General features: G+C 36.1%; 2 protein-coding genes across 3 annotated transcripts; both read left to right on the top strand.

Moving 5' to 3' along the window:
• Positions 1 to 35,920: 35,920 nt before the first annotated feature.
• On the top strand, positions 35,921 to 46,934 carry LOC131077093 (transcription termination factor MTEF1, chloroplastic). Of its 2 annotated transcripts, none has more exons than XM_058014514.2 (2): positions 35,921 to 37,062; positions 46,556 to 46,934. In XM_058014514.2, exon 1 carries the CDS (start codon positions 35,921 to 35,923, stop codon positions 37,031 to 37,033), a length of 1,113 nt encoding a protein of 370 aa, XP_057870497.2. In that variant the 3' UTR covers positions 37,034 to 37,062; positions 46,556 to 46,934. The 2 variants fall into 2 exon arrangements, with proteins under 2 accessions (XP_057870497.2, XP_057870496.2); XM_058014513.2 differs by lacking the exon at positions 46,556 to 46,934 and adding an exon at positions 37,323 to 37,837.
• An 18,452-nt stretch (positions 46,935 to 65,386) lies between these two features.
• LOC131077091 (transcription termination factor MTERF9, chloroplastic-like) lies at positions 65,387 to 66,812 on the top strand. The gene has a single exon (XM_058014512.2). It carries the CDS (start codon positions 65,498 to 65,500, stop codon positions 66,551 to 66,553), a length of 1,056 nt encoding a protein of 351 aa, XP_057870495.1. The 5' UTR covers positions 65,387 to 65,497; the 3' UTR covers positions 66,554 to 66,812.
• Positions 66,813 to 72,089: the final 5,277 nt, after the last annotated feature.

Raw genomic sequence — 72,089 nt, 5'->3', positions numbered from 1 at the left:
CATAACAAGTAAAATAAATGGCAAATATAATATCTATACAACGAATTGAACAAATATCAGTACTTACCTCATGTATTTTCCAAGATCATATACGACTTGCTTGACATTATTGTCGAAGTGGTCTGGGAGAGATAGAGGTAGAACGTACTACAACAATTATCAAATTATCTTTTCAATTTTTTCTAACATAATACAATGAAAAGTGCATGCGCAATATACAAATATATAGTAAATACACAAGAACATGAATTACCTTAATGAAGGTATGCCAATCATGTGTTTTTATCCCTGACCCAAATTCATTTTTCTTTGATATGAGATTGTTTATGTTCACAACAATTCCTATGGGAAATCAATTTTTTTGTATGACTTCTTCTATAGCATTGCTTTGTTGGTCCGTTAATAACCAAGGAAGGTCACTTATATTAATCTAGTCTCCATGGCTATTTGATTTAATGACATTTTTCATTGCATGATTGGATTCCTGAATGTCACTACAAATTTTGATATTTTTTTCTTTGTCACGTCTTCCATCCAATATTTTCCATAATGTCTATGTTATATTCTTTCCAATATGCATAGTATCAAACAAATGCACAATTTGTAACTGCTCATAGTAGGACAACCTACTAAATTGTTGGGGATAACTTTTTAGTCCCTTAGGAAGGTGGTCATTAATGCCTTGATGACCTTCACGATCATCAATCACATCATCAGTAAACAAAACACAATAGAAAAGATGTTTTATGACATAAACCATTAGAAGGAATTGCATTACCTTAACGATTAATTCTATTATATTCCAACTTCCACAGGTGAGGTGTCATTCTTCATGGCTTTGATGTATTCTCTTCTTTCCCATTGAAAAGATGTTTTTCAGTATTTTGATACTAATGATTTTTGTGGAGAAAGTGCCTATACTCATCAAACACCTATTCCATCTTTGGACCACAAACTGGGCATGCAAAATTTCCCTTTTTTGAAGGCCTACAAGATAATGTATAATTGGATTAAATATGTTAATTTTTTTAATTATAATTATCATGCGCAACTTGAACACTATAACATACCACAAAAATGTGTTAGCCCTAGGACAACATGTATTGTCCATACAAGCATCACATGGAATTGAAATTGTCTTTGTCCTATTGGTCTAGAGACGTCATACATAGTGACACCATTCCATAACTCCAATAACTCATCGATAAGAGGCTCAATATATACATTCATATCTTTAACTTGGTACTTACCTAATTGAATGAACAAAAACATTACATAATTATTATGACCATTTTACTACAATAATTATAATTAAATGTAGATGACTATTAAATGATAAAATACCTAGAACAATCATTGCCAACATTATGTGCTCCCTCTTTGTTGACACCCATGGAGGAATGCTATTATTGATAACAAAAACAGGTCACACTGAGTAAATAGATCTCAACTCTCCAAACGGATTGACACCATCCACTGCCAAGGAAAGCCTGAGATTACGAGGTTCTTCTTTAAAGTGTGGCCACTTTTCCTCTATGTCCATAAATGTTGAACCATCCACAGGCATTCAAATAGTATCATCTCGACTTCTATTGTGTGCATGGTAATCCATAAATTATGCCAAGCTAGTGCACTTGAATAATTGTTGCATACATAGAATAATGGGAATATAACGAAGAACCCTGTGAGGCACCTTTTTTGTTATTTGATCTATTTGATATCTACTAATATGGCATTCAAGGCATTCAATTCAAAATTCATGTTGTTTGTGATATATAATATGATCATTGGGACAAGCATCTATTGCTTGATACTCCATTCTAATATCTTTCATAATGGAAGATAATTCTCAGTATGAGCGAGGTAGAATATTTGATGGTGGTAACAAAAACTTACCTATCAATCTACAGCAAAAAAAATATAATTTGTTAATATAAATAATATTAATGGTACATGATTCACCATTTATTAACTATAATGACATATATGACATACCTTAACATATGTGAGATTGTTATGTTGGATAAACCATTCATAACCTTCAAGTTCACCAACAACAATACATCCAAGAGAAGAGTTGTCTGGGAGCCTTCATAAAGGGCCTCATATGCCTTCTCAAGTAGAGGTAAATCATGAACAACATCAAGGTCATCTTCATCATCATTATCAGTTGCACCAGTACTAAATGTGTCATGGATCAATGTATTTGTACCATCATCTTCAATTGTGTTTTGTGGCTCATGATCATCATCTTCCATGGGATCATTATCTTCAGCTTTGATATTCGCACCTCCATGTTCCTCCAATTCGAAAACCATATTCTTCGAGTTGTGTTGATCCATATCATCTGCTCTAGGGTGCTCGACCTATATAAAAATGATAAACATAAATAAACCATGATCATGATCTCATCATCAAGTGATTTCTTATGTATATAAATTGTTAAACGATATAATAAAAAACTTACCAATGGATGATAATCATGTCCCCCTTCAATGTGACCATGCAGCCTACAATGTTTCTTAGCTATTTTGATTAGAAGTCTTCTAGTCTTTAACCCCTTACAAATTATGCAGGGATGATAGCATTTTCCATCACCTTTTCTTTTCAAGTTAGACCACAATCTAGCAATTGTCTCCTTATTTTGTTGTTTGCTAATATTGTCTGACATGGTCTTTCTTCGCAGGCAAAAAAATCGGGCTATAAAACTAGTTATATAGAAGTTGAAATGTTAGTTATGAAATCATGTTTTAGTATAATATACAAAATTAAATTACTTGAACATAGAAATAATGCAAATTGAACCAAAACCATTTAACTCTTCTTTTTCATCTCAAAACATATCTAATGGCTTTGTGGTGATTTAGAGTAGGTGATATGCTAATGGATTTGTGGTATGCAATCCTTGTATCATATTTTAAGTTTACTAATGTCTAATTGGGGTAATTCATGAGTGTCTAATGTAAATTCATTATCAATTTCATGAAGTCATCGAGAGTATGGTGATAGTCATCCTTATAGGATCCTCTCAATACTACCCAAATCAGTCTAAGAGGAAAGTAACTATCCATCCCCATGCTCATGCATACTTACATGACTAATGTTGCCCTTGTGTATCCTAAACATTAGAGAGACCTTATTTGACTTGCCTAATCAATGTGGTTGTTGTCCTAATATAAAATACTGAGTTCTACCCTTGCCTCTACATCAAAATTCTCACATCATGTTTCTTCAACAAAACACACTATTTTGATCCCAATCTTCCTCAATACCCTCAATGGAGGGGCCTGCATAATGATTTCAACATACAAAGTCAATGATCATACAGTCCATTATTCTAGACACCCTTGGATACATTACTTGGCTTCTAGGCTTGGGAAAACTAATATGAATTGAGCCAACACCATGAGGATAGGGTCAAGTATCATGGAAACTGATCATAATATGTGAAGATGGGGTTCACACCTAAGTGTTGGCTCTCAACAATGCCACACTTCCAAAATTGTCAGTCTCAAGACTTCCCCTATTGGGTCAACACTCATTGATGGCCACAAGGCCAAATCAATGTATCTAGGCTTCGAACTCCTTACTCTAGGCTTGGAGGACCCTACACAAGGTCTATGAACACTCACTTGGTATTACAATAGAAAGAACATTCCTCTAGAACTTTGTTTTCAACACACACATCATTGGTGATCATTGTTATGATGGATGGTCTATTAGGACAGTAAATAAAATGCTTATTCTTTTTCCACCCTTTGAAACTACAACAAGGTATATGACTTGGCAGGGTCCCCACACATCACTTCAACACCAAATATTAGGCAATTCAACCTTTTTCCTTCTCAATGCATTTTTTTTTGTCTTTTACTATTTTTCTCAGTCTAATACATAGGGATATTAGACCTTTCATGGCATCATCACAGGCGCAAACTTCCCCATATGTCCCTGTAAATCTAAGATATTAAATACATTTCACCTAGCACTATCTGGTACAGATTCTTGTATCCTATCCATATAGGATGTTTGCACACCGCACTATCATCCTTGACTCATATGTATGATGCATAGGTAGGGGCATGTATAATGGTTTCAACATACAAAGTCAATGATCATACAACCCATTCTTCTAGACACCCTTGGATACATTACTTGGCTTCTAGGCTTGGGAAAAATAATATGAATTGAGCCAACACCATGAGGATAGGGTCAAGTATCATGGAAACTGATCATAATTTATGAAGATAGGGTTCACACTCATTGATGGCCGTGGCAAGGCCAAATAAATGTATCTAGGCTTCAAACTCCTTACTACTAGGCTTGGAGGACCCTACAGAAGGTCTATGAATTTTACCATTATAATTATTTTTTTTGGGATGATAATCTATATTATCATTCATATTCATAAAAATAAAGGTAAGTGGAAAGAGTCACATCCCAATTTTTAAACAAGACAATAGCTCAAAACAAAAAACAATTATAACAAGACAACTAAGAGGAGGAGGTTAGCCCTAGTCATTTGTTTTTCTCTTTATCTACAATTTCTTGTTTTGCATATGTCACTTAAAACTACACTTCTATGACCCTATTGCCGACAATAGGAATAATTTTGTAAAATTAGCAGTAGCACTATCTTTTCACCCAACTATAGTGAAAGTCCTAAATCATCTTTGGTGGTTCCTTAGTGAGAATACAAATGTGTCTCTTGTAGCATAGGGACTCATTTTCTATGTGAAAATCATGAACCTACCACATAACTATGAATTTTTGGTATATGTCAAAGAATTGAAGATCTCTAATGTTTAGTTAAGGTCATTCTAACGTTTCATGCTTGCAAGAAGCAAAAGTTGTTATCAAAGCTGCAGATGAAAGATAAGTGAAACATATATCTCTTTATTATATTTTAGGTACTTACCCACTATGTTATAAAACATCTTGTTATGGTAAATAGAAAAAGTCTCAGGTGACACTATGTTAGAAATGGCGCACCATTGTAGGTATATGGAGCACCTTTGATGGTCATTTTGCAACTCACCTTGAGTCTACATGAGCTGCAGAAGCTTGTGATAAGTATGGATGATTGTCTCCTTCCAATATGTAGTCCTTTCATTGTATGCATACCTAAACAATAGCATAAATCTATGTCATATTTTAGGTGCCTACACACTGTGTTAGAAAACGTCTCACTATGGTAGGCAACTAGCTGCTAATGTTAGCCTAGATTGCTCCCCATATATTCTCTAAGGCATCTATTTTGATCTCAAAAGATTGCTACAAATCAAACAAAACAAAGAGTGGTACTAAACAAAACTTCTATTTCAATTGAGTGAATGCTTGTTGTTGTGGCCCTATTCATATGAACTTTTCTTAGGCCCCCCTTTTGTTGCATGTTTAGAGGCAATGCAATGTGAATAAATGTGAGTAAAAACCTAATGTAAAATTTGGTTAGCCCCAAGAAACTCAAGAGTTTTATGAGAATTGTAGGAACAATATATTCTTTATAGATCAAGATCTTCTCTAGGTCAAAATGTACACCATCTTCATAAATAATGTACTTGAAGTACTAGATCATCTACATGCTAAAAGAGCATTTCTCTATATTGGCATAAAGCTTAAGCTGATGCAAGTTGGAAAGAACATGTCACATGTTATTCCCATATCTTTTTGAACATAAGAATTTGATCCAAGTAGACAACCACAAACAACCTATGAAGAATCTAGGTACATCATTCATCATCCAAATGAATGTTGTTGGTGTAGTGATTATGCCAAAGGGAATCAATAACCACTCAAACAAGCCCTTCTTGGACTCAAAGAAAGTCTTCCAACTTTTAATTATCTCAACAAGGAATTGATGGTTCCCTAATTTCAAATCAATCTTGTTGAAAAATTCATCTCCTCAGAGCTAGTTGAAGAGGTTAGCAATTCGAGGGATCAAAAAACTTATTCTTGATAGTGGTCTTGATTAGGACCCAATAGTCGATTTGAATCACCATATCCCATCTTCTTCTTGGAAAGTACAAAATGGGCTTCCACAAAGCAAAAGTAGTTGGTCAATATGACCCTTTTGAATCAACTTCTCAAGTTGTTGTTAAGTATTGATCTAGTCAAATACAAATTTTCTCTCACAGTTGCCATAAAATATTATTTTCTTCATTTGTGTCTTTTGGAAAAATCTTCCTTGATGACCTCCATGAAACCACCCAAACTGAAATTCACCTCCATCACTAAATCAAGTGGAGCTCCTTCAACTCCTCCTTGGCTAGCAAGATAGCAATCCAACATTGTTGAACTAGGATTCTAATTTAAGTAGGGCATACATAATTTTCTCTAATCTAAGAAATTACAAAAAAATACATCTCCAATTTAGAAATATAATCATCAACAACATCTACATCAATTTTCCCATCAAAATTAGGGATGTCACAACTTACTTATGCTCTAAAGGGAGTCCAATTGCCAAATGAACTTTCCAATGGAGCCCACTACTTATTTTGGTTACTTCAGAGCATCAACACAAATTGGTTCATCATCCTTGATCTCTGTTTTCCTCAAGCCACCTAGATCAACAACTTGAAGGAATTCAAGGAGTTAGTAGCTAGTTCTTCAATATCATTGAATCTCGTCTTTAATTCAAATATCCAATTTCTGACTGCATTTGATGGTACATGCAAGAGAAACTAGGTTGTGATAGCACTTATCTAAATTAGGCTAGTAATTTGGGGAACAATACACTAGTTGAGAAATTTATTGTACCAAAAGTAAAAATTAAACAAAATAAAACACAAAATTGATAATTACAATATAGTTGAACAAAATTATCTTTATTTTAATCAAGTGTGTTTACAAAATGGGTAAAATTTGTAGTAGAGATGAATGCCTTCTATTCTTGTTACATGATTCAAATTAAGCCACTATAAAGCTTTAAAAAAAGGGAAAACTTACTAAAAGTAGTATATTAGGGATCTTGGTGGAACCAAAGAATCATCACACCTAGTGCTAACTAGTGTCCTTGGAAGTTGAAATCAAAATTCAAATAAGGACAAACCTAATGGAAAACTGAAAAAGGTTTGTTGGAAAATTATTTATTTGGAACCCCCATTTGTCAAGGCCATAACTCTTGTCTATAACTGCCATTAAGATGACTTGAGATGTTTTCTACATTGCAACACCACATCGACTTTAAGATATCTCTAGAATATTTCTACTAATGATTGTGGATCATTTTGGCTAGAAATAATTAAAAGAAAATCCAAATTAGCATGAAACCAATAGATAATGTCTATAGAATGATCAAAAGATCTCTGACTAAGACAAATACCTTGCTAAATCCTATGATAAGTAGGGACCCTCTCCATAGCAATATGGATATACTAAGCAATTGATTGAATCTCTTTGTTGGCATTGGTTTGTCATTGATGTCAATCGGTATGGGATGACTACCGGTATGAGAGATGTATGTACAACACTATCAAGGAGGAGTACAGATTGATATATCTTTAGTATCACCTTGTGTTGTAGAACACCGGTAAGGTAAGGAAGATGACCCCGAGGGGTCACTGGTACACAAGTTGGTGCCTAACTTGTGTGGATGGAATGGTAAGGTGATCGGTACCAGTATAGTGCATCACCAGTAAGGAAAGGATTTCAATTGGTAAGTGATGTGTTGACATGGGGAAGTCAGATTAACCAAGTGAGTGGTTATCAGCCTGCAAAGGTCATGACCAGTGTACAAGCGGGATGAGTAAGGTGCTTTGATGTTGTTTGTGATGAAGAGACCGAATGTTACCTAAACCACATCAAGACTTGAGGAGAAGAATGAACATATCACAGGTATGTTGTAAGGTTGCAGGACAACAGGGCTCCCACCTGATGAAGATGCAATCATCATGAGAAGCAATGACTGATAATGAATGTGCCCACACCAGATCACATGTGCCTATTTGAAGATATGTTGCATAAACAGGGATGTCACATGACTACACTATATGATGCAGAAGACAAGGTGTCATCAAGAGCGTTTATTGGTATTTAAGTCCACTGGTACTATGAGCAAGGTGGAGATGCAGAAGACTTCCCAGTTTGTGGGAATGTGCATGTTTTGGATAGACATGTCTTATGACCAGTTTAGGTGTTCCACCGGTGGTTCAGTAGAAAGCAAACATGATAAGTTAACCAGTAGAATAAGAGATACCAACAGGGTTAGTAAACCGACATAGAAGAGAAACCGATAGAATGTTTGGTCGGTGATCCTATCTGGACCGACATAAAGAGTCAAGCTGGTAGCTGGTCAACATGGATGCCACTTGGAGTCAAGGTGGAAAGCTCTTAGAGATTGGTGAAGTGTCATGTAGAGACAGGTATTTCTATAAGTGTGCACTAAATATGGATCTCGTGATTTATGGATCAGATCAGAGAAGTGTGGCTCGAGGAAGGATGAACAATAGAAAAGAATCAAGGAGTTGTTGGCACCTGGATCGAAGCAAAAATATCAGACTATGAGAAAACCTCGAGGAGGAAACAATAGAAACATTAATGGCATTTTGATAGAGGCAGGTCAAGATACATGACTATGTTTTCTATGTTTGGAAAATGTGTATTGGAAGGCACGTTATTGGCAGAGTTGTACAGTTGGGTATCTGGGAGATCAAATTAGGGAAGATCTGATTGGATTTGGTTTGCCTTGAGGGTGATGAGGAAACCCTAACCTCCTAGATTTTGAATTGGAAAACCAAAGTATAAATATGCAAGCCAAGGACTTAGTTTAGTGTTGCTGAAGAGAAAAGGATAGTGATACTACAAAGTGATTGAGTGTTACTCCTGCATGTGAGAGCAAATCAACCAAGTGCTCAACGAGTATCTAAGAAAAGAGGGAGAGTGAAGAGCAGAACCAGTAGTGGTTATACTGGCAAAGTAGAAGTGAAGAGGGCTATAGAGAAGGAAGATAGTGGACCGATAAGGTGCATAGCAGTGAGGAGGAGATCCAACAAAGAAGAAGAAGAGGAGAGGTGTACCATTAGGGTTTACTAGCAGTAGAGAAGTAGGTGAGAGCAATAGAAGTCTAAGTCGGTGTAGCAGAGAAGGTATCTCACCCAGAAAGTAAGGTATAAGAAATGGTTGCAAGATTCACTTATAACAAGATAACTACTTTTGTAATTGATGTTTTCATTGTGATCACTGAGTTTTAGCTCAGTGCAGGGGTTGTAGCTCCTTTGGGTTGTAGCCCATAAATAAGTTAGGGTTCAGTGCTCCTTGGGTTGGTGCCCTAAACATTGTAACAATTTTTCATTCAGGTTGGATTGGAGTAGTAGCCTCCAACAACATTGCTCACTGAGGTTTTTCCCATCTTGGGTTTTCCTCATATATATTGGTGTTATGTGATGTCCCTTGTGTGATTGCATTGGTGTTGGTCTCCCCACTAACCAATAAGTCTACATTGAGTTAGATCCATTAACCGGTATGCTCACATAGGATAGCTAAAGGGAAAAAGTTGAGAACCACTGATTCACCCCCCTCTCAGTTGTGCATTGTCTCTAACAATTAGTATCAGAGCCTAGGTTCCCAACTAGATGAGCTTTCTCTAGCTTGGGTAGATTCCAGCCTAAGGACACAATGGTTTGTTTAGTGTCAATCCTTGCTCCTGTGTTTGATGGTTCAAACTATTCTATTTGGAGTTGTAGAATGGAAGTCTTCCTATCCTCTCTAGGGTTTGATGTATGGATGTCGGTTATTAATGGTCTCCCTAGGAAGTTAGTCCTCCCACAAGATCTAAAGAAGAAAGAAGTTGCTTGTGCAATGAAGAAGCCATGAAGGCCATATTCAGTGGGCTCAACCAGTGATGTCTCCTCACATATGGACAAGTGTAAATAAACAAAGAGTCTATAGGATAGACTAAGGAATCTCTATAGAAATGAACCCTGCACCACTAGATCAATGTGTGGAAGTGAGAAGAACAATGTAGTAGATACGTGTGTGGATGATGAAGGTAGATCCACTAGCAGTCACAACATTGATGAAGAAGGAGCCCACCTCCTCATGGCTCAAGGATCTGAAGATGAGGTGCATACATCTGAAAGTGATAAGGCAAATAGATCCCATCGACAAGATGTGTTTGGCAATGATGATGAGGAAGAAAGAGACAAGAGAGATAGATCTAGCCATCAAGATCGATTTGATAGTGAAGGAGAAGAAGAAGAAGATGCAGAAGTAGATCTTGAGTGTGAACTGGTAAGTTCTTTAGAAGAACTTCAAAATGTTAGAAATGATTTTAAAATCTACAAAAGATTAGTTCATGAGGATTGCAGTCAATTGAGAACTTGCCTTGATGTGTCAAACCAAAAAGTTGGCCTATTGACTTCTCAACTAGAAGAGACTAAAAGACTGACTGGTGATTTGAAACTAGTCTTGAACTCTAAGGAAAGTGAAAGGGAGAACTTGAGCAATGAATACAAGCTATTCAAGAATGTTGCTATAGTATAGCAAAACTGACTGACAAAATGCCTTGAGAAATCTGAGAAATGCATCTTAGAGTTGAAGTCTCAGGCAAAGAACACCAAGGTCTGTTGGTGTAAAAATCTAGCATCCAGGATAGAAATTAAAGATAAAGAATATCAAAAGCTGATTGGAGAAATGGAGACTCTCCAAAATGACCTTGAGAAATGTCAGGATGAGCTCAAGGTAAGAATCCAGATTGATGGCAACAATGATGCCTTGGACAAAATGTTGAAGAAGCAGAAGCATGCCAAGGACACTGAAGGATTAAGAAGTGGTGTTGGTGAATGCTCCAACAGCAAGAATGTCCCCCACAATGGCATTTAGTTTGTCTCTTCAAATGGAGAAGACAAGGGACAGATCTTCACTATCAAAAATGCTCCTCATAAGAAGGTTGACCTAACCACAACCAATGAAGACTTGCAAACAAGAATAAGGACTGGTGCTACAAGAAGGAGGAACAATGCAGATCCCAAAGGTAAAGGGAAGATGGGAGAAGACAACTTCACTAGAATCAAGAACATGAGAAGTCAACAAAGAAGACCTCCTACCGACAAAGGACAAAGAAATGCTACCACCCATTGGGCAAAGCAATTGTGGGAGAAGAAGAGAATAGATGGAAGAGCCACATAGAATGGACAACCAAGGATCCATTCTCAAAGAAGAAGAAATAGAGAGGCTAATGAATAATGATGAACAACAGATACCCAAACTGGTACTGAGAGGGGGGGTGAATTAGTATAGATAAAGACTCTCTCTACAACTTATCTATCTAAAATAATACCATATGGTTATCACCATTACTGAACTTAACCATGGCAATACCAGTTAAACACAGTAAGACACCAGACACCATAAATTGATAAGTTTAAACACTTCAGATATGATCAATACTTGACATCAACTTCACCCATAAATACATGCATGTGGTATAGTAAAAATACCATAACCTATTAACCATATACTTCATAAACATCACATGAAAAATGCATAACACATAACACACAGATTTTTCACATGGAAACACAAATGGGAAAAATAACGGTGGTAATGAATACCCACAAGCTTGTTTTCAACTCTTTTGAAGCTCGCCCTATTAGGAGCCCAGTTTGGTAGACTTTACAATAAGGTTCTGCTAGGAACCGATCCTGTTAGAGATCACCCGGTTAAGGGATGGCTATATACCTTGTTAAAGGTTGAAACCCTGTTAAAGGTTACCTTGCTAGAGGATTTGAAGAACTCAATGTTCTTGAGTCATCTAGATATAGGTTTTACAATAAGCATGTTAAAGCTACCCGATAAAGGGATTTTCCAACTATTGAAATGGTTAGAAGACAACAAATAAAACTGTTGATCTGATAACAGCACTACATGCCAAGGAAGATCCATTTCATTTTCTCTACTCTGCAATCACACTCTATAGTTTTCCACTCATTGGTTTGGAAAGTATCTCATCACTCGAATACACACATAACATTTGCTTACAACTTTACAATAACAAACATCATCGACCTTATAGACAATAGTTAGGTCGGTAGCATAAACCCTAAACCCTACGCATCTTAGGTTTACAACACAGGTGGTCCAATCCTGACCGTCCAAACACATTGCATAGAGCATTACAGTTTCAAATAGATCACAAGACAATATGCATCGTTCATTTTTCATCGCACATGGGAATCAGTAACCCATCATGCTTTCTTCTCATACCACAAAGAAGAATGATCAATCTTGAGGTAGACTCCAAAACCGGTTTATCTTCTCATACCTCAATCCTTCACGCACACAAGGCTGACATGGCACCTTGATCTCATTCACATCTCTTAGTTAACTCATCACAGAGTATCATTGGTTGCATCTCACAAGCTGGATCACCAAACTAATAACCATAGAGCTGAAACTACCAACCGGTAGTCACACTTAGTTAAACCCTGACACCGGTTCACTACCTCTCTTCATACCTCTTCATACTAGTTCACCAACTTCTTTCAATCTGTATATCGGTTCGCTTACACTTATTGACATCAATGACAACATACATTATCGTCATATCAACATGTTGGTTCATCATATGGCAATGATAGCCAACAATCTCCCCCTTTGGCATTGATGGCAATACTCAGTGTAGCATTGCAACTGAAAACATCATAGATCAGTGTATCTGCATTATCAAATATCTTCTCCTCCATACATCAGATACCTTCCCCCCATACATCGGATACCTTCTCCCCCTTTGACAATAATGCCAAAGTGGAGGCACAAGCTTCCAAAATCTACTATGTTGCTCCCCCTAAGGAGTAGCATCCTTCAACACATCAATCGTGGAAGATTTGTCACTGTAGTACTTAACTGATGCGGAGCATACATCTTTAATTGATTTCATGAAGGGGCAGAACCCCTAATTCACCTCTCAAATAGGTAAATGTAGTCTTTGGTAAGGGCTTAGTGAATATGTCTGCTAGCTGCTCCTTATTGGAAACATGTTGTAGTACAACCTCCTTATTCTAAACTTTCTCTATCAAGAAGTGATATTTAAGCTCAATATGCTTAGTTCTAGCATGCAATACTGGATTCTTGGAAATATTTATTGCATTTGTATTATCACAAAATATATTCACCGATTCAGATACAAGTACCTTGAAACCTTCCAATACATGCTTCATCCATATTGCTTGAGTGCAGTTCATAAATGATGCCACATATTCTACTTTAGTTGTAGATTGAGAAGTACAACTCTGCTTCTTACTTTTCCATGATACTAATCTTCCACCAAGAAAGAACACTCCCCCGATTGTACTCTTCTAGTCATTCACATTACCTCCCCAATCGGCATTAGTATATACCTTGAGATTATAGTCATCATTATATGGATACCACAATCCATAATCAATTGTTCCTTTCAGATATCTAAGAATCCTTTTGACCGCTACCAAGTGGGATTCTCTTGGACATTTCTAAAAAATGAGCTACTATGCCCACTGCATGAGCAATATCTGGTCTGCTATGCACCACATAGTGCAACTTACCGATCATTGACCAATACTCTTTTTCATTCACCAGTGCCGAATCATCTTCCTTAGTCAGTTTATAGCCATTCACCATCGGTGTACTAATCAGTTTGCTTTCCTCCATGCCAAAAGTCTTCAATACCTCTTTGACATACTTGGACTGGGTAATAAAGATACCCTCTTTCATTTGTTGAATCTATAAACCAATGAAGAACTTTATTTCTCCTATCAAAGACATCTCAAGTTCTTTCTTCATTTCATATGCAAACACATGACACATTTTATCATCTCCTCCAAAGATTATGTCATCTACAAACACTCCACAGATCAGAATCTGATCACCTTTTGATTTCAAGTAGATGTTGCTATCTTCACTTGTTCTCTGAAATCCAATCTTCACAAGATGAGAGTGTAGTCTTTCATACCATGCCCTAGGTGCCTGTTTTAGTCCATACAGGGCTTTATGTAATCTACACACCATGTCACTATCTTCTAATAAGGCAAACCCTTCTGGTTTCTTTATATACACTTCCTCTTCTAGGATTCCATTCAAAAAAGAAGATTTCACATCCATTTGATAAACCTTAAATCCCTTAAATGCTGCAAATGCAAGTAACATTTGAACACCTTCTAGTCTAGCCACAAGAGAAAAGGTTTCTCCATAGTGTTCTCCTTCCTCCTAAGTGTATCCCTTACATACAAGCCTAGCCTTGTTCCTTACAACTGTGCCTTCTTCATTTAGCTTATTCTTGAAGACCCATTTGGTACCAATGACATTTTTATGTTCCGGTCTAGGCACCAAAGACCATGTCGCATTCTTTTATATCTAGTCTAGCTCCTCTTCCATTGCTTTAATCCAGTCTTCATCTGTAAGAGCTTCTCTTGAAGTCTTGGGTTCAAATTCAAAAATCATGCAAGAGTTTTCTTTCACTTTTCTTCTAGTGAGTATTCCTACATCTTTGTCTCCTATGATTTGCCTTGGATCATGATGCAGCTTCACATATCTAGGAATGACTCTAGCCTGATCTGCTAGCTTTTCTTCTTCTTCACTAACTTCTTCTTCTCTCACTACAGCTTCTACCGGTATAGGAACACGAAGATCTTTACAAGTTTCTTTCTTAACTAGTTCACAGAAGGTTACACCTAGTTCATCTTCCACCTCTTCACTACATGTTTCCTTAGGTTCCTCGGGGGATTCGTCAACCCTGACATTGATACTTTCAATAATTTTTTGAGTTCTATTGTTGTAGCACTTAAGAGCTTTTCTCTTAGTGGAATATCCCATAAATATTCCTTAATCACAATTTGCATTAAATTTTCTCAAATGCTCACCTCTCTTGATATAGCACTTACTGCCAAATACTTTAAAGTAACTCATAGTGGGAGTTTTCCCAGTCCAATACTCATAAGGGGTTTTATCTTTGCCTTTCTTGATGAGTACCCGGTTCATAGTATAGACTGCAGTGCTCACCGCTTCTCTCCAAAAAGTGTGAGCAACTTTTCCTTGGATCAGCATTGTTCTAGCCGCTTCAACTACAGTCCTATTATTTCTTTCTGATATGCCATTCTATTGAGGTGTCCTTGGGGCAAACAATTGCCTCTTGATACCATTATCTTCATAGTACTTATTGAATTCATTAGAAGTGAATTCTCCTCCTTGGTCAGTTCTCAGGCATTTTATCTTTTTACCACTTTCTTTCTCTACTAATGCTCTGAAAGCTTTGAACTTTCCAAATTCTTTAGACTTGTCTTTCAAGAATGTGACCCACATCATTCATGAGCAGTCATCAGTAAGAATTATAAAATACCTATCTCCCTAAATACTTCTTGTTTTCATAGGACCACACAAATCAGTATGCACAAGATCAAGTAAATTTTCTGCTGAGAAAGATTTACCTTTAAAAGTTGAGGAAGACATCTTCCCAAGTTGACATTCTCTACACAAAGAATTCTCAGGTTTGTTTAGCAAAGGTAATCCTGTTACCACCTTGATCTTATCGGCTTTAACAATGTTATCAAAGTTCATATGATAGAGTCTCCTATGCCATATCCAACTATCATCAAACTTAGCCATTAGACACCGACTTATCTTGGCATTCAACTGAAATAGGTTACCTCTAGTATGTTTACCAGTCATAATAACTTCACCACTCTTTCCAATTATATTGCAAATTCCACCTTTGAATTCTAGAACTAATCCTTTGTCATTTCGCTGAGCAACACTCAATAGGTTATGCTTAAGACCTTCTACCCAGTAGACATCATCTGCACTGCTCTTTCCATTCAGTGAGATGGATCCTTTACCTTTCACCAAGCATGGTGCATCATTGCCAAATCTAACAACACCTCCATCATATTCTTCCAGAGACAAAAACTTTCTCCAGTCACCAGTCATGTGGTGAGAACAACCACTATCAATTATCCACTCATTAGAGTTGTGAATGTGAGAGACAAGAGCTTTCTTGTCAAATACTTCTTCCTTTACTACTACAAACACTATGTCTTCATTTTCTTCATCTTCTGATTCTTCATCAGTGACACCTTCATCCACAACAACTAGACAATTTCTTATGTTTCCTCCTTTATACTTTCTAAACCTCTCTGGTTTATCCTTATTGTCATTGTTAGGACAATTAACAACTATATGCTCTATCTTGTTGCAGGAAAAACATTTCAAAGGAAGTTTACCTCTATACTTTCTAGTTCCCTTCGGAAGTATTTTAGCAAGAAGAGCTTCGAACTCCATTAGAATCTCTTCATCATCCATATCTTTGCATTGTCTGGATTCATAACTGGTACTAGTTTCTTTTCCTTTTTTGGATGGTACAGTAGATGCTTTAAAGGCTGACTCGGTCTTCTGAACACTACCATCATAGTTATTCAACTCATATGCAGTTAACTTTGCAATGATAGAATCTAAGGATACCTTGGTCTTATCAATAGACCTTAGTTCCTGGATAGCAGCAACTCTGATTGCATAGATTGGTAACAATGATCTAAGGACTTTACTAACAACAGTGGTATCATCAATAGTTCCACCAATGCTTTTGATATCACCAACCACAGTCTTAATCCTAATACCATACTATTGAATGGTCTCACCTTCAACCATCCTCATATCCTCAAATTTACCTCTAAGGCTTTCTTCCTTAGCTTTCTTTACATGCTCATCACCACCATAGATGTTTTCTAGTGCATCCCATACATCCTTATGTGTGTCCTTGTCTTGTACATCAATAAACTCAATGTCTAACAAGCTATTGATAAGGGCTTCCATGACTTGCCCATTTTCTTGGATTTCGCTCTTCTGATCATCAGCCAGAATGCCAGTGGGATTAACATAGGCATTATCAACAGAGCTCCAGTGTTGAGCATCCATACTCTTGATGTAAATCTTCATTCTATCCTTCCATGTCTTAAAGTTATCTCTATTGAACTTATGACCTTCCCTCTTCATCATTATAGTAGGATATTTTACCTCAAGCAATTAGGCTTATATCACCGAGGACTTGGAGGTGCTCTGATACCAATTGATGAATAATGATGAACAACAGATACCCAAAGTGGTACTGAGAGGGGGGGGATGAATTAGTACAGATAAAAAATCTCTCTACAACTTATCGAGCTAAAACAATACCAACTGGTTATCACCATTACTGAACTTAACCATGGCAATACCGGCTAAACACAATAAGACACCAAACACCATAAACTGATAAGTCTGAACACTTCAAATATGATCAATACTTGACATCAACTTCACCCATAAATACATGCATGTGGTATAGTAAAAATACCATAACCTATTAACCATATACTTCATAAACATCACATGAAAAATGCATAACACATAACACACAGATTTTTTACGTGGAAACCCAAATGGGAAAAAGCACAGTGGGGATGAATACCCACAAGCTTTTTTTGAACTCTTTTGAAGCTCACCCTATTAGGAGCCTAGTCTGATTAAAGACTTTACAATAAGGTTATTCTAGGAACCAATCTTGTTAGAGATCACCTAGTTAAGGGATGGCTATATACCTTGTTAAAGGTTGAAACCCTGTTAAAGGTTACCTCACTAGAGGATTTGAAGAACTCAATGATCTTGAGTCACCTCGATATAGGTTTTACAATAAGCCTATTAAAGCTACCCGGTAAAGGGATTTTCCAACTGTTGAAATGGTTAGAAGACAACACATAAAACTTCTGATCTGATAACAACACTACATGCCAAGGCGGATCCTTTTCATTTCCTCTACTCTGCAATCACACTCTGCAGTTTTCCACTCATTGGTCTGGCAAGTATCTCATCACTCAGATACACACATAACATTTGCCAATAACTTTACAATAACAAACATCATCGACCTTATAGACAACAATTAGGTCAGTAGCATAAACCCTAAACCCTAAGCATCTTAGGTTTACAACACAGGCGGTCCAATCCTGACCATCCAAACACATTGCATACAGCATTACAGTTTCAAACAGATCACAAGACAATCTACATCATTCATTCTTCACCACACATGGGAATCAGTAACCCATCGTGCTTTCTTCTCATACCACTAAGAAGAATGATCATTCCTGAGGTAGACTCCAAATGCAGTCGATCTTCTCATACCTCAATCCTTCACGTGCACAAGGCTAACGTGGCACCTTGATCTCATTCACATCTCTTAGCTAACTCATCATAGAGTATCATCGGTTGCATTGCACAAGCTGGATCACTAAACCAATAACCATAGAGCTGAGACTACCAACCGATAGTCACACTTAGTTAAACCCTGACACCAGTTCACTACCGCTTCATACATCTTCATACTGGTTCACCAACTTCTTTCAATCTACATACTGGTTCGCTTACACTTATTAACATCAATGACAACATACATTATCATCATATCAACATGTTGGTTCATCATATGCCAATGATAGTCAACATAGGCTAAACTGGTAAGATCTCCTCATGCATGGCAAAATAAATTTGTAAGTCATAAGCCATCCTTTATCGGTTACTGCTTTGCATGTAATGCTTATGGCCATAGGGCAGAAGAATGTAGAAAGAGGTCTAGAAAGAATAATATAGGATCTCATGGACATCAAGCATATGAGAAAAATGTATCCAAGAGTAGATACACGCATGTCCCCCCTCCCGGTTATGCAAATGTTGTCTATCATAACTGTAATAGATTTGGCCATAGAGAGTTTGAATGCAGGAAGAGGAACCTGTAGTCACATGGAGGCCGGTATAGCTATGCTCTGCAAAAAGGTGAATTCAGATCATATGGAAGTCAAAGACCTGCATGGAGCCAAAGAAGAAATGTCCCTGCAGGAGCAAGAGGTCCACCGATTTCGGTTGCCAGTCACAACAACATGACCAGAAGAAGATGGTCAAACTCGTATGTCAAGAGATTCCCCAAACATGAATTCAGGATGGATGTTGTGTGTTACTATAGCACTACTTCTGACTATGATGGAGGATCAGGAAATGGAAGGACCCATTAGCAGAAGAAGGAAAGACTTGCTCCCAAGCCTGAAAAATGGGAAGTAGAATGAGACCAAGCAAGTATGGAGGAAGAAGACCATAGACTGACACTATGCACTCATTGCACAAGTGATATCTCCTAAGGCCTAATGGAGATGCTGGATCTTATGGGGAGTAATATACTGAATTTATCATTCACCCCCTCAATGATGAAGGCAACAGGTAAGAACATGTTGCTACTGGTATGAAGGAAGAAAATGAGAAGGTAAGTGTGTGTAGAGGCTAACTTGACTACACACCAACAAATCAGAGCTGAATCACTACTGCTATATCAATGTATGACAAGATAACAATTGGAATTAGATACAGGGTGACACAAAATGTCAGGAGTCGTAGGAAGGTGCCCCGGTAGTGATAGTGGATCAATACAGGAGACCGGTATGTACAGGATATTACTGGCATGAATGCTAAATAGGTACTTGCAGTTTATGTAAGACAATGAAGTTGGAGATCATTACAATAACCCTGGTAGCATGGAATGTGAAGTTTATGTCTCAAGTGGTGGTGATGAAAACCTGAATGACATATGTTAGCCCTGTAGTTAATCATGTAGGCATGCATATTTTTGGGCTAACCGATTTAATTTATACCATGATGATGTCATTGCATGGCATTGTGTTCTTTCAGGATCATGTCATAGGCTGTGGTGGATATGATGGAGCCAAAAGATCACTAGATGATCACATATGCATAGCTCAACCGATACATGGAAGATGATTGAAGCCCCAATATTGTACTTCATCAAAGATGAGGACCTGAGATGTATGACTCAGGGGGAGTTCAAGTAGCTATGATGTAATGCTAGGATGCTTGAACTTAGAAGAGTAAGTGCACTGACTGCCCAAAACTGTAGATGCTGAAAAGTCACAATTTCATTGCAAGGGGTATCTACCTGTCGTGTGGTTGGTTGTATTCATAGTACAATCACATTTGATTCCTACTTGTCAGTTGGCTGCTTGTATTGGTAGTAAAATCACATTTGATTCCTAAAGATTTTTGGGATCAAACAGGAGGTGATGCAGGTTGACCGACAAGTGAGTAGTGTTTACTGGCACATCCCTCTGAAATTAAGTAGTGTAACAAATGGTATAACATTTGCATGCTCAATTTGTGTCAGGTGATAGTTGAGTCCTCCATCTCAAGTGTTGTGACTTGAGAAAATGCAACAAAATGTAATAACTGGTATCAAAGAAGGAGAGACATCCGGTAAAGACAAAGGGGGAGAAAGAATACTGTCAAGTTCCTAGTAAATACAAGGAGGAATGATACCCTGACAGTTCCCTTTGCCATTGTTGTCAAAGGGGGAGAAAGATTCTATAGTATATTGCATACTACATATGCTTAGAATCCATAAATCAGTGAAAGGGGGAGAAGGATTATGTAGTATGTCAGATACTACATGAGTTGACATCAATGCCAAAGGGGGAGATTGTTGGCATTGGGTTGTCATTGATGTCAACCGGTATGGGATGACTACCGGTATGAGATATGTATGTACAACACTATTAAGGAGAGGAATACAGGTTGAGATATCTTTGATATCACCTTGTGTTGCAGAACACCGATAAGGTAAGGAAGATGACCCCGGGGGGTCACCGGTACACAAGTTGGTGCCTGACTTGTGTGGATGGAACGGTAAGGTGATCGCTACCGGTACAATGCATCACCGGTAAGGAAAGAATGTCAACTAGTAAGTGATGTGTTGACATTGGGAAGTTAGATCAACCAAGTGAGTGGTTGTCATCCTGCAAAGGTCATGACCAGTGTACAAGCAGGATGAGCAAGGTGCTTGGATGTTGTTTGTGATGAAGAGACAAAATGTTACCTAGATCCCATCAACACTAGAGGAGAAGAATGAATAGATCACAGGTATACTGTAAGGTTGTAGGATAGCAGGACTCCCACTTGATGAAGATGCAATCATCATGAGAAGCAATGACTGACAGTGAATGTGCCCACACCAGATCACATGCACCTCTTTGAAGATATGTTGCACAAACAGGGATGTCACATGAGTACACTACAGGATGCAAAAGACAAGGTGTCATCAAGAGCATTTACCGGTATGTAAGTCCACCTGCACTATGAGCAAGGTGTAGATGTAGAAGACTTACCAGTTTGTGTGAATATGCATGTTTTAGATAGACATGTCTGATGACCGGTTTAGGTGTTCCACCAGTAGTTTAGTAGAAAGTAGACATGATGAGTTAACTGGTAGAATGAGAGATACCAGCAGGGTTAGTAAATCGGTAGAGAAGAGAAACCGATAGAATGTTTGGTCGGTGATCCTATCTGGACCGACATGAAGAGTCAAGCTGGCAACTGGTCGACATGGATGCCACTTGGAGTCAAGGTGGCAAGCTCACAGAGATTGGTGAAGTGTCATGTAGAGACAAGTATTTCTACAGGTGTGCACTGAATATGGATCCCGTGATTTATGGATCAGATCAGAGATTTGTGGCTCGAGGAAGGATGAACGACAAAGAAGAATCAAGGAGTTGTTGGCACTCGGATCAAAGTAAGAAGATCAGACTATGAGAAGACCTTGAGGAGGAAACAATAGAAACATTAATGGAATTTTGATAAAGGTAGGTCAAGATACATGACCGTGTTTTCTATGTTTGGAAAACATGTATTGGAAGGTGCGTTATTGGCAGAGTTGTATAGTTGGCTGTCTGGGAGATCAGATTGGGGAAGATTTGATTGGATTTGGTTTACCTCGAGAGTGATGAGGAAACCCTAACCTCATGGATTTTGAATTGGATTTTGGCGGGAAAATGAGACTATAAATATGCAGGCCAAGGACTTAGTTTAGTGCTGCTGAAGAGAAGAGGATGGTGATACTGCGAAGTGATTGAGTGTTACTTCTGCATGTGAGAGAAAATCAGCCAAGTGTTCAACGAGTATCTGAGAAAACAGGGAGAGTGAAGAGCAGAACCAATAGTGGCTATACCAGCAGAGCAGAAGTGAAGAGAGTTGCAGAGAAGGCAAACAGTGGACCAGTAGAGTATAGCACCGGTAAGGTGCAGAGCAGTGAGGAGGAGATCCAACATAGAAGAAGAAGAGGAGAGGTGTACCGTTAGGGTTTGCCGACAGTAGAGTAGTAGAAGTTTGAGTCGGTGTAGCAGAGAAGGTATCTCACCGACAGAGTAAGGTATAAGGAATGGTTGCAATATTTGTAATACCCTAAAAATGGTCATCTAAACCATGAGCCCTTAATCTCGACAACGTCACCAAGGTCCTAACCAAAGGCAATTAAATAAATCTTGAGCACACAATTAATTTCTTTAATCATTAAATGTCACATGGCAAAAATAATAACCCAATATTAATTAAATATTTATTTAATTAATTAAATCATTCCAAGTAAATCATTTTAAACAATTATCTTATTTATTTTATTAAATATCCTAGCATATTTAATTAAATAAATTAATTTGCCACAAATCTTCAAAAAAGGAATTAATTGACAAAAAAGAATTAAAAATTGAGAAAAGAAATCAATTGGAGATAATCTTGAAAAACAAATTAAAAATTGATAAATAATCTCAGAGAAAGCAATTAAAACAATTAAATATTAAAATTGAATGAAATAGAGAATAAATCAGTTTTTTCTTGATTTTATCTTAATTTTAGTTCAATTTCCTTTAAAACTGAGAAAAGCATCCAATCACATCAATTCACCTGGATTGTGCTTCCTCTTGGAAAATCTTGACCGCTCATCATCATTTGATCTCAGCCTTTGGTTTCTTTCTTAATTTTCTATAAATTCAGGCTCTCATCTCTCATTCAAAAATGCTAGAGAATATATTGTTATTATGCCATTTTTTCTCTAGGTTCATTGAGAATATTGCATATTAATTATTTCATATTGATTAGATCAATTAGCTCATTTATTGCTTAAATCTTGTTAGATTAATCTTGCATCCATCTAGCTCATATTCATGCTCATATAGATTAAATCCTTCATCTTGGTGTTGTCTAGTCATTGGATTGCTTATACAGATCTGAGAGCAATCTAAACTCACATCTACTAGAAGGCAATGGGTCGATTTGTTATGGTTTTATTGTTCATGTTTAAATCTGTCTAACCATGCATGTAATGACTTAATTGAACTGTTGTGTATTCCAGATACAGATACAAGTCCACTTTTCACACACACATTTCTAGCACCCACCGTGGGGCAGAAATTACTTTTTTTTGGCCTCAAAATCATTTTTTTTTATCATGCAGGTTTTGTCCGTACAGTCTCTGCGAAATATCGTACGAGTAGTTTCACTGCATCGTACGCCATTATATTCACACCTGCAGTTTATCGTACGAAACAAGATTATATCCTAAAAATTGTCGTATGAATCAAAATATGGACTCGTACGACAAACTGATTCTGTTATATTCTGTCGTTCTGTATTGATTTATGACTCGTATGACATACTGCTTGTGATATCTTCTATTGTTCTGTATTGATTTCTAACCCACACGATAAAAGTGTTCTGTCATTCTGTTTTATGAGGATTGTCATACGATTCTATTTTTTGATAGATTAAAAGTAGATTACCTTTCAAGATTTTTTGCTTAAATTTTGATTATGCTAACGCTGACCCTGAATTGTCTTCTGTTTGCCTGAGATTTTCACAGCCTAACCAGTTTCTTATAGGATGTTTGTCAAAGAATTTTATCGATCAAAAACACGCCTATCGAAGAATGAAAACAACATGACTACTGATACGTTGTTTTTGCAGGTTGCCTAAAGAGAATCAACCAAACATCGTGTATTCTTTAAATTCTTTTTTTTAGGCACCTAACTTGCTATCTGGTTAAAGAACAAATCTATCTTTCGAGTTTTCAGAAAAATCTAAGAGGTAGGAGAGTATGTTCTTGTCTTTTACAGACAATCTTAAATCTAGACCCTCGAAGTTTTTTCTAAGTTTTGAGATTTGTGTACCTTTAGCAGGCCTGTCACAATGGGAAAAAGTAATCACCTTGTCAGAATGACCCAAGTGAGTACAGCTAGACCTGAGCATTCCAACTCACTATAATAAATAGGCCTCTGTTGATTAAAGTCTCAGAGAATGGGATTATTTGAGTTTTCTCTTTGAGATCTCTCATATCAAGCATTTTGTAGGGCCTCACGGTCTCAATCACATTTACGTGACTACAGTTTGTTTCGGTACCTTGTCGGGCTATAGGCCTCAATCATGCTTGCGTGACTTCAAGGGGTAATTTCAAATGGAATTCCTGACTAAGAAATATAAGATTAGAAGCTACCCAATTCACCTTTGAAAGGTTGATAATCTTTATGCAAGAGAGATAGTAACTCTCCCAAGACACTTGCCATATCATGCCCCCATTAGCATTTGGAGTCGACTAATACGTCATTGAGAATCCATTGTGTGAGACTCAGCGGTCGTATTTTGATTAGCTATTGGGTGTGTACCTAACTCAGCAAGCAAAGGTTTTCTTCTCTAAGACAACTTCCATGTGGTTAGCGTGTTGTGATTGAATTATTATATATCTTGCATGTTTTCTGTGTTTTCATCCCTCAAATTAAAACTGGAATACTAAAATTGGAGAAAACAAATCAACAACTCAGTGATAAAACTCTATCCATGTCAAAACTAGTCTATACTGGTCAAAATATCAGTCCACCTCAGAATTGGTCATACGCAGTTGTCATACTCAGCTATTGAGAAAGTCAGAATTTTTGTCTCTGTCCTGTTAATAGTCGTATGAACCTGATCATTTGTCGTCCTGCACCATATCCTGTGTTGTACGAGTCTGCTAATTTGTCATCTGAAGCTCAATCCTTTGTCGTACGATACCCAGTAGTCTGTCATTTTAAATCTAAATCATGTGTCATACGAGACAGAACTGTACTGAATCTTTTGTCATTCGGGACATGCCCATTTGTCGTACGGTACTAGGCAACAACTCGTACGAAACAAAACTGTTGTCGTCCTGAAGCTGTTATATTGTCGTACGGTCTCAAAAATTATGTCGTACGAGTCTCTGATTTTGCCAGTCCAGAATAGTCAAACCTATCCAAAACAATCTACAGCAAGCCTAAAACTAGTTATCCTCCTCCTGAGCATAAACAACCTTGATAGTGTACCTCTGTCGTTGCGTTGCATGATTTTTTCGATCATCTTCAAGCTAGTTCAAACAAACATCTTATCAAACCTAAGTTAACTTAGATAACGTCTTACACAGGATAGATCATTCCTGAAACCAGACCAAATCGTAGTTACTTCTCCTAAATCACTACGTTAAACGAACTACTAGCTACAATTTTATCTTGACTTCTGCAACACATTTAGCTCTCGGTCCTATCAGTTGTAAATGCCTGTTCCATGGCTACCTTTGCTCAAATATTTCAAGATATCAAGAAAGAAATATATGACAGGGAAATCCAACAAAATAAATCAATGACTCCATTTGAAAAATAAATGCATGATATCAAGAGTGACAAACTTCAAGAAATGCTAAAACAATGATATGATTTGACAATCAACTACCAACAAATAATTGACAATCAAAGACCAAATCTCAAACAAGCTCACAAGACACCTTCACCAAGACATAAAGACATTTCCTCCAAATATTCCCTAGATAGATAGTTTACACCTTTAGGGAAATCTATTGAGTCAGCTTTGGAAGAGCTTCTTAAGAACAATCTTATCATATTACCTAAAAAGACTGCATGGGGATGGGAATTTTTGAGTAGGTATTGTTTATATCATAGACAAAATGAACATAAGACTTTGCATTACATAGAATTAAAACATAAGATTCAAGATCTCATTGATAATGGTGTCATTGAAATTGAAGATCCTAATGACTCACCTAAAGAAAAAGAAGGAGCTATTTCCAAGCATGATCAAAATCATGAACCTATGTCTAGCAAGGTTCCACATGTAGCCTCCATCCCTTCCATGATGTCTTCATCTCCTTCAAACAATGAAACTTCTCACGTTTACCTTCAAGGGCTATCTCCTATGGAAATCCAAGTTAGTGGCAATATTGATACAAGTTCCTCTAAAGATTTAAAAATCCCAAATCTTATGCCATCATGCACTCCAATTCCAATCATACCCACTCCAGAAGGCCCTTTCCAAAATGCTTCCCCATCATGCCAAAATATGGAGATCTTCCAAGAATCCCCTACGCCTATGCAAAATCCTATCCCTTCCTTAAAAGTGACTCCATGTCAAGAGGATAATCTGAAAAATGAAGAAACAAGTCCTATCATAAATCAAGATCAAGTCACCAAAACTCCTCAATCCCATCTAATGATTGAAAAAGATCCTATTTCACTAGAATCCCATGATGATCCCCTTATACCTTTCTATTTCTTCCAAGATGACTCACTTCCATTTCAAGAGCAAAGAATCCTTCCAAATCCCATTCCTAATCCACTTCCTAAGAAAGATCATGATGCCTCTTCCACCTTTTCAAACGATCCTATTCAAAATGAAGAGTCAAACACCCTTCCTACTCTATCCAATGGTCCTCTTCCATGTCAAGACCAAAGTATCCCTTCCTCTCCATGTCATAATCCTCCATTTTCACCTCAAGGATCCATCATGCCTACAAATCCCTCTCATGATCCTATCATTCCTTACATTCCACCTTCATCTCATAATGGACCCACACCTTCTTTCCAAAGCACAGTGTATCCTACAAGTCAAAATATTTATAAAGGCAAAGGGGTAGATCTCCTCAACCAAGAACCCCTCTATATTAAAGAAAATGTTAAAGGTCATGGCCTTAGGGACATTTCTCAAGATGTTGGCATCTCTCATAAATCCTACATTTGTCTAGTTAAATCTAAATATACACTTTCCCCATCATCGCTTCCATCTATTCTAGGTCCCTATATCCCTCCATCCCTTATGCAGGATCAATAAAGGCACACATCTTCGAGTACCTTCCATCCATCTAAAATACCTCCATATAATTCCTATCCATTCATACATTCTTTTCCTTCTCCAAGCAATTTGGATGCCAAGCATAAAAGTCATAAGTCAAGCAATCCACATGTATTCAAGGATCAACATGTCCCATCTAATCGACATGTCAAAACAAAGAAAAATATGATCCAAAAAGAAAAAAAAATACAAAATGCCACAAAGGCCCACAAAGAAAGAAGAAAATTCAAAAGTTATGTGGGTTCCTAAGGCCCTTGTACAAGCAATGCGCTCTAAGGAACTACAAAAGCATGAAAAATAAAAAACCGTGTGGATCCCTAAGCGGCTACTTGAAGCACAAAAGTCTCAAGAAAAATCAAAATTGACATCCAAAATTGTTGTTCATCCATCCAAACCCTCTGAGTCTATTCCTCTATCACCTCCTTCATCCATTTTGGGTTCTTATGCCCCAAAATATGTAACCTTTCCTCCATCCTAATCTCAAAATATGAGATTCACTTCTCTTCCATATGTCCACCATCCCTCAAGGCGTGTGCCAATGTTGATCTTTCTAGCATTTCCATCTAGCCATACACAATTCTTCCAACATCCCATCAATTATCCAACACCTCGTTTTCACCCTTCCATCCCTCTTATCCAATCCTTTGCATAAAATCCTTGCCCTAGTTTCATTTCATTATCCTGCCAACATCTTTGAGCATACCTTTATAGCCATGGTCTATTGCAACTCATATTCTAAGGGTATCATCCAAAGCAACGAGACATTGGGGTCCTTCTTCCATCCCCTATCATGCCTCCATTATCTTCCAAAAAAGAAAAAAAAAATGATGAAAAAGTTTTTTAAAAAATCAGAAAAAAAAGTAAAGAGAAATAAATTCGTCCTTGTGTGAAAACCACTTCTTGTGGCGCCTTGGGCAAGTACCATGATGAAAACCTAGCAAACAGGTGTCATGCGTAATCCACTATCCTTTTTCACTTTACATTGGGGGCAAGTTCCATCCATGTACATCCATCTATTATCCTTCTTCCTCCATTATCCTTCATCCTCCATTATCCCTCATTCGCTCTATCTACATTCATATCCCTTTTCCACCTTTGATCTTGACAAGGTTAAGGATCTTTATAGGTTTTGTATGTCCTATATATTGTACTTGATCCACACCCTTTAGCTCCTATTCATTGCTTGCTTACATCCTTCATTACCTCTATCCCTTGATCTTGATCAACACTATGGACAAAATGTAAAAACATTCTTTCCACAAACCTCTTGGCATGGCCACTTCTTTGGACCATATGGATTCGTTACGCTATATCCTTGGTTTACATTGCTAAAATACTTGGTTTACATTGTTAGATCTGGATCCTGTGCTTGGATTAACATTGTGAGATAGTCCTTGAAATTGTCCACCACCATTCACTTATCCATTCATGTGCTCAAAATCTCTTTTGCCTTGCTAGACACTAGGGGAAAACATTAAAAAATCCTCAAAATCAGAAAATGTCCTGAAGAAATCCTAAAAATCAGAAAATGTCCTGAAGAAATCCTAAAAATCAGAAAATGTCCTGAAGAAATCCTAAAAATTAGAAAATGTCCTGAAGAAATCCTAAAAATCAGAAAACGTCCTAAAAAAAAATCCTAAAAATCAGAAAATGTCTTGAAGAAATTCAAAAAAAAAAAAGAAGAAGAAAAAAAAAAGGGAAAAAGAGAGAAAATGCCTTGGTGAAAACCTGGTAAACAAGCACCTCGGTAAAAAAAAATGAATCTCTGCCAAGTAGGTGAAAACCTGGTAAACAGGCACCTTGATAAAAAAAAAATGAATCTCTGCCAAGCAGGTGAAAACCTAGTAAACAGGCGCCTCTTGTACTCAAGCGCTCCATCTATCAATGCAACATTGGCATTCCCGCTTTCCTGCATATTTGCTTTCGCTTGTACATATTCTAGTCACTTTTGTGACATCCTAGTTCGTTGGAACCCTCATGGCTTGAAACAAATCAATGTCCTAGTCTTAGGTAACCAACAAAAGCACATTACATATCCTAAGCAGTGTTAAACAAGTCATCTTTACGTCAGTGAAACCTGGTCGTCCACTCCGAGTCAGTCACCTATCTCCTGACTACTGAAGAGTTTTATCACTAAATTAACAAGCAAAACAACATAACGGAAAACAATCACTAAACAGTTTGAGCTATGAATGAAAATTTTCTTTGCGTGTTGTCTTTTATATTGGTTTTCGATTATTATCCCTCTGAGTAACTCGAGGAAGTCTATCTTGACTAAGAAGAGCAAGGTTTGGGGGCATAATATCTTCTTTGTTTTCTGCTTGTAGGAATGATTCCAATGATCTAGAAACATCTAAATTAGTTGGGTGTCTGTGATAAGAGCCTTCACATTAAGGTGAAATTGCCTCACATACCTTGATTTCGCTTATTTGGATGCTACAGGGAGGTTCCCATCATTTCTTTGTCTATTTTGAGGGAATTTCTTTATTGTGCAATCCAGGTCCATGCGTAATTTGTCCAAGGATATGAACAAAAAAAGGGTCATTGCAGACAAGATAATTAATATTGCACATGCAAAGAAAGGAACTCTACTCTGCTTGCTATAATTGTAAAATGCTCAATGATGAAAATTAAGCTTTTCAAAATCCAGTGACTAGGTTTAGGTTGCATCTCGTTTTGCATCTCATCTTGCATTTCATTCCGCATCTCATAAATTTTGAGTGATTTTGGTATAGTAACAATGCTTTCTGTCTCGTCTGAATGAGAGTTGGAGGCTTCATCATTTCTTCGCTAAGTGGTCTCTTTTTCATCATTGTTTCTCCGATAGAGTACTTGTGTTTTGAGTTGTTAGCTGCATACATGAGCATCTTATATAGATTCATACATCCACCATCATTCATTTGAATTCATCTTATTGCATACAAAAATGAAAAAATTTGCATTACTCATTACTCATTCACATTCATTTATTTGCATAAAAAGAAACAAAAATAAACACCCATATTCCATTTGCATCGCATACATTCATGCTGAAAAGATATGCATACATATAGAATAAAGCATAAAGAACAACATCTCATAATCCATCAACACAAGTACGATGAAATCAAATCACGAGCTTGTAAATCGACTGTCCTGAGTCCATTTTCGAGATCAAAATCAAAATTTGATGTCAACTCTCTCATCAAAATTTCATGACGTTGACCACTTAGCACTTTTCATCAAATGCTCTTTCTTTAACTTTGCGCTCAATTTCAATGCTAAATCTCAATTTAATTTCTACAAATCAACTTTGCGCTCAATTTCTTATCAATCAACGCAAAACTTTTAAAAATTCCTCTGAATCAATTTATGCTCAAAACAACTTATTATCGCTAAAAATTGCCTATCATCATGTATCCTCACTATCTTTCGATTTCACTCCCGAGGGGGCATACTCGTGACCTTATGACCTCACATCTTCAAATGTCGATAAAATTTTCAAATCTTCATCGAAAGTCGGGCAAAAAAATCTTTTTCAACTAAAGAAAATCAATCAAATAAGACCTCATCGCTAGGGGCATCTCATCTTCATCGCTTTATATCAAGTTGAGATTTTTTGATCATCTAAATCGAATCAATCACTAGGGGCATATCAGTTTCATCACTTCATATCAAGTTGACATTTGTCTTCATCTGAATTAATCTCTTAACATTAATCAGTTTCATCACTTTTCATCAAGCTGATTATTCATTTAAACTCAATAAAGGGTTTAAAGAGTATCTTTAATCACACTCAATCTAAGCATGTGTTTAGTATTTGTTGCTTTGGATCAAACTGAACAGTTTATCTTCATCGTATCTTGATCAATCAAGTTCAAGATCGATTTTTATCATCACTCACTGTGTCTAGATCAATCAAGTTCTAGATCACTAAGATCAGTAAGATCCGCTTCTTGATCAATCAAGTTCAAGTTTGATATCTTTTGTTTTCTATCGTTCCTAAGTTCAATCAAGTTCGGGATCGGTATCTCTTTAATCAGACTTCATTCAGCTTCATCACTTCGAATCGAGCTAAACACCTCGCTTTTCATCTAGTTTGTAATCAATCAAGTTCAGAACTGGTATCTCCTAGACATCAAATTTTCTTTGAACCAACGTGCTGCTTACACATTAATTCAAAGAGAGGCAAATGTAATACCCTAAAAATGGTCATCTAAACCATGATCCCCTAATCCCAACAACATCACCAAGGTCCTAACCAAAGGCAATTAAATAAATCTTGAGCACACAATTAATTTCTTTAATCATCAAATGTCACATGGCAAAATTAATAACCCAATATTAATTAAATATGTATTTAATTAATTAAATCATTTTAAACAATTATCTTATTTATTTTATTAAATATCCTAGCATGTTTAATTAAATAAATCAATTTGCCACAAATCTTCAAAAAAGGAATTAATTGACAAAAAAGAATTAAAAATTGAGAAAAGAAATCAATTGGAGATAATCTTGAAAAACAAATTAAAAATTGATAAATAATCTCAGAGAAAGCAATTAAAACAATTAAATATTAAAATTGAATGAAATAGAGAATAAATCAGTTTTTTCTTGATTTAATCTTAATTTTAGTTCAATTTCCTTTAAAACTGAGAAAAGCATCCAATCACATCAATTCACCTGGATTGTGCTTCCTCTTGGAAAATCTTGACCGCTCATCATCATTTGATCTCAGCCTTTGGTTTCTTTTTGAATTTTCTATAAATTCAGGCTCTCATCTCTCATTCAAAAATGTTGGAGAATATATTGTTATTATGCCATTTTTGCTCTAGGTTCATTGAGAATATTGCATATTAATTATTTCATATTGATTAGATCAATTAGCTCATTTATTGCTTAATTCTTGTTAGATTAATCTTGCATCCATCTAGCTCATATTCATGCTCATATAGATTAAATCCTTCATCTTGGTGTTGTCTAGTCACTCGATTGCTTATACTAATCTGAGAGCAATCTAAACTCGCATCTACTAGAAGGCAATGGGTCGATTTGTTATGGTTTTATTGTTCATGTTTATATCTATCTAACCATGCATGTAATGACTCAATTGAAGTGTTGTGTATTCCAGATATAGATACAGGTCCACTTTTCACACACACAAGATTCACTTGTAATAAGATAACTACTTTTGTAATTGATGTTTTCATTGTGATCACCGAGTTGTAGCTCGGTGCAGGGGTTGTAGCCCATAAATAAGTTAGGGGTTGGTGCTCCTTGGGTTGGTGCCCTAAATCAGGGGTTGTAGCTCCTTGGGTTGGTGCCCTAAACATTGTAACATTTTTTCATTGTGAGGCTGGATTGGATTAGCAACCTCCAACAACATTGCTCACCGAGGTTTTTCCCATCTTGGGTTTTTCTTGTATATATTGGTGTTATGTGATGTCCCTTGTGTGATTGCATTGGTGTTGGTCTCCCTACTAATCGATAAGTCTACATTGAGTTAGATCCATTAACCGATATGCTCACATAGGATAGCTAAAGGGAAAAAGTTGAGAACCACTTATTCACCCCCCTCTCAGTGGTGCATTGTGTCTAACACTCTTGAGCTTGGTGAATAAAACACTAGTGGTCTAAAAGCGAGAATAGGGTATTCTCATAATCAAGAAACACAATGAAGAGATTACAAAGTATCAAATGGAAATAAAATAGTCTCTTAGGTTTCAATTATTAGTCCTCATTATCTAAAATTAGTTATCAACAATAATCAATAATCAACTATTGATACTCATTATCAACCCCACAATCAAAGCTTTCCATAAAGGCATCTTTTAGACACAGTCAAACATTTAAATAAACATTGAACTTCAACAACATTGAGAAAACAATTTAACAATATTTATTTTTGTCACTTATATTTGTCTCAAGGCTTATTTGTTAGATACATCTAATGAATTAGTGGGGGAAAAATGTGGGGGTACATGTTTTTAGAAGAATGATATGATGGTATTAGATTTTGTGTTTCTTGATAAAAGTTTATAGGTATTTTTAATATTAACTTCGATGGAGACATGTATATAGTTTGTCTTTTGGTTTGAGGATATTGTTAAATTTTTGGTCATTTGAGCAAAATAAATACATCAGGACTACCTCAAAATTTTCATTGATTACACTTGGAATTTTTAGGTAACTTGATCTCTTTAAAATCTTTGCGATTGAACTAGTGTTTGTTGCAAATAAACGAGTGGTCATTCTACACCTGAATTTGCTTAAATTTGGTGAATTTCATATCTGTGAGCTTGTAATTGCTAGTAAAACTTGAATTTTTCAACAGAATTGAGTAGACTTGCAAAACCCTAGCTGTGGTTGAAACCCCAGGTCTCTACTAGGTGCACAAAAATGAGACAACCAATTAGACAAACTTCTACCTCAAGAAGAGGGATTGATGAACATCTTATATAATTTGGCGGATCATCAAAGAGACCTGTGAATGTGAGCACTCTAGGAGGCCCTACAGATGAATTAGTTGATTACCTCGAAGGTTGCAAAGTTGCAAATATACTAGTCACTGCACTTGCGTAAAAAGAGACAAGCCCATTTCCCTCCTTGTAATGCTCATGTTCTGGATTTGGGGAAGCTGACAATGCCCAATGTCTTTGTGGATGCTGGTTTGATCAAAGCAATTGCTAGAAGGTATAATGTAAGATGACACTAAATTACAAACAACTTGTTATAGGGTGGTAAACTAGTGTTCACTTTAGTCGTGAGGGGTCATCAAGTGTATGACCGAAAGCTTTGTGCATTAATACATGCAATCAAGAAATCGAAACGCTATCTACTAGGTAGGGAGACAATTGTTCACATGGACCATAAGCCATTATAGTATTTGTAGGTTCAAAAAAAGTTTTAGCAGGCATGTCATTACAAGTGGATGCATTTCCTGCAATAGTTCCACTTGGTGGCCAAGTATAAGAACTTAAGTAGGGAAGTAAAAATGTAGTGAAATAAATGTTGTCTAGGCTACCAATAATAAAACCCAAATCAAGTCTAGCTACAATCCCACAACTGGAGCCATTTAATAGAGAGGCCTATGAAGAAGAATATGTGGATGACTTAGATTTTGGGAAAAAAGTACAAACAACTCCAAGGATAAGGGGTTGCAAAAGAAGGTGAAGATTCTACCTCAAATGGTGAGTGTCATTTGATCTGGAACATGCAAAAGTATCTTTATGATCTTAAGAGGTTCGGGGGCCTCGATATTATATAAAGCTCATCGATGCCAAAATTCATTTTCAAGGAAGTGGGAGTAAGGCATAAGAAGATTTAATTTGAAATGACATTAAATATGCAAAAGAGCCTAACCTTTTAGGAGATCGCACGCGTCAAGGTTGCCAGAGGTCGACGAAGCCTGCGCGAGATTCATTGAGCAAATGACTTGCCCTCGTTTTTTTTAAAGTAATGCCCATTGTCATCGGAATTTTGATGACCGCGGGCACTTTTTTTCAAAAAAATAAAATCTCATCACTAATGCCTTCTCCGTTGAAACCAAATGTGAAATTATCGTCGGAATTCCGACGAATTCGGGATTTTTTTCAAAAAAAATCAATTTTGGTCACAATATACCTTCTTCGTCGAAAACCTCTGTTGGAATTCTAGGCCAAATGCATTAGTGATTCGTTCTTGGAATGAGTAGAGCCGGGCATTGGGTTTGAGGTGCGGGAGCGCATGGAGACAAAAGCGGGTGGAGGAAATGCAGGATCGTTTCCTTTCCTAAGATGGACGAGAGGACTATGTAGGTTACATCACGGGGAGGAGGCGAGGCGTGACTAGGACACACTCACATTGGTAGTGGAGATAAAAGAGCATGATGCAATGATAGCAATTGCCAAGGAAAAAGCAGAGGGTGTTGTGGCCAAGGAAGCCTAAGGTTGCAGAGGAAAGCACTACAGGGTGGTCTCGGTCAGACGAAGAAGGTGTAAACAATGAGTGTTGTTCTTGTAGTTGCTGGGGTAGTTTATGTCAGTTTGTTGTTATCTACTCTAATGTAACTTGTTAGTTTATTAGTTTAGAGGTGATGTTGGGTAGGCAGTTTTTTGTTGATATTGTAGCTAGCGTTTGTGGTAGGGATTTTTTTGTATTGACGAGGAGTTGTGTTGGGGTGCTTTTATTGAGACTTACGTGTATCTTTTAGTAGATATTGTTTTGGTTTGTAAGACTCTCTTTTAGATTTCAATAAAATAAATTATATTACCGAACAAAAAATAAATATTAAGTTAAGAATAATAATACTAACAATAATAATAATGTTTAAAAGTAAATGGTACATGGGAAAGTTTTTAAGTGTAATTCTAACTTTAGCAAAGTATTTGCACATCTTGTAAAATTAATTTTGAATATAATAGTTTGGGAACAATTAATAACATAAATATACAAGTGAAGTAAAAGTAATTATAAATAAAATGTATAAAATATTTGTGAATATTTTATAATGTTAAATTAAATTTTTTATTAAATTTAAAAAATTAAAAAATTGTAAATATTATGAAATCCAAAAATTAATACTTCACAAAACAAAAATAAATACTACGTAATAGTGATGTATTTGTCTTCATAATATTACAATAAAAATATTTATTGTAAAGATTATAATAAAATATATATATTTTAAAAACATAAATTTATATAATATTAATAATAATTTATTACATAACTCAAAAAAATAAAAAATAAAAATAAAAGCACTTGAGTAACCTACAACATCCGATTCTATAGTTGTGAACTTTTCCATCTCTCACTCCCCTTATGACGTTTTGTGATTCATATCTACGCCTCGTCACTAGATATGTGTATCGAATGTTAGCCCTTTGCTATCTTTTTTCTTTAACCTTTATCTGGCAACGATAAAATTCTAAAGCAACAAATTAGGGCCATTCGCTACCAGTGCAGACCCAGCTTACCTTGAATGGATTGTTTAGTTTGCTGTTGCTCAGTTTATGATACCAGGGTTTCTTTTTTCACTCGACATGCATCCCTGGTATCTCATCTTACCTCCATTCGCGTTCATCCAGTGGCTTTGACAACACCTGATTTCCGTCTTTCCTTTTTCAGATATTCACCAACGGTCCTCATTTCGTCAAAGTTTTCATGGCGTATATCATGTGACGCCATACCCACAAAGCAGTCACAGATAAACCCACAAGTAGAAGAATCGAGACAGCGCCGCCATAATGCCATGAAACAATTCTTGCTTAAGGAATGCCTTTTTTCTTCTTCTCAAATCACATTACTGATAAGCAAAGACCCCGGACTCTTCAGAAGAAAATCCACAGACAGTGCCTATCAGGCACTTCAGTTGCTCAGAGACTCTGGATTCACTGTAGAGCAGATAAGGAAAACTATTATCAGAAGCCCAACTATTCTTATTCGTTCTGTTGATGACCATTTGAAGCCTAAAATTGAATACTTGAAAACAATAGGGATAGCTGAAGAAGATGTGAATCATATCGTCTCCCACCATCCCAGACTTCTTACTTTCAGATTAGATGAAACTATTGCTCCGAAAATCTTATCACTGATCAAGTTTTTTGGGTCAAAGGCTAATCTATTTAAGGCCCTCAGGAAGGCACCTGCGATTGCGTCCTATGATGTTAAAGTATTGAATAATAAAGTGAAGGTTTTGGAAAACACAGGCCTCCTAGAGCATGAGATCAAACGACTTCTTGAAAGGAACCCTCGAATCCTTTGCTGCTCTGTAGGTAAGATAGAGAAGACTATGGAGTTCTTGACATGTATTGTAGGGTTAAAACCAAATGTTGTTGTTAAATATCCCATATTCTTAAACTTTAGTTTAGAGAAGAGGATGAGGCCACGATATGAGGTGTTTAAGTATCTAAATGCATTGCGAGCTCGCCATGACCTTACAGCCGGTCTGGTTACAATTCTGACATTAAGTGAGGGGGATTTCACTCAAAGGTTTCTATCCGGCAGTCCTGATGTCAAAATGGTATATGAAAAGTACAAGGGCAAGACTACGGATGTTGAAGTAACCAACTCACCAAAGATAATTGAACGGTGATTTCAAGTGCATCGGGTACTGTTTTCAAGGTATGTTTTATTGATGTTACTTAGGGGTTTGCTTCTATCCACTAAATCTACACTTCCTTGCAGTCTATTTTTTGCCTTTAATAGTGAAGAAAAGGTTCTACCCTGAATTTAAACAGGACATTTATGAAATGTATAGTCATGTATTAAATCTATGTATTATAAATGATTTTTTACATTTGGTGTTGAAACCATTGAATGTTCCTCGAAGATTTATCAGGTACAATCTTGAATTGGTTAATTTTTTCAATTGATTCAACCAGATTACATAGATATCAGCATCTCTGACTTTAATCAGATTACAGCCATTTGTGTATTCTTGAAGTATCTTTTGGCTAAGCTGTTACAAGGAGGAGGATTTATTCTGCCAAAAAACACCACAGATTAAAACTGATCCAATTTCATATTCAAGATTTGAAACTTGGTAGATGACAATCATTAGAGCTGGATGTTATTTTTACTGTCATATCTATGTTCAGAATGCAGTCCTCAACACTGATACTTACAGTGAGTAGTCCATAGAAGCAGATCGAGGCAAAAACTATTGTGAATGCAATCCTCAACATTGACATTTAAAGTGAGAATTTACTTTATACTACAATACTCAAATTGGATATGATATTGTATAATTATATTGTTTATTTGTACAAATAAACTCTTTTGTATTGTGGTATCTTTGGCAAGGGAAAAAGCAATATGATCTGTAAAACCAAACAGCTCAGTGGCATTGACTTATAATATCTTGAATCAAGAGAGGGTTTTGAATCCCTATTCATCATGATGTTGATCACACTAGCATATTATAAGTTAACTTGGTGGACAGACGCGGATCTTTTTTTTGCAAGCATATAATTATACCCATGGTACATGAACAAAAAAGAACTAATAACTTGTTTGTAGATAACCTAGTTTAGTTGCAATAAGCAGTTTTCACGTCTTATACTTGCTTTGTGAGCAACTGCAAGCATGCTTTTCAGGTCTAATTGTTAAAGATTGTAACTTCAGTAGATATCATGCCTGCCGTGTTTATGGAATTCTCGAGCTCTACATTTGTTTTTTGGTTTGCTTCATCAATAGTTGGAAAGTGTATCGATTTCATTCTTCTTGTATCGGATTCTACGTAGCTGCCAATGACTTTGTCTGGCTGGAAATGCGTTTCTTTCTTCCACTGAAGTTCACTGGCTCGTGGTGTTTGTCGGTGTGTAACTGTCATCTTCCATTATGCTTGGCTTTCCGTCTTCTTCTTCGTGAGCTCTATTGGGTCTTGACGTGAGCTATTTATTGACATGCCCAGGGTCATAATGAGGGTGATCGACATTCTGTTTTTGATGATCTTTTGATAAAAAAAATCTCAGGACTTGAATGCTGTGACTTTGCATCTACTCTAATCTTCCGAGATAATCATCTATGTTTGGCTGTGTTCATTGGCGTGCAAATATTTGTTCTTTTAGCATCTTCTTCAACCTTATTTTGTAAGCAGTATTCTGATAGTCTTCTTCGATTTAAGCATTATCAATGATTGTTAAATGATTGTCTACTAAGTGTGAGAGTATGTACTTATCTTGAGCATTCAATAAAAATCTATTTTTGTGTGGTTGGGTTTTTCACCCTTAGGTGGAGGGTTTTTCCAGGATAATTTGTTGTGTATCTTGTTCTCTTAAGCTTTTTAGTTTCTATTATCTGAGTTTGTAGCTTTCTGGTTCTATTTTTAACATGGTATCAGAGCGGGTATAAATAAAAGATCCAGAATCAAATTGCTTAGTTTTGAATTCTCTTTATCTGGAGCTTTAGTCTGTTTATTTCAAGTTTTTCATCATGGTGAATGGACTCAAAGTTGAAGACAGATTGGATGGTGCAGCCAATTACACTTCATGGAAATTCAGGATTCTTATTGTGCTAGAAGAGAATGATCTTCTTAACTATGTGAAGTTTCATGGCTAGAAAGATTCTAATTGATTTTGTTAAGGATTATCTAGTACCTGTTATATCCAAGTTGAATTCAGCCAAAGATATGTTCGAGTACCTTCAAAGCTTGTATGAATTCAATAGTACTAGCAGAGCTTTAGCATTGAGACGTCAACTTTTTCATATTCAAATGAGTAGAGGTGAATCTGTTGTTTCCTTTTTAATGAAGATTGCAGAATTAAAGGATCAGCTCAATGCTATTGGTGATTCTATTGAGGATAAAGATCTAGTTGTGTTGGCCATGAATGGTCTTCCTCACTCTTGGGAATCTTTCGTTCAAGGTATTAGTGGAAGAAATGGATTACCCAAATTTGATCGATTGAGGGTTGATTGCATTCAAGAGGAATGCAGATTAGAGGCAAGAGGAATTGGACGTAAATCTCATCATGAAAAAGATCATGTTCTTGCTGCCCATACGTCTTAAAGAAAAGGAAGAAAATGAAGCTTCAAAAGGAACAGAAATAGAAATTCTAATTCAGCTCCCGAATCTAAGAAAAGAAAGGATCTCTCTAGGATACAATGCTTCAGATGTGACAAATTTGGTCATTTTGCTACAAAGTGTCCTTAAAGACCCAAGCCTCAAGCTGCTGCAACAAATGTGGAAAATGTTTCTCCTCATAGAGAGTCTAGTGAAAATTCAGAGGGGTTCTTATTTATTTTTGCTCTCTCCAGTAATATTCCTACTGACAGTGATACATGGCTTATTGATAGTGGAGTCTCCCGCCATATTACTGGTTATCATGAACACCTCTCCAACTTGAAGGAAAAAGATTCTCATCTTCAAGTTATCATTGGTGATGATGTATGTTATTCTGTGAAGGGTGCTGGTTCTATTTCCTTTCAGTTGGATTCTGGTATACCTCTTCTTCTGAGCGATATTCTCTTTGTTCCTGATATTAAGAGGAATCTGATTTCTATTTCAGCATTAGAAGACAAGGGTTATCATGTTGCTTTTGTTGATGGAAAAGTTCTTGCATGGAAGAAGAACACCAACATTCAGTCTGCACGTGAGATTGGTGTTCATTATGACAATCTTTACAAGCTTTCAGCTTGTCCTATTCAAGCATTAGCTCATGATTCTACAAGCTCAAGTGAGCTGTGGCATAAAAGATTTGGTCACCTAAATTTCAGAACTTTGTCTTCAATGGAGAAGGTAGTTGTTGGTCTTCCAAAGCTGAATCAAAACCATGAAGGTGTCTGCAAGGGATGTGCTCTAGGTAAGAATGTTAAGAGTACTTTTCATAGTAGTGAAAATAGAGAAAAGGATATTCTAGAGTTAATTCACTCTGATTTGTGTGGCCCTATGCCAGTTGCTTCCCTTAGTGGTTTTTGGCATTATTTTACTTTCATTGATGACTTTTCTTGTAAGTGTTGGATTTATTTTCTTAAGTTTAAAGAATCTAATGAAGTGCTGTCCAGATTTAAAGAATTTAAAGCACTTGTTGAAAATTTATCTAACAAGAAGATAATGTTTCTAAGATCTGATAATGGGGGAGAATATGTTTCTGGTTTATTTCATAACTTTTGTGTTGAAGATGGGATCAAAAGGGAGTTTTGTGTCCCTTATAATCCTCAACAAAATGGTGTAGCTGAAAGAAAGAACAAGAGAATTGTTGAGGCAGCAAAGGCTATGATCCATAATCAAAGTCTTCAAACATTTTTATGGGCAGAGGCTTGCAGGACAGCAGTATACATTCAAAACCGTAGTCCTTATCAAATCTAGACAACATGACTTCAGAAGAAGCTTTTTCAAGTATTAAACTAGACATTAGTCACCTCAGGATTTTTGGATGTCCTGTTTATATTCATGTTCCAAAAGAGAAAAGAACTAAGTTAGAACCTTCAGGAAAGAAAGGCATCTTTGTTGGCTATAGTGAATCTTCAAAAGCATATAGAATCTACATTCCAGGCCAAAAGCAAATTGAAATCAGTAGGGATGTGTCTTTTGATGAAGATGTAGCTTGCAAGAAATCCAAAGAGTCTTACATGGAATTTGATAGAAAAGACTTTGAGCCTCCTCAAGATATAGATATGGTTGATTGAGATTATCCTTCAGAGATTCAGAGGGAGAATACAGATTTAGAAGACTCTGTTGATCCTGTTGATCCAATTGATTCTATAGATACTTCTGCAGGTCCTAGTAATATTCTAGCTAATAAGAAAAGACCTAGGCTCGACACACTATGGAAGAGGCTGAAAAATATGCAGCCCCTCGTGGCACCTTTAGAGAGAGTAAAAGGCCTCATAAGTTTGCAGGATATGTAGCTTTGATGACTCATTTTATAGCATCCGAGCCTTCTAATTTTGGAGAAGCCTCAAGTCAGCAAGTGTGGAAGGATGCCATGATGGAGGAGTATCAATCCATTATAAAAAATGATGTGTCAGATATTGTTCCTAGGCCCAAAGGTAAATCTATTGTTTCCTCTAAGTGGCTGTTCAAAATTAAACATGCAACTAGAGGTTTTTCTCAAAAGGAAGGCATAGACTATGAAGAGACTTTTGCACCTGTAGCACATTACACTTCTATTGGAACTATTATTGCTATTGTAGTTGTTAAAGGGTGGAAATTGCATCAAATGGATGTAAAGACATCATTCTTGAATGGTGTAATTGAAGAAGTTTTTATTGAGCAGCCAGATGAATTTGTGATTCATGAGAAAGAATCACATGTATGCAGATTGAAAAAGGTCTTGTATGGCCTTAAGCTAGCCCCACGTGCTTGGTATGAAATAATTGATTGGTATTTGTTGCGCTTGGGTTTTCTCAAAAATGATGCAAATATAAATATCTATTTCAAGGTAATTGATGATAAAGCCTTAATTTTAGTTCTATATGTTGATGATTTATTTCTTATTGGGGAGGATGATCTCATTGCTAGATGTAAGAAAGAGTTAACTTCTGAATTCGAGATGAAAGATCTTGGTTTGATGCATTATTTTCTTGGTTTAGAAGTGTGGCAAAGACCAAATGAAGTCATATCGAGTGAAGGGAAATTTGCCATTGACATTTTGAAAACATTTGGTATGTTAGATTGCAAGTCTATGGCAACTCCCATGGAAGCAAATCTGAAAAAGTTACATGAAGTTGCAGCTAGTTTAGATTTAGTTGATCCTACTATGTATAGACAATTGATTTGATCTTTGATGTATTTAGTCAATACAAGGCTTGACATATGTTATGCCGTTAACACTCTCAGTCAGTTTATGAGTGAGCCTAGACAGATTCATTTTGTTGCAGCTAAACATATATTGAGATATGTACGTGGTATAGTGGGATATGGTCTAAAATATACTTCTTTGTGGAGGTTTGAAATTGCAAGGTTTTTTTGATTCAGACTGGGCAGGATGTGCATCTGATAGGAAGAGCACTTCCGGTTGTTGTTTTAGCTTAGGTTCAGCTATGATTTTCTAGTGTAGCAGGAAGCAATCATGTGTGGCCCAAAGTACAGCTGAAGCTGAATATGTTGCAGCTGTTACAGCAGCTAAAGAGGCAGTGTGGCTTCGTAAATTGCTTGCAGGATTGTTTGGACAGCCTTTGGAACCTATAGTAATTCATTGTGATAATCAAAGTTGTGTGAAGCTTTCGATTAATCCCGTTTTTCATGATAGAACCAAGTATGTGGAAATAAAATATCATTACTTGAGAAATACGGTTCAAATGAAAGCAGTGGAGCTCAAATACATTTGCACAAAAGAGAAAACAACAGACATTCTTACCAAGCCACTTCCTAGATTGAAGTTTTGTTATTTTCGAGATAACCTTGGTATTGTAGAGAATGATGCTCTTGTTGAGAGACAATATAAGCTTCAATGAATTTTTATATGTTGTTAATGAGTTCTTCTCTGTGAAAGAGAAGTTCGAGGTGCGATCCCTTGTAATGCATTTTTTTTCTGTGATGGAGAAATTTGAGGTGAAAGCCCTTGAGGCTCTTTCCACTTATGGGGGTAGCCATAGTGGATGTCATGTTGAGAGACTCCATGACAACATCACGTTGAGTGACTCCGTGATGAGAGTTTGTGTTATTTCATCCATGGGAGTAGCCATGATGAACATCATGTCAAGTGAATCCATGATGCCTATCACGTTGAGAGAATTCGTGATTAAATTTTGTTGTTTTCATATTTTGTTTGTCATGTTGAGAGACTCCATGACTTGAATATTTGTAAATGATATCTCCTTTGTTAAGAGGGAGTGTTAAAGATTGTAACTTCAGTAGATATCATGCCTGCCGTATTTATGGAATTCTCAAGCTCTACATTTGTTTTTTGGTTTGCTTCATCAATAGTTGGAAAGTGCATCGGTTTCATTCTTCTTGTATCTGATTCTACGTAGCTGCCACCGACTTTGTCTAGCTGGAAATGTGTTTCTTTCTTCCACCGAAGTTCACTGGCTCGTGGTGTTTGTCGGTGTGTAATTGTCATCTTCCATTATGCTTGGCTTTCCGTCTTCTTCTTCGTGAGCTCTATCGGGTCTTGACGTGAGCTATTTATTGACATGCCCAGGGTCATAATGAGGGTGATCGACATTTTGTTTTTGATGATCTTTTGATAAAAAAAATCTCAGGACTTGAATGCTGTGACTTTGCATCTACTCTAATCTTCCGAGATAATCATCTATGTTCGGTTGTGTTCATTGGCGTGCAAAGATTTTTTCTTTTAGCATCTTCTTCAACCTTATTTTGTAAGCAGTATTCTGATAGTCTTCTTCGATTTAAGCATTATCAATGATTGTTAAATGATTGTCTACTAAGTGTGAGAGTATGTACTTATCTTGAGCATTCAATAAAAATCTATTTTTGTGTGGCTGGGTTTTTCACCCTCAGGTCGAGGGTTTTCCCAGGATAATTTGTTGTGTATCTTGTTCTCTTAAGCTTTTTAGTTTCTATTATCTGAGTTTGTAGCTTTCTGGTTCTATTTTTAACACTAATGGCTGTGTTGCAGTCATTATTCTTCATAATTGAAGTTTTTTTTGCCAGTTTACAAGAGGAAGAAGGAATAATTAGACCTAGAAAGAACTAAGATACATGTAGCTGATGTGGGCTCCATTAGGTCATCTCTGCCCTCCAAGGGATTCCATTTGAGTAGTCATCTTACTGAAAGTAAATCTGTACAAGCTCACTCTGGAATGAGCAACTTGCCAATCACATCTTGGAAGATTGAGGCTTTACGCTTACCATTCAAGAAATTGCTTTCATCAACAAACTAGATCCTTAAGATGATTAAGATCTCTGTCATAGAACAGTTTTCTATCTAACACAGAGATGTATAATAGAGGGACATTGGTTCTCTCTAAGAGTCTGCTGGGTCAGAGGTTAGTAGAGGTAACTAAAAAGTTAAAACCTCTAGAACAGATTCACCTTTTCAAACAAGAAACAGCATTACACTTTGGTGAACCAGTTCCATTTGAGAGGGATAAAAGGGGGATGGCCAAAAGGTAGTGCACTGATCACTTTATCAGTAAGGCGAGCATTAGCAATACATACTGGCAGACCAGCAGCTTTCATGATTCTTACCATCTAAGGATGTAACAATTACATGTAATTGCCAAGGCTTTTTCTTATGTTGGAACATCATTCATAACAAGCCCTGCCTTCCAGCTTATCAGTACCATCTGGATTTGATAGAGAACCAACAGGCAAAGTAATAGGTATGTATCGCAATGGGGGCCTTGTTGATACCTGGACACACCTAACTAAGTAAAGGCTTTTAGTACATGAGTAACTAAGCTTTTATTTTTTTAGTGACATCCAATCCAATATATGAATATCCTTTGGATGGAATGGCTAGGTACTTTGTGATTTTGTTCAGCTTTCCCTGAACCATCCTGGGATTCATCCACTCAGGAAAATTCTCGTTACCTATCAGGATTAAATTAAAAAAAATTGTTATGCATCAGAGATCCTAAGGTCACCTTAATTATTACCGTGAGTGTTGTGATAATCTTAGTGTTGGCCTTTCTCTTAGTGAGCAAAGTGGAGAGTTCAATCGCAAACTCTGCATTGATTGCAGCACTTACTCTTTCAATATTGAACCTTTCAAGGCAACTCTTAATGTTACGGACATTAAGTTTCCACATTTCATATGATTGGAACTAGTTGTTTTTAAATTAGATTGTGTAAATTTTTTTTGCATCAACATTTCTGGTCACACTCTTTGATGCATCATCAGGATGTTAGAGAACAAATAGTCAACTCTAAGTATGCTTGGGCTGTCATATAACTAAGAATATCTGCTAAAAATACAGGATTGGGAGCTAAGCAAAAGCCTTGAGTAGTTGGTGAGTACTGAAGCATCATTGAAGAGCATCCTTGCTTAGTGAATCAATATGGACATGAAAGGCCATATTATATTGAACGATGGCCACATCCTCTGATCATATTTTAGTTTGGATGAGAATTTTTCTTGGTCTTACAAGAAATGATCAGATTGTATGGATTATTCATTGAGCACATGCAAAAAAATCTTGTTGCCCGAGTTTTTATAGTGGGAATTCACAGATTGTTTAAAATCAAATATTTTGGTAATGTTTAGGGCCAAACTGACACCAGTACTCGTGAGTGCTTGCTCAGTTAGACCCTAAAACTCACATGGTACTGTTCATATGTATGTACGTAGGTTTTACCATAAAAACACTGTTTTTCCTCTCTATTTAAGCCCCACGCATCCACAGGTAAAGCTCATACGACATTTAAGCATCCCTTCGCGAATTGGAGTGAGTTTATGGCAGATTTGAGGAAATTTTGATCAAGTTATTTTTTCATTTTTTTTTTTGGTACACGGATGCAGGACCCTTATATGGATGCAATTGTAGAACGTCTATCAATATTAATTTATTAGATTTGTAAACATTATTTGCAATTTTACATGCTCTAAATTTTATTTTTGTGACTTTTATTGGTGATTTATGTTATTTTTTATGAACGTTTTTGTTGAGTTTTTTATATGTATATAGGGTTTTAGTTTTAGGAACAAAATTACATTCTTGTTATGACGCCGAGAGGTGTTCCTATACAGCCACAGCACGCCTGTGTACATAAAAAAGAAATCTTATATAACTAACATGCTAATGGAGAGCGAATCCACTGATGTAACTAATCTCTTAATGGGATGTAACTGACATCTTTATTAACGTTTCATCTTGCTGTAGTCTCCTTGAATGGAATAATGGCTTTCATTTCATTCTCAATTGCTGTTATCTCTGTTTATCATCTCTGCTATCGTCTCTGCCATCTCTATTATCTCTGTTTAATGTATCCCTCATTTGGATGCCTCATCTCAAGCTCGATTATATGATTTAAGTTTCCTTTCCTTCAGCTGCAACATTTGGACGCCGGCTTTTCAGTCCTCCAGGCTACCGTTTTGACTTGCAGCAGGCAACGTTTACCACTTGCCTCACGTTTGAATATTCTGTAACAGTGACTCTTAAATTTTAATATTTGTTTTTGCTTAACAGATCTATTAATTTCTGTTTTGTTCTTAGTGTTTCGATTCCAGATTTAAATATTTCTGACAGGAAATTTGTTCAACTTTAGGCACGATTTTGCTGGGCATACTATCTAAATCTTAGTTTGAGCGAGTTTCAGCAACCTACATCAGAACCAGCTTTCTTCTTCAAATTCATTTAATTTAGTCATTGATTTGAGATCCATTATGATCAGTCATTTAATTTAGTCATTGAAATGAGATCCATCATGATCAATGCAGGAGCAGATAATGTTTTTCTTTTGTAGTCTACCTACTCATTGAAACTCTGCCTAATGCATAACCAAAAGCCTTAAAAGATTTTGTCTATGGTACTTGATGCCTGCTAGGCAAACTTTGAGCCAGAACCAGGGGCTCAAGTTCTTTTCTCTTTATTTAGTTGTTGATGAGTTATATGGCTTGCATGCATAAAGACTATCATTTTGTTCATTCTTGGCATACTTAGTCTTGGAGAAATATTTTCAATTCTGTCAAACTTGCTTATGAATAAGAGAAATATTGGATGAAAGGACTTAATAGATCTCCATGATGTTGACATATCATAATGTTGCTTATATTTAATATTATTGGAATAATGAAGACTTAGAAAAAAAATAATAATAAGAAAATGATAATAAGTGTTATGAATGTAAATATTATTTCAATGACTTTTGTAATGTATATAATATCAAATAAAATATTACAAAAATTAGTATATTATAGTGATTAGTATCAATTTGATATCAACAACTTTCTATTTGCATAGAGTAATACAACACGACTTCTCTCTTTTTGTGAAGACATTGTTACCTATAGTATGATATTATTGTTAATTATTTTTCTCTAGAAAAGTTGAGAATGGTTGAGATTTATATCATTTTTGAAACAACTTTAAATAACAATAAAAATAAAAGCAATGTTTTGATAGAAAAAGGAAGGAAAAAATCTTAATTTTCAATTTAGAAAGATAAAAAAGAATTTCTATATTTCTAAATCTTAAACATAAAAATATAATGTTTTTAAATTCAAAAAAATCAAAATTACATGCCTACAAAGATGGAAAAGAATTTTTAGGTTTCTAAATTTAAATCATAAAAATATAATGTTTCTAAAGTCAAAAATACAAGTTAGATGTGATTTTTGTTTTTATCTCTTAGTTGAGTTTGAATTCTTTTATTATATATTAATAAAATTTAAAATTTATTTGTTTAATTTTTAAAAACTAAGTTCCATTAAAATGGCTTTCTATAAATTTAGAAGGTTAAAAGAGTAATAGAACGTTTAGTAGGACAAGTGGAACCATCATGCACCTTCATCATAACATTTGATTTGTCGTTATTTTTTTTGATGAAATTGTTGAATAAAGAGATGTTCTTCAATAATAACATTCACCATACATACTAGATCAATGAGCACTCCATGTGAGAGCTTTCTTTTGATCTTTGCAGTAATGTAAAATGGTCCATTAGGTGCATTAATAGTCCCCTTAAAGTCAAAGGTGATGCAAGGTTCAGGTTTTGGTTTAGATTTTTAAATAAGGTTCACAACATTTTTAGATTTTGTGCCTAAATCATTAAAAGTAAAGCTAAGTTTTTTAGACTCAACTACATTAGCAGAATGAGAATGCAAAAGATCGATGGAGATTTACAAATTTTGATTAGGAGGTGCTACAAACTTGTTTCTTTTATCATTCACACTGACCATGGATATGTGGTATTGGAACCAATAAGATATTAAATCTTATTTCTCAACTTGTATCATTTTTTTGTATCATGACCCACTTGACGATGATATTAGCCAAAGGCTTTATGGTCAAAACAAGGTGGTAGAGGCTTAGAGATGTCTATAGGTTTGATGGGAGGAAGTTACAACACATTAGCATTCATCAATCTAAGCATTATACTATGTGTATGCCTAAAGGTGGTGTTAGTCATTTAACACCAGAATAGCAAACATATGAATGAAACATTACATATAAAAGATCTAATAAATAAAACAAGTTAAATAAGCAATCCTTCCAAGACGTTCCATCGTCCTCTATCTCCAAGGATTCTTCAAGTCATGGTCGCTCTCAAATCATTGAGCAATTGACCTTTAGAATGACAACCTAAAGAACGAGTGATGAGTTGATAATAATCTAATATGCTAATGCAACTAAGATCTATATGGATTATAACAAGGCTTGTTATGATGTAGATTTTATGCTATGATAATGAAATATTATATTAACATGATATGCTATGCTAACATTGTTGGCAAAAGGCACTACACAGGTCATCAGAGGTTGTCATTGATGGCAACTCAGGTCAGTGATTTCATCCGCAGTTCATGATTTGCCTATACCGGAAGTTTGAGTATAGATTTGGTCAAGTCCAGTAAAATTAGAACAAGACATTTGGCAGAGTTCAACATTTTGGTCGTTATTTCATTTCAGTTGGATATTTTGTGTTGCTGAGATATGGGAAGCTTGATAGATGTTCAGAATACCTTATTCCATGATTTTAGCCTCCGGTGATAATTCATGTGCAAGTTAGAAGATCCAGTATATCAGTTTTTGGGTCGAATGATACATTATGACTGACTTGTGTAATTGATCAGTGTGTGGAATTGTTGAAGCCGATTTGGTGACTATTTTTGTGTTTGAGGATGTTTAGTCGACATTTGGTAAGCGTGTGGACAATTCTTTTTGGTCTGCATATACATTGGAGATCGGATTAAGTCGACAGTTCATACACGTTTGGTGAATATATTATATGTTCTTGAGTCGACATGTAGCCGATGTGATTCATGTTGTGGATATATAAGACTGATGTAGTTGATCATTTAGAGTATGAAAAAGGTCATGTGATCGATGGTGCGTACTTTCACATGCGCAATTCAAAGATTTATGCTATGGATTAATGTAGGACAACAAATTAGAGCAGGATAAGGCAGAGTATGAAATGTTTGTAAATGTGTTTAACCAGAACTATAATTTGGCATTTGTAGATGCTATTGTTTAGTTCATATACTTTAGTAATCTGTTGTAATTCATCTGTAAGAAAATGAGTCTTCCTTAGGTTGTAGCCCCTGTTGTTTTTTAATAGTGAGCTCTAGGCTTGAATGCATGTGCATTCCTAATTGTAATATTTCTATACTTTTACAGAGTATATTTATATTGTGGGTTCATCCTCACTGTGGTTTTTCCCTTAACTGGGTTTCCACGTAAAAAATCTTGGTATTATGGTGTTGTAGATACTTGGTTTTTGTTCTTGCATCTTTCTTTTATTCATATGCATTAAGTGATTGGAGGATTAGATTAATAAAGTTAAAGATTGCAGAACATTGATTCACCCTTCCCCCCCTCTAAGTATTCCTTGATTCCAACAATGGGTATCATAGCCTAGTCATTCGGAAGAAGTTTAACAACTTGAGGAGGATTTGGGAAGATGATTCAATGGATTCTGGTAGTCTTCAACATCAGCTTCTTGTTGCACTTGATGATCTTGATTAATCCAAAGTTGAAGTCCGGGAATTGAAAGCAAATCTTAAGAATGCTAAAAATTTCATTCAATCATTAAAGGAGCAACTGAATAGGTCCAAAGAAAAGAGAAAGGAACTTGTTGATCAATTAAAGCAAAAAGAAAGCCAAAGCATGGATGATGAAGCCTTGAAGGAGAAGATAGAAGAATGTGAGAAACTTGCTAGAGATAATGCAGTCCATAAGCATGAGATGGAATCTATAGTGATGGAGTTGACCAAGGAGATCAAGGGAAGGAAGAAGAATGAATAGAATCTTAATTAGTCCCTGAAAGAAAGATCTAATGAATGCTGCAGATCTAATTGTGAGAATGATCAACTAAAACTTGAACTGATGTAATCCAAGAACAATGAGCAAGAACTTGAAAGACAAACTATCATTCTTAGGGATGAACTTTTGACTACAAATGAGTACAAGGAAAAGTTCAAGATCAGCTTAGCTAAGCTTGATGAAATGCTTGGAAGCCAGAAGAGTGGAGATGACAAGTGAGGTCTTGGATTTGAGAAGGGTGAAAGCTCCAGATCTGGTCAAAGCAATCCTAGTCAGCAAACAAAAGAACAAGACTAAAAGGTCTCTGGTAAGACAACCCAATGCTCAAAAGTTTAATGGAAATTGTTTTGTTTGCAATAAATTTGGTCAGAATGCAATTTAGTGTAGAAATAAGATGAATCATAATGGTCCATCTTTCTCTTGTTAGTGTTTTGATTGCAATAAGTATGGCCACAAATCAAGTGAATGCAGAAGTATGACAAATAACTCTTTCAATAGAAAGAATTTTAGATGTTATGCATGCGGTAGGTTTGGACACATTGATAATCAATGCAGATCAAGAGGAAATAGAGATAATTTCAGGCCTAGACAAGGAAATGTGGTGTGCTACATCTGCAACAAATCCAGTCACATAGCAAGATTCTGTAGAATCAAAAATGTGAATAGGAATGGTCCGACAGACAAGAACAAGAATGTGCAGGCAAATGATAAAGGCAAAGCGAAAGTGGATGAGATTCGGGATCAAATGAAGAAGGCATGGGTTAAGAAGAGTGATTATGATGCAGGGAATGGATCCACACCCGAATCTGGTGCTGGAAATTCCTTTGAGAATTGAGCTAAGGCCTTCAGCCTAGGGGGAATTTTCATGAAAATTATATGCCCCCCTTTTAGTAGATGATACTTGAATCCGATAGGTTGGCAGATGTATTTGGGTATTGTAGACATGATGTGAGACGATCTCTGGAAGAATTTGAACAATAATGAAGATCCATAGATGATTCTTTGTGAGTTGTCTATAAAAGCTGAGTATCCAGAAGGTTTAGGGCTAAACGCATTTAATGCACCCTAAAAGTTAGGTATGCAAGTGATAAAAGGAAATCTCTCACCTTCATTTGTCACTTTGCATTCGAGAGAACAAGAGGAGAGCACTCTATGTGAAGATTTGCCAAGAAGCCAAAGCATGATCCAGATTCACCACGTGAAACCCTAATCCGAGTAAGAAAGTATTTTTTGCTAAACTTTTCATTTCAAGAATTCTGAAGATGGATACCCCTTTAGATGTTCATATCACCAAAAGAGCTCAACTGAACATCAAGAAACATCCATTCATTTTAGTTGAGGTAGAGTCGCAGGGAGCTTTTTCATTGGTTCCTTACGGTGTTTTGCATGTCGAGGATATCAGGGTTTATATTCATGCCATCCTTGACGAGTTAGGTAGCTCTTACTTGTTGAATCTTTACAATAATCAACTGCTAGATAAGAATTTCAGGCTCAAACTTGAATTCAAGGTGCTGGAAGAGAAGATTTTTTGCAGTTTGTTAGATTCCTGCTATTCGATGAACACAAATGGGTCTAGTATGTTCTCGACAGGATGCACAATGAATTTATGTGGTTGAATAAGTTGTTCGAGATCACCAAGAGTGCCATTAGAGCCATAATAGGTCTTTGCTCAATTTGTGACTTGCCCACCCTAAAAGTCGTGAAGAACCAGATTGTCACTAATGCAACCAGTTTAAAGTTTGATAAAAGGGCAATGACTATTAATGGCATTCTTGAGGATGATGTGATATTTGCCTCAATGGTGATAGGATACAAGATCTACAACCCCAGTCGGGAGCATTTTGTATCCAAAACTGCTATCTACAGTGCATATGAGATGATCCGGGAAGATAAGAAGTATGATCTGCGTGAATTGCTTTAGAGTGAGTTGATGAAGAATTTGACTAAGATCAAGCAAGACAAGAATAATACATTCAAGTATGGTACTTTACTCCTGTGTTTATTCTTTTTCTTCACGAATAAAGTTCCAGGAATAGGTCATGTCTAATGGGCATATGATAGACCGGTAGCTATCCAAATCAGAGATCTTCTATACAACATTAGAGATAGAAAAACTCGGAAAGCCACCTTCTGGGGTTATTTCAAAAAAAATTAGAGTGCAATGCAAGATAGGGAGAGGATCCCTAGTTCTATACTTGAAAAGTATAAGGATTCTATTGCTTCATGGTTGATACAAACCAATGATTGATGGAAGCAGTTGAACCAATAATTGTTTGGATCATGCCCATGGGATATGAGGTGGATGAGAAAATTCTTGAGCTTTATGTACAACATCTCTTGAGCAAGTTGGTAGATCCATTAGAAGAGAGATTTAGGACATTTGTTGAAAAGGATGTGCAACTGCACAAGCAATAGCAAATCAAGGAGCCATAAATTTAGAAGAAAGTGAGAAAGCACATTGAAGAATATATGGAGAGTAATGAAATATCTAAGGAAGCAGTCCAAGAGGCGAGGAGGAGAACTCAACAAGCTGAGAAACCAGTGAACATTGACTCAACCGGTATGGAAGCCTCTGCTCCTAAGCCAAAGAAACCTAGAAACATTGATCCCTCATCCGGTTCTACCAAATCAACCAAATCTCCAATCAAGCCATCCGATAAGGGTGAGAAGAGGAAGAAAGAGAAGGGCACAAGAGTTTATGTCACTGTGAAGGATGATGAGGAGACTGAGTTCAATGAAGAGGTGAAGAAAATGAAGACCAAAGGCACCAAAGCCACAAAAGTCTCTAAGGACAAGCCCTCTAGTGAAGGCCAAGCCAACAAGAAGCCGAAGATATATCCAAATAAGCTTGTTATGATAGTACAAGAGGTTGAAGAAGCCTTAATAGTGCAAGGTAATCTAAAGACTCTTTATGACTTTTATGACAAATTCGATGACTCTGACAAAAGGATTCTAGAAGAAGCCTCTGTAAAGTACTTAAACATTTTCAATAGGGCTCTTGTAGAAATAATGTCAAAAATTCCAAAAAGCTTATATGATATTCTGGGAATGAGAAGAAATATTGCTAAAGCAGAAGATGAAAGGTTAAAAGAGTATGTAATAGTTAATATATGTTTGGTAATAGCAGTAGAGGAAATAAATAGAATACTCAAAGAGGCCCAAAAACATTTTAGGAACAAAACAAGAATTAATAAGATAAGGATTGGGAAAGTAAGTGAAGTAATAAAGGATGGTGAGGCAATCTTGAAACCAACTTTGGAGAGGAATCAAAATGTTGTTGTATCAACCAAAAGATGATCAAGTTGATGCGAATGTTCCCTCTATTCTAGAAAAAGAAGATGTAGATAAAGATAAACATGAAGATGAGTTGAATAAGGGTGAAGAGAAGCTAGGTAAAAAGGGTGAGGATACTCATAATCCTCTGGATCAGCCTGTGGAGAATCAAGGTCTGGTTGTTAATGATGTAGGTCTAAAAGAGGTCAAAGCAGAAATAGATGCAAAAGAGAAAAAGGCCGAAACAAGAGATACTACAGAGGATGTGAAAGATTTTCTTGAAAAGGATAAGCAGATTTTTGATGATTCATCACTGTCCCAAGGTCCTATTAACTTAGCCACTCTCTCTCTCCTTTACAAAAACTGAAGTTAGCAACACTTGCTTAGGCTAAGACAAGAGAGGAAATTTTGAAGTCACATATGGAGGACAGTGACCTGTTGACTCTTGCATCCAGTGTCCTAGAAAAGATTATGCCTACCTATGTCAAGGAAACTTCAAATTCTCCATCCGGGCAACTTAAGAACCTGATCAACTCCGTGCATACTCATTTTGAATCATTAGAGAAGTCAGCAGAGATTAAGGTCCAGAATGAATTTGATGCTAAGAGATTCAATGAGCTACAAGAGATGGTTGCCAATGATAAAAGAGTGTTAGACACATGTGCAAAAGGTATCCAAGATGCCTTATCAGGAGGAAATGTCTACAAGTCCTATTTATCATTTTCTAAGTTTGTTGCAGACATTGAAAAGCAAATTATGGAGAATGAGAAGATACTGATAGGAATATCACAGTCCTTTGATCCTTTGTCAGTCTCGGTGGCCAGTGAAGAAACTTAGGTTATAACATTGCTTGACAAGATCAAGAATCTGAGCCATGAAAAGGAGAAGATTCTTAGCAGAGTTGGTGAGCTCCGAAGCTTCATTACTCCCAAATTAGACACCATGCTCAGTGCATTGAAGGAAGCTTAGGATGCTATTGCCACAAATGATCCCACAGATCTCCAGTCAGCGGAAATGCAAGCATATATCTTCAGTGGCCTAATCTCAGTTTTGGAGTGCCTTAAGAAAGGTTGGGATAGAAACTTGAGCTCATTCAAAACCATTTTTGCAGATAGTTTTAAGTTCATGTAAAGTCTGTGTGTACATATGCTATTGTATATAGAGTTTTGGTTTGAATTTTGACATATGAATCCCTACCTTTGCCATTGATGTCAAAGGGGGAGTGTAGGGAAGTGAAAAATGTTGTACACAAATGTTGTACTCATCTTAGGGGGAGTTCCAGAATTTTAAGATTTTGAGTTTTGTAATGTATATATGTCGGTACTGATTTCGACACTTAGTCATTTTTCACTAAGTGTTGCCATCAATGTGAAAGGGGGAGATTGTTGGCAAGCGACACTACACGGGTCATCAAATGTTGTCATTGATGGCAATTCAGGTCAGTAATTTCATTTGTAGTTCATTATTTGCCTATACCATAAGTCTAAGTATAGATTTGATCAAGTTTGGTAAAGTTAGGACAAGGCATCTGGCAAAGTTCAACATTTTGGTCGATATTTCATTTCAGTTGGATATTTTGTGTTGCAAAGATATGGGAAGCTTGATAGATGTCTGGAGTACCTTATTCCATGATTTTAGCCTCCGATGATAATTCATGTGGAAGTTAGAAGATCTAGTATATCAGTTTTTGGGTTGAACAATACAGTATGACCGACTTGTGTAATTGATTAGTGTGCGGAATTGTTGGAGCCAATTTGGTTATTGTTTTTGTGTTTGAGGATGTTTAGCCGATATTTGGGAAGCATGTGGACAATTCTTTTTGGCCCGCATATACATTGGAGATCGGATTCAATCGACAATTCATACACGTTTGGTGAATATGTTATATGTTCTTGAGCTAACATGTAGTGGATGTAATTTCGTGTTGCAGATATATAAGGCCGATGTAGTTGATCATTTAGATTATGAAAAAGGTTGTGTGATAGATGGCATGTGGTTTCACGTTCGCAATTCAAAGATTTATGATTTGGATTAATGTAGGATAACAAATCAGAGCAGGATAAGGAAGAGTATGAAATGTTTGTAAATGTGGTTAACCGGAACTATAATTTGGCATTTGCATATGCTATTGTTTAGTTCATATACTTCAGTAATCTGATGTAATTCATTTGTAAGATAGTGAGTCTTCCTTGGGTTGTAGCTCTTGTTGTTTTTGAGCAGTGAGCTCTAGGCAATATGCCTGAATGCATGTGCATTCCTAATTGTACTATTTCTATACTTCTGCAGAGTATATTTATATTGTGGGTTCATTCCATTATGGTTTTTTCCTTAATCGGGTTTTCATGTAAAAAACATTGGTTTTATGGTGTTGTGAATACTTGGTTTTTGTTCTTGCATCTTTCTTTTATTCATATGCATTAAGTGGTTGAAGGATCAGATTAATAAAGTTAAAGATTGCAGAACACTGGTTCACCCCCTCCTCTTAGTGTTCCTTGATTCCAACAAACATGATATGCTATGCTAACATGATATGTGCTAATGATAACAATGCTTCTAAATGCTTAAGCTTATGATAGAGGCAAAGAGAGACAAAATCTGGATTCTAAGATTGAGACTTGGTGACCCTTGATAATGAAGGGATGAGTCCTATCTATAGAAGAAATGGTCAAATGAATGGTTAAGATTGAATTATCTTAACAAGGGATAGGATTGCATGATCCTTAATCCGTGTGACATTTTCAAACCAATCATATGTTGACAAGTGTCAACATGAGAAGGCTTGAGAGGAGAGAGAAAAGACACTAAATGCCTAAAGAGACATGATGGTTACCTTAGGGGGTTTGGTTAGGGTTAGGTTAATGGATAATCCCTTTATCCAAGGGATAAAAGAATGTGCAAGGGTTAAAGGATATAGTGTCATAAAATTGTGCCTCCTACAATTTTAACCACATTTGAGGTCCTCACCTTGGCGACGACACCCTCCTTTCTGTTCAAGACCTCTTTCTTCATTTTCACCCCTTGACCCCTTCTTGTTTGAGCCCTGAGGTAGCCTCGGGACCCTATCCGGGCCCCAAGATAGGGCAGGACAGGAGTGTGGCACCCCTGTCCCACCTTCTTAGGGTGGCCCCAAGATAGGTTCCCTCGGTCCTATCTACACTTTGGGATCCCAAATCTCCCCGATGTCGGCCTTTGGTGAGATGAATTAATCTTCCGAGGCATGTATAAAAAGGGAGTTGTTTTTCTCATTTGCATAAGAAGGAATTAGATAAGCAAGCATAGGCGAAGATATACATCATCAAGCATTCAAAAATTCAAGTCTTCTTCATTCATCCATTGGAACAATATTACAACATTCATTTGCTGGTATGTGTGTGTGTTAGGGTTTTGTCATGTTACATGCTATTCCATGCAACACTCGTGATTACATCCAAGAAGCAAAGCAATCATCATCAACAAGTTGCAGATCTACAAGGTATACATTTTCATTGTTTACAATCAAGCATTTGCAATTACTTTCTTTCAAGGTTGATTCCTCAACCGGAGTTTGACTGAGGCAAACCCCTATCCACAATCCCTTTTCCTCTCTTTTATGTGTGTAGGTTGCAAGTGCGCAACTGTAATTGCAGGTTTGAGCTTCATTTGCAAAGATGGAAGAACCCTTTTCATTTTGTGGATTTTGTGGAGGACCATGTACACTCCCGCCACGATCCTGATGACTTTTCTCCAAATTTGCAGGGCAAATCCGTATCAGTCTAGTTAGCTCAGATCTGAAGTCACAATGCGATCCTGAATCGGTAGCTCCTCATTTCACTCATTTTCTCTCTCTTTTCGACATAGTCAACAAGTCAACTTTCCTATTTACAAAAGAGGGCAAAACTTACTACAACCCTTGCAATCCACTTGGAATTCACATCCTTGTCTCCCTTGGATTTGGATCTAGTGGATTCAAGCCCCTCTTTTGAATGTAAAGTATCTCCCATTGAAAATCATCCTAGTGACTTCCTTTCTCTCTCCTAGGTGGGAAGTCACTAGGGTTCAATTTTTCACTTTACAATGGATAACCATGGTCAAAGCAATGAATGTTTGAAGAGACTTGGGGGTTAGATGAACGGTTAAGTTAGTGAAAAAGTCTCTAACCAAGGGTCAAAGGTGAGTTAGCCTTAAAAGCTTAGGAAGACTTTAGAGGTTAACTTGTGGAAGGGAGAAAGACTTTAATGGTTTGAGAAGTGACACATTCTAATCCTTAGTTTAGGAATGTGCAAATGCTTGGGGGGGGTGAGGTGAGGGGGTTAGGATAATTAGAAGTGGAAGAATCTAGAAGAAGGGTTAGGCATGCAACTGGCATATTCTAGAAAGTGCAAGTGGGATGAATTTAGGATTTTAAATAAATGTTAATTTATTTAAATGAGAAATGAAGATTTAATTAAATGTGGTAGGGGATTTAATAAAATAAATCAAATTTATTTATTTAATTAATAGTCTGAATTTGGCTAGGTGAATTAAATCAAATAAATTGAATAATTTATTTAATTAATAGAAGAAAGGGTTGAATGAATTAAATATCAATTTAATTAATAGTTGAAAAATAGTTGATAGATTAATTTAATGTAAATTTAACTAATAGCTAGATGGATGATAATTAAACAAATATAAAATTCATTTAATCAAGTGGACAGAAATAGGTGTCTACACTATGTAAAGATTTCGAAAGAGGAGTTAATTCTTGTATAAAGTATTTAAATAAAGGGTCACTGGTGTTGTGGGTACTTGTGTGTTTATATGGTTGGAAGAGTTATCATTGATCTTGATGAAGCCTTTGTTTGGTTTTTGAAACTTGTTGAACGATTGTTTAATGCTCTTGTTCTTATCAATCAAAGTCGTTGAAGAAGAGGATTCAGATTGGCTCACTTGAAGTTGATAGTTATGAAACACTGCACATAATTGTGTGAAAAATATAAATTTAGAAAATAGAAGCTTATCTCTAATATCCTTTTGCAAATTACAAATAAAAATTCTTTGAACATCACCATTAGGCACACGATAAGAATTTGTGAATGCAAATGTTTATACATGCCAATGAAATCAAGCACTTTTACCTTTAACTCCTTACTTACAATGAATCAAATTAGATAAAGTAATCTAAGGACCAATGTTATTTTGAAATTGTTGAATGAATGTATTAGCCAATTGTGAAAAAGAAGTGATAGAATAAGGAGGCAAAGATAAATACTGTTGTAAAGCTTTATTTGTAAAAGTGAGAAAATATTTTTGCCATGAGTCTATGATCATGAGAGAAATTACTACACAAGGTTTGAAATATTTTCACATCAATCAAGGGGTCACCTTTTTCATTATATAACTCCAACTGGGGAATTTTCACATTCTTAAAAGCAACAACATGAACCAAATCATTAGATATTTGTTGGCTACATCATACATGGGGACATTGAACTTAGATTGGGGTAAAGAAGCCAGTTGTTGTTGTAAGGATAAGACACTTCGAGGTAGGTTATTGATAGTGGCTTCAGTGAATGAGTTGGAATTGGACATGTTGGATTGTGATGAAGGTCTAATGTTGTGACAGGTAGGTGGAGGTTGAGAAAAAGGAGGTGGAAAATTATGGTGTGTTAGTATAGGAGATGGTTGGGAAACAAATGGAAGGCTAATGGAAGGAGGTATGTAAGAGTATTGATTAATAAAATTGCCCCCATGACTAATATGTGTAGGATTAACATTTTGTCTAGAGACAATCATGATAAAAGATGTATATATAGACACATTAGGGAAGGATGTAGGCATATGAATGGAATGTTCCACTTGATTTGTAGGATTAAAGTAACCAAGAGCTTTCAACAAAACTTTTTATAGGCATAATATTGGTATCAATAATATGAGCAATGCCATGTAACACTTCCACACCTATTTTATCACTTTGAACTATTCTCTTCAACCTATCAATCAAGGAGATTTCCTCACTATTTGAATATTGTTGGCCCATCCATTGTTGAATCTCACCCAACTCATTGTCAAGTTTCCTCAATTGTTCACAAGTAACCCTAGTTAGTGAGTCATCCTCTTCATGAGAAGTATGAGGGGAATTGTTCTTAATAATGTTAGGTATGTCTTGTGTAGGGATTGAGGTTTCACCAAAATTCCTATGGAATAGGTTATTCAATATAGGCTTACACGCCTTAGTATTTAAACTTTGGGAAGCCATAAGTCTATAACTTCTTCTCACTGAGATGTTGGATGTAGGTGAAAAGGTAACAAAACTCATGCACAAAGGAGATTTTGAATGCAAAGATTTGAAATCACAATATTTTAGATAATGTGAGCTATATTTATGGTTAAACAGTATAATTTCTTTTTAAAACGATTGACTAACCAATTAGATACTCTAAAAAAATGACAGATGTGATAACTAAATGCTTCTAAATTTGAAAATAGCATGCCATAGCAATTCGATTTGAGCATATAAATGATAAATTATGCAACCCACAAATCGATTTTCTCAAAATAAATTAGTTTTTGTGAATTGAACCTCTAAATTTATGTAAATTAAGTGCATAAATGATATATGAATGCAAATATGGTTTGATTAAGTGCATACAAATCATATATGAGAATAAAAATTAGAATTAATACAAAACACTGAAGAAAGAGAAAACTCAATTGATCCAATGCATGAAGATTGAATGCAGATCAAGTTTGTTTACCTTTGTTTAGTTGACATTGATTTGAATGTATTTTAATATTAGATCTAGAGTTAATTATGAAGAATTGACATGGAATAACGAAAACATCAAGCAACAAATTCTTAGTTTGCATATCTCTCAGTCTATTTTCATTAACAAATGTCTGAAAGTCTAGCTAAACCTAGGAGTGATTGTGGAGTCCTCCCCATTTCTCAGAGTTGTTTAGGGTTGTATTAAGTCCTCTCCAATTATTCATTTATCCCCAACTAGGTTTCTTAATTTTTTTGTGATTTGATGTCATGTGTCTCTTTTTTCAATGGTTGAAACCAGGCCACACACATTGACAACACGAAATTATTATTCTTCTACAGAGACTTGCATCTAATGATCATCCAATTCTGATTTTCCTCTTCCAAAATGCATGCTATGGTCAAAGGATTCGAGACCATTCCAAGACCACCTGATGCTCCTATTGATTCCACAAAATGATATTCCAATGCCTCCCTATGCTCATTCTTCTCATGCTTTCATCTTTACTCCATTTTGTCTCCTGCAATAAGAAGACTAAATCAACTTTACTTTGGTCAATTTGGCACTTGACCAAACACCATTTTTTAGGGGCATTACATTCCATGTTAGTAGCTTCATTGCCTTTTGGGAAGGAGAATCTCCTTCCTTGATCTTAATTTCATCTATTTGTTCACATTAGCAGCTATTTCCTGTTTCACATTGTTGGATTTTGGTCCTCTCTTTCCTTTAGGTTTGATATTTGGTTTCTCAGTTTTGACTGAGATTGTTCAATGCTTCTCTCTGCAAATATTTCCCCTTCTTCATCTTCAAAACTCTCTTCTTCTAAGTTTAAGTCACTATCCACTTGTTCCTTTGCTTCATGATTAGATTCTAAGACTAGAGAGTTGAAAGAAGTCCAGTATCTTTCTCTTTTTCCTCATTAGGACAATCTGATAGTAGTGCATTCTTTTCTAACGACTCTTCCACCTATGGAGTTGCCATTGTTCCTCCTTCTACTAGGTCATCTTTACCTTCTACTATCTCCCCTACCTCCACTTCTCTATTTTCCTCATCCTACTAGAGACTTATATGTTCCTATTCCATGGTGGGGTTCATAATGCAATTATCCTTCTGTGTGTCCTTCGTTCCTTTTCCCTGTAATTCCATTTCTTGTTTCTTGAAGGCTATTTTTTGGAGTCTTTGTTTGATTTGTAAGTTTTCCTTCCTTTTCCACCACTTCTAATATTTGTTCATTTCTATTGGAAGGTTCCCCTATGGAGAATCAACACCTCTTTCTTTCTAGAGTCTATTTTGTGATCATATCTCATAGGCATCTACTTTATTGATCATCATTGTGATCCAACATTCTAGTTGTCCATGGCCCTTTGATTTGAATTTGGGCCATAAGACCAATTGATCTTCCCTTTCTATCTCTTATTTGCACATACCCCAATTAGTATGGATTTCAATCTCTCGAGGAAGTGAGGGATAAGGCATCAAACTGATGCAAATTCTAGCACAATTCCCAAAACATTTGTCTTCCATTTTCTTAGCTACATGGACAAAGGGTTCGAGTTTTCTCCCAATGTTAGCAAGCATGTCTTCTTCCCAATATTTAGTTGGGTGATTGTATAAGCATATATGTATCGGCCCAACTTCAATTTTTTGTTTTCATTGATCAAAATTGGGGCTCCAATCTTTCATAAAAATTCCAGTGCCATCCATTAGATAGGGCCTACTATTCATTACTCTCCACCTATCCTTGTTGGATGGGAATTCTACTAAAAAGTATCCATTTGGTAGTGTGAAGCAAAACATTCTTCCCCTAGATTTTGTCACACTAGTTCCTCATTTTGCCAAAAGATGACCATCCTCCCCTATTTAATAAACATCCCTACATCTCTCAATCTTGCTACTGAATTACTCATTGGGTTTCTATCTAAAAAAACACAAATACACATACATGGGATTGTAAGGGCCTTGGGACATACCTTGTGCATTCGTCTCTTTGTCTTTAATTCACTAATTTATGGAGATTTCCTCCTTGCTCCTATTGTCTTGCCAAAATTGTCCATACCCTTGATCCTTTAATCCATCCTGATGAAATTTCTCAGCAAAGTGTCTATGTCGACCTTGATCCAGATTGGGAATGGTAGGGGGAGCCTTTCCCAATCTAAACCCTTTTTGGTCCCTTAAGGGTTTAAAGGTATTAAAATGATGCTACTTCATTGTGTCACCTCACCAATTTTGCATCTGTAGATCAGGAAATTGAAAATCATCAAAACAATAGCAATTAGGACAACCACAAAACCTAAAGCTGCTATGAAAGCAATCCCAATCCAATCAATGAAGACATAAAGACAAGATATTCAAATCAAATGAAATCAAAGCAAACCAACGCATATATCTCCTTCATGTGGCTCCATTTTTCTTCTTTCACCTTCAAATTTGATTTGGATCTCACCTACAAGTGCAAAATGCAAGTGGAAAGCAAGTTATTGAGAGATGAAATTTGTAGCATAAGGTTACTCGAAAATGTGATTGATTGATCTTTTTTCATTGAAGAAAATCATCCAATTTATAAACAAATTGGAGAGAGGACAAGATTAGCATGAAGAGATTTAAAAGGAAATTCAAATCAAGAATGGCAAAATTATGGCAAATGTATGACAATTTCTATGCAAGGTGTATGACATATTATGCGCAAATTATGGCAAGTTGCTATGCAAGATGTATGACAAATTATGACAAGATTGAAATAGAAATTAGGAATTAGGAGAAATTAGCAAATTAGAAAATTGAGGAAAAAGATGAAATAGAAATTAGGTGAATTAATTAATAGGTTTTCATCCATTAATTAATTCATGAAAGAGACCTAGGACTAAATAAATAGATTTATTTAACCCACAAAGAAGAAGAAAATGATTAAATGAACAAATCATAAAACCCTAGAAATAAGAGGACAAGGAATTTGGTCAAGACAACAAGAAATTAATGTAGGTTCGATCATGATTCTAATTGACAAAGGACCAATGTTGATAAATGATTGAGATTGGTTGACAAAAATCAATGACAAATTGACCAAGATTGACAAGGAGATCAAATTGATAGGCGCCAATTGGCGAGGAACAATGACTAATCGATCCAAATCGACATGATTGAAAAGGACAAGGATCGATGACGAATCGATCGCAAAATGACAAGATTGACAAGGACAAGGATCGATGACAAATCAATCGCAAAGTGACGAGATTGACAAGGACAAGGATCAATGACGAATCGATCACAAAATGACGAGATTGACAAGGACAAGGATCGATGACGAATCGATCACAAAATGACAAGGCTGACAAGGACAAGGATCGATGACGAATCGATCGCGAAATGACAAGATTGACAAGGACAAAGATCGATGACGAATCGATTGCAAAATGACGAGATTGACAAGGACAAGGATCGATGACGAATCGATCGCAAAATGACGGGATTGACAAGTTGATAATCACAAATGATTACTAAAAGATGATTGAAAGATTGACAAGAGGACAAAAACCCTAATTCTATCATCGATTAAGATTGACGATGTCCAAAATGATGATAAATGAGCACGCACCATGATGCGACAGGATAAGATCGACCAAAATCATGACTGAAGATTGCTATCGACAAGACCTAATTCGAAAGTGATAAAAATGAGGAATGCAGAAGAAGGACTCGATGCTCACAAATGATAAAGACCAAGTGCGCAACATAGAAGAAATGTTAATGTGACGCAAGAACCCTAAAACAAGGCAATGCACAAATGTTAAAGTATGACTCCACAAGCGTTGACCATTTTTAGATGTCTACAACATCAAATGTAGTTCCCTTGGTTGATGATATTTTGAATCAAACCTTTTTGAATCATTTCTCGATTGCTTTGTCCACTGTTTCTTGCTTTTGCCTAATTCCCTAAACATATACCTTTTCCCTTGTGGGATTTTATTAACGCTTGATAGAAAATTTGGACTTGTTCATGATTGTCTGTAGCTCCCTAAAGCTTTGCCAACTCGAGCCCGAAGATCCTCCACTGGAAGTTCTTTATCAACTGCATTTGCCCATCTACCAATTATAGGTGCATCGCATCACTGCTCCCTGTGATCCTACTCCTCACTCCAACTTTGCTCTTGTACAAATCTGCTCCTGATGCATGATTAACATTTACTATTCTAAACATAATTAAGTTATATGTTAATTAAAGGCCACTAATCATAATTTTGATAAGATCTATTTAAAATAAATGGTAAATGCTAACTTTTAATTCAATTAATTGAAAAAATTACATCATCTGTACCTAATAATAATATCAACTGAAATAAAAGTAAGAATATTATATTTATTTATGGAGAGCAATTTTAGTTTTTGAAATTAAACTTATAAAAAACAAAATTAGATTATTAAAATTAACTTATTCAACAAATTAATATTAGGTAGATGATGTAACTTTAATTTTAGTTTATTAAGTTAAAGAATTTAACATTTATTAGTTTATAAATGTGTCATATGTGTTAATATTATTAAAATTAACTTAAAATGAACTTGATTATATTAAGTTATTAATAATAATACTAATAACAATTCTTGTAAAAATAAATGGTACATGGTAAATATCTTTTAAGTGTCATTCTAAGTTTAACAAAATATTTGCAGATTATTTTATAATAATTTTATTTAAAAATTATTAAATTAAAAAATAGAAAAAATGAAAAAAATTATTATCAAATTTAACTAAACATTAACACTTCGCCCCAAAAAATCTTATTGGAAATATTTGTGTTTGTAATAAAAATATTTATTGTAAATATTATAGTGAAAATATATATTTTATTAAAAACATATATTTATGTAATATTAACAATAATTTATTAAATAATATAAAGTTGTATAATTAGAGTGAAAATAGGTCTATTTAATGATTAAATGAAAAATATTTTTATTTATGCGTTGACCCCATAGTGCAATGGTTGTTGAAACTTTGTGTTGTTACGGGAGTCTCCGGTTCAAATCCTTGGACGCTCCAATATATTAATTTTTTTATCAATTGAATAATATTTTATCATGTTTTATCTTCTTCTCTTGTCACTATGTGTATCAAATGTTAGCCTTTCGCTCTCTCTTTTTCTTTATCTTCTATGTGGTGCAATGATAAAACCCTAAAGCAAGAAAATAGCGCCATTCGCTACTAGTGCAGACCCAGGTTATCTTGAATGGATTGCTTAGTTTGCCGTTGCTCAGTTTATGATACCAGGGTCTCTCTTTTTACTCGACCTGCATCCCTGGTATCTCATCTTTCCTTTGTTAGATATCCACCAAAAGTCCTCATTATGTCAAAATTTTCATGGCGTATATCATGTGACGCCACACCCACAAAGCAGATAAACCCACAAATAGAAGAATCGAGACAGCGCCGCCATAATGCCATGAAACAATTCTTACTCGAGGAATGCTGTTTTTCTTCCTCTCAAATCACATTACTGATAAGCAAAGACCCCAGCCTCTTCAGAAGAAGATCCACAGACAGGGCGTATAAGGCACTTCAGTTGCTCAGAGACTCTGGATTCACTGTAGAGCAGATAAGGAAAGCTATTATCAGAAACCCAACTATTCTTATTCGTTCTGTTGATGACCATTTGAAGCCTAGAATCGAATACTTGAAAACAATAGGGATAGCTGAAGAAGATGTGAATTATATCGTCTGTCGCCATCCGAGAATTCTTACTAGCAAATTGGATATAACTCTTGCTCCGAATATCCTATCACTGATCAAGTTTTTTGGGTCAAAGGCTAACCTACTTAAGGCTGTCAGGAGGGCACCTTGGGTTGTGTCCTATCATATTGAAGTAGTGAATAATAAATTGAAGGTTTTGGAAAACACAGGCCTCCTAGAGCATGAGATCAAACGAATTCTTGAAAGGGATCCTCGATTCCTTTGTTCCTCTGTAAGTAAGATAGAAAAGAATATGGAGTTCTTGACATGTACTGTAGGGTTAAAACCAAATGTTGTGGTTAAATATCCCCAATTCTTGAACTTGAGTGTAGAGAGGAGGATGAGGCCACGCTATGAGGTGTTTAAGTATCTAAATGCATCGCGAGCTGGCCATGACCTTACAACCAGTTTGGTTACAATTCTGACAATAAGTGAGAGGGATTTCACTCAAAGGTTTCTATCCGGCAGTCCTGATGTCAAAAGGTTATATGAAAAATACAAGGGCAAGACTGTGGATGTTGAAGTAACTGAACTTTTACCAACTCACCCAAGATAATTTAGAATTGAACGGTGATTTCAAGTGCATCAGGTAGCATTTTTTAGGTATGTTTTATTGATGTTACTGAGGGGTGTGCTTCTATCCACTAAATCTAATTTTTCTTGCAGTCCATTTTTTCCCTTCAATAGTGAAGAAAAATTATGGTTCTACCCTGAATTAAAACAGGACATTTATGAAATGTATGGCCATGGATTAAATCTATGTATTATAAACGATTCTTTACATTTGGTGTTGAAACCATTGAATGTTCCTCGAAGATTAATCAGGTACAATCTTGAATTGGTTTATTTTTTTAATGGATTCAACCAAATTAATAGATATCAGCATCTCTGACTTAAAGCAGATTACATCCATTTGAATATTCTGTAAGTCTCTTTTGGGTAAGCTGTTACAAGGAGGGGGATCTATTCTGCCAAAAAAATCACCACAGATTAGAACTGATCCAATCTCATATTCAAGATTTGAAACTTGGTAGATGACAATCATTAGAGTTGGATGTTATTTTTACTATCATATCTATGCTCAGAATGCAGCCATCGATAACCATGTTTTGAATGCAGTCCTCAACATTGATATTTACAGTGAGTAGTCCATAGAAGCAGATCGAGGCAAAAACTATTGTGAATGCAATCCTCAACATTGATGTTTTAAGTGAGAATTTACTTTAAACTACCGTACTAAAATTGGATATGATATTGTATAATTATATTGTTTATTTGTACAAATAAACTCTTTTGTATTGTGGTATCTTTGTCAAGGGGAAAAGCAATATGATTTGTAAAACCAAACAGCTCAGTGGCATTGACTTATAAATTTATAATCTCTTGAATCAAGAGAGGGCTTTGAATCTCTATTCATCATGATGTTGATCACACCGACATATTTTAAGTTAACTTGGTGGACAGACACGGATCTTTTATTTGCAAGCATATAATTATACCCATGGTACATGAACAAAGAACTAATAACTTGTTTGTTGATAGCCTAGTTTAGTTGCAATAAGCAGTTTTCACGTATTATACTTTTCTTTGTGAGCAACTGCAAGCCTGCTTTTGAGGTCTAATGGCTGTGTCGCAGTCAGTATTCTTCATAAGTGAAGTTTGTTTTGCCAGTTTACAAGAGGAAGAAGGAATAATTAGCTGATTTGGGCTCCATTAGGTCATTTCTGACCTTCAAGGGATTCCATCTGAGTAGACATCTTACTGAAACTGCTTTTTACAAGCTCACTCTGGAAGGAAACAATTTGTCAATAACATCTCGGGATATTGAGGCTTTGAGCCCACCATTAACCAATTGCTTCCCTCAATCAAGCCATCAACAAACTAGATCCTTTAGAGGATTAAGATCCTCTTTTATAGAACAGCTTTCCATCTAACACAGAGATGTATGATAGAGGGAAATTGGTTCTCTCTCTGAGATTGCTGGGTCAGAGATTAGTAGAGGTAACTAAAAACCTCTGGAAGAGATTCACCTTTCCTAACAAGAAACTGTATGACCTCTTGGTGAACCTGTTCCATTTGAGAGGGATAAAAGAGAGATGGCCAAAAGGTAGTGCAACAAGCACTTTATCAGTAAGGCGAGCATCAACAATACATACTGGTAGATCAGCAGCTTTCATGATTGTTACCATCTAAGGCTGTAACAATTGCATGTAACTGCCAAGGCTTTTTCTTATGTTGGAAGATCATTTATAAGAAGCCCTGCCTTACAGCTTATCAGTCCCATTTGGATTTAACAGGGAACCAACAGGCAAAGTAATAGGTATGTATCACAATAAGTGCCTTGTTGACTACCTGGAAAGTAAAGGCTTTTGGTACGTGAGTAACTAAGCTTTTACTGTTTTAGTGACATCCAATGCAGTGTATCCTTCGAATGGAATGGCTATGCATTTTGTTGGCCTTTCATTGAACCATCTTGGGATTCATCCACCTAGGAAAATTCTCACTTCGTTACAAACAATAAGTTTTCACAATTCTTATGATTGAAATCAACTGTTTCTGAATTAGATTGTGTGAATTTTTTTTGCATCAGCGTTTTCAATCACACCCCGTGATCCATCATCAAGATGTTAGAAAGCAAGCATGAATGAAAAATCAACTCTATATGTACTTGGGTTGTCAGAATTACGAGCTAAGCAAAAGCCTTGACAAGTTGGTGAGGACTGAAGCATCATTTAAGAGCATCTTTTCTTTGTGAATCAAATATGGAAATGAAAGGCCATATTGTATGGAACAATGGCCACATCTCTGTGATCAAATTTTAGTTTGGACGAGAAATTTTCTTGGTCCTCCCATAAATGATCAGATTTTATTGAGTACTTGCAAAAAATTCTTGTTGCCCGAGTTTTTATAGTGAGAATTCACATATTTTTTAAAACAATAATTTGCCAAGTTTTAGGGCCAAACTCACACAAGTACACGTGAGTGCTTGGTCAATCAGGCCCTAAAACTCACATGATACTGTTCTTATGTATGTACGTAGGCTTTATCATAAAAGCACTGTTTTTCCTTTCTATTTAAGCCCCACACGTCCACAGGTAAAGCTCACACGACATTTAAGCATCTCTGATGAAACTTCGATGAAGTTAATTTTTTGGGGTTGGTTTTTAACCATGCAAATTCTAATTCTTTATAAAAAGTTTAATCGGGTAAACAGTATTTACAATTTTACATGCGTTAAACTTGATTTGGGTAATTTCTGTTGATGATTTATGGTACTTTTTTGAAATTTTTGTTGAGTTTTAAAAATGTGTATAAGGTTTTAGTGCTAGGAACAAAATTACATTCTTGTAATTAGTATTTGTTGTAGGCAATATTATTGTATTCCTAAAAATATTAATTAGTTATTATTTAATTAATTTTTATTATCAATTATAAGATTTTATTTATTTAATTTTTAAAAAGACAATTTATAAAGTTAGCATGTGAAATTTTTAGATTTATAAAAATGTGTTTCTTTCAATGTGACTAAATGGGAGCAAATTTTTAGTAATGATAGAATTTTTTATATATCTTTATATTTAAAAAGAAAATCTTTAAAAATAAAATAAAATTATATTTATCAAAATGTAGTTTATTAAATCAAGTAGCTATTTTATAGAAATTTAGATTCACAATATTAAAATAAAAATAAAATATAACCTAAACTAAAATATGTTCTTAAATTAGCATAGAAGATAAATTATTATGAATTTCCATACCAAATATTATTAAATAATATATATGAATATTAATATTTTTTTTGATAAGTAAATGGCTGCAGAGGTGCAACACCCATTGTATTAATATAAAGGATTTTTACATATATATGTTTTTTGAACTAAGCCTAGCTTTCCTACTATTGTGTATACCTATTATCACCAAAATGGGCCAAGTACCATGTATCACAGCCGAATAAACCCCAAAACTGCCTTGGAGAGCAATCTTGCTATCTAAAGAACATCCTACCACCCTATATAGTATCATGCCATGATTACAAAATTCAGGGCTACTACCTGATAGTTATACCAGAAAATAAAATAGGAGAAAAAACCAACAACCTAAGACTCAAGCAAAGCCAATATCCGCCTCCTTAGGATCGATGGCGTCTGGATCACTGTCCTCCTTCTCTTGCAAGCTCTGCTCACGCGCTTTAGCTTTCTGAATCAGGATCGCTCTCAACACCACCGAGCATTCCATTCTGTAGTCTGCATGGGCTTCAGGATCTGCCATTTCTTCTGGGATTCATTCATCATCTGGTATCCATTCTTCACCGCGACCAAACCCCCAATCATTTTCAGGGTCTTCCTCACCATTTTCTTGAATTCCTATGTCTTGTCTTTCACTCAAACCCTCCACCAATACGAACTGCCTCATCCATGCTTTGCTAAAGCTAGGCAAAATGCCAATAGCCTTTAGCAAGAAAGAAATATTACAGTCCTTCCCATCCCATTCAGCAACCAGGCTCTCCTGATCTAGGGCTTGGACCATGGGCAGTAACGAAGTTCAATGATCCCGTTGTCCAAGAAAAGAGAGGGAGATGTGGCATGAGGGAATATAACTGGACACAAATTGAAAATATGATGTGATCATAGTACCATTGAATTATGGATCTATAGACATCGCCACCGCTTTTGCTAAGTTATCTGCCATCACATTGCCTTCCCGATACATGTGGCTAATGTGAAAATCATCCAATCCGTCTAGTAGGGATTTGAATGGTCGAAGCCATTGATTGAGAATCCGGCTTGGAGTTTCATTCTTTCTAATTGCATTTACCACGTTTAAGGAGTCACCCTCCAAGTGGATTTTCTGGGCCCCTTAGTGGCCCCCGCCTAGAGGCCACGTAATGCAGCCTGAAACTCTGCCATATTATTTGTGGTATGCCCAATGTGTTCCAAAAATTCCTCCAAAGAATTTCCAAATTCATCCCTAATAACACACCCAATGCCACTAGGGCCCGGGTTGCCCAACAAAGCCCCATCAAAATTTACCTTGAACTAGCCAGGATCTGGAGCATTCCACTGAATCGGGGGTCTAGAGTTAGGTGAGAGGTTGCTAGAATTACCTCCAAAGAGAGTGGGTACTAAGAGGTTTGGAAAGGTGAGTTTCAATCTACAGTCCCATCCTGTATATGTGTTCTTTGTCAAAGTCTTCCCTTTGGCAGCTTCGTTAGTTAGTTTAGTTAATTGGGATTCAATCTTTTGATAGAGGACTCCCGAGTCCATAGACTTATCCTGAAAAATTCTCCGGTTTCTCTCCTTCCATATTTCCCAAATTTGGAGGGATGGGAGAATCAACCATAGATCCCCAAATACCGCCTTTGAGGTCCTTTGTGGCCACATTTTAAACCATTCATCGATTCCTTCCGAGAATGGGCAATAAAAGTTTAGTTTTTGAATGAAATACCACCAACAATTGTTCGAAAATTCACATAACATCAATAGGTGACCTATCGATGCCAAATTCTTCCCACATAGAACACCTCTACTGGAACCCTACACTCCAAACTTCATGATCCTATCGCTAGTTAGAATTTTCTTCTGCAATGCCATCCAGTCAAATACCCCGACTTTCTACAAACAATACTTGTTCCACAACAATTTCAACGACCATTCTTGGTTAATTCTAGTTGCTTCTTTGATCTTATAACCCAGGCTGACCTTGTAGTTTCCATCTTTAGATCCACACAATCGAATAATGTCTTCCTTCCCAGATGGGATGATTATATTACTATACAAAATATTATTTAAGCTATCTTTTTGTTGTTGATCCATATCTAAATTGTCAAGTGACTGCCATCTCCTCTTCTTTACTCCATTATGTTGAACTATCTCTCCAAAATTACTGACCTTGGTTCCCCATAACCAAGATGTCTCCTCCTTGATTTCATTTAAATGTGGAAGCGAGCTCAATATCTAAGAATATAGATACTAACAAGACAACATTGGGAGCTAAGTAAAAGCCTTGACAAGTTGGTGAGGACTGGAGCATCATTGAAGAGCATCCTTTCTTTGTGAATCAATATGGACATGAAAAGCCATATTATATGGAAC

This window comes from Cryptomeria japonica, chromosome 9 (genome assembly GCF_030272615.1).
Source record: "Cryptomeria japonica chromosome 9, Sugi_1.0, whole genome shotgun sequence".
NCBI lineage: Eukaryota > Viridiplantae > Streptophyta > Pinopsida > Cupressales > Cupressaceae > Cryptomeria > Cryptomeria japonica.
This window is presented reverse-complemented; position numbering and strand designations above follow the sequence as displayed.

Coding starts and splice junctions, on each gene's coding strand:
- LOC131077091 (XM_058014512.2), top strand. CDS start 65,498: ATGGATTGCTTAGTTTGCCGTTGCTCAGTTTATGATACCAGGGTCTCT.
- LOC131077093 (XM_058014514.2), top strand. CDS start 35,921: ATGGATTGTTTAGTTTGCTGTTGCTCAGTTTATGATACCAGGGTTTCT.